Here is a 72089-nt window from a genome sequence, read left to right on the forward strand (position 1 = left end):
GGTGAAATATTGATTTTCTCTCTAGTTTCTGCTCAGACTTTAGTTGGATGTCTGTAAGGATTCCACTCTGAGAAGATCAGTACTTGACTCTGCATTTTGTCCTTTAGTGAAGCAACATATTGTATCTTTATACTTTAACCTCAGGTAGTTAATGTCTTGTTCTTGACACTTGGGTTGTAGGATATTCAAAGGAGGACCACTGTGTTATTCTGAAACAGCTAATGACAAATATCCAAGGTGTGCACAGGTTTTCTAAGGCAAACAGATATTAACAAGGCAGTAACTCTATTTATTTGTTTATTTGTAAGCAAATTGTCATAAATTAAACCATGTTACAATTTTGTTATATTTTATCTGCATATAAATATAATGAGTAATTTATTATCTCTCTGAAAGTAAGATTTATCTACTCATTTTTTGATTCATACATAGAATTTTTAGTATGTATATATATGATATTTAGTATATAAAAGGTATGTCATGGAAGAGAAAAAGATCTAATAGTAAATACAAGCATGCATATGTGAGAATTTAATATAAAATTTGCTTATTTATTCATTTATTTTTTCAACAAATATTTAATTATATATACAATTATTAATTAATTGTTAATTTTTTAAATTGTATAGTAGAATATTATACGATAAACTCAAGGCTTTCAAACAATGAAAAGACATAATTAATAGATAAATAATATTGGTAAATTTGGATAAGACAAACCCAGTGCCACTGAGACCAAGATGCATATATTTTCTGTAGGAGGTACTAAAAGTTGTTAAGATATTGGCTGACACAATGTTAAAGGGTAAAATAGGTTCCTAAATGATTAAAGCTTTGAAAGTTTTTACAGCATAATTATGTTCTAAGAAATTTGACTACACATCAGATTATATAAAGTAAATCCTTGTTTTGTTTGGAAACTTTCCAAGATAACATGCAAACATTTTTCAGTAACACAGTGGTAAAAGTATTAGTTTTATGGCCTGAAGAGGATTACACCATAACCATATGATACCTGTTTGAGTCAGTGTTCCACTGGCATTTTTCTTTGTTTTCATTGAATTTTTAGCCCCTTGTTGTTATATCTTAGCAATCAATAAGCATAAAAATTAAGAGATTCATCTCATTTCTTTTTTCTGCTAGTGACACATGGAAGATTCTTTTTAGTCAAAAATGCATTTCTGAGACCTGAATATTGCTTGATTCCACATATATAATTGTAAAATTTCCATAATGTCTTCTTTGATCTGAAATTTTATGATGTATGTTAGAGATGAATTGAACTTTATTTGCTATGCATTAGTTGATTACTATGTCTTATGAGGATTTAGAAAATAATTAAGAAAACTTGATATAAAAATAGATATTATATTCTTAAAGTTTATTTAAAATGAAGTTTGAGTTCATGTGACAACAGCAAATTCTTTTTCCATAAATTATTAAATTTGAAATTATATTGATTTATTTTCTTTAATATATTTTCAATTTTTATTATTTTATTGAGTCTACATATTATATTTCAGTAAAACTCAAAACACCTAAAGGATTATAAATTAGTAGTTTCTAAAGACTTTGTAATACACATTACAATGATGAATAATTTTTTTAATAGTGGAAGTATGTTTAACTTAAGTGAACTTTCAAAGAAATAGAAATATTTGAAAATAATTGAAGTTGAATATAAGATGCAAAAAAGAGGAAATATGGGATGTTCAATTTTTAATCACTAAATGAGAAATGTGGAAAAATAGCACATTATTTGAAGAGTAAAATTATTTGAAGAGTTATTTGAAATGTTGAAACTTCATTTTCTAAAATAAATATCTTAATGGTTTTTGAACTTCTATACAAGTTTGTTGAAAATGGACTATTATGAAAATATCTTTAAAAAATATAGTGATATACAATGTTATTCATGTTTTCTTTCATGAAAAATAATTATCCTGCTCTATTTGTGAATACTTTATACATTTCAATATAAATTATTTAGCAAAATAGCTAAGCTTAAATGTTCTACTGAACATCTTTATCATAATATCTTTTAAAAGTTATGGATTTTAAATAATCCATAAATTGCAATGACTGTTATGGCTATAAAAACTGTTTTTATTTTTTTGAGGGGTAGAATTAGAAGTTTCATTATATTACTATCCTGTGAAATAGAACAAAACAAAACATTTTGACGAGTCAATTTTAAATTTTATCAAATAATTTTTTCCTGAGTGTATTGTAATGGTGTTATTATTTTTCCTGAGTAACATAGTTAATGACATTGATTGTCATATATTAAATCAAATTGTTTCTAAAATAAACTCTACTGGGTCTTACAGCCTCAAAACTTTCTATTCTGATAGATTCAGTTTTATATAATGGTGGATAGAATTTTTGCTTCTATAATCATGGAAATGCTTGGCATGTAATTTTTCTTTCTTCCTTTCTTTCTTTTTCTTTTCCTTTTTTTTAAATTAACTGATTTCAGTAAGATAGGAAGGGAGATAGAGAGAGCTGTTCCTGTATGTGCCCTGACCAGGGATCAAACCAGCAACCTCAATGTTTTGAAATGATGTACTAACCAACTGAGTTAACCAGTCAGGGCTAATTTTTCTTTCTTATTAAAGCCATACCATCTTTTGTTCTTAGGGTTGGATTGATTTTATAAAATATTTGATTCTTCTTTGAGAAAAAAAAATTCATGGGAAGACTTTTATTTATAAATACATTTAAAATATATTAGCTAGTTCAATTTTATGTTTATTCTTGTGTCAATTTTTAAATTTAAATTTGTTTTAAAGAAATTTGTATATTTTAAAAATTTATTAGCAAGAATTTGTTTATAATGTACTTTCATTGCCTTTTTAATGTCTTTAAAATCTGTAATGTATCCTTTTCATTTCTGTTGTTAATGATGCTTACTCTTTTTCTTAATTCATATTGGTAGAAGTTTATCAACTGTATTAGTCATTTAAAAAAAACAACTTTAGCCTCTTAAATTTCTCTATTATATGTCTCTTTTCAATTCCATTGATATTTGCTATTATTTCCTTCTCTTTTATTCTCTTATTTTAATTTAATATTTTTTCTAGCTTTTTGAAATACTTATATCATTGATTTCCAGTTAGAATATTGTTATAAATTTTGTTCTAAAGACTACTTTATCTGTATTCCAAATGTTTTAATGAGTTATATTTTCATTATTACTAAAGTTCAAACTTTTAATTTCCATTTTGGTTACTGAGAAGTGTATTATTCAATTTTCAAATATTTTTAAAAATTTAAATTATTTTATTATTGATTTCTAATTGTACTGTTCAAGTTCATATCCTTCTGGATATATATATATATATATATATATATATATTTTTGTTATATCAGCTTAAGACATGTATGTCAAAATTTCTAAATAAGTATGTCGATGTATATATTTATAATCTTTCTGTTCATTCTTTCCTTTATTTATTTTTAGCTTGTGTGGGAATATTTATATCAATTCATAAGAATTTAAATGATAATTAATGTTTATTCAATCTTAAAAATACTTTAGGTGTTTGCCAAATGTTTAATTTTCACAAGCAATTTGAAATATTAATACAATTTTGTATATTACATTTGGAAAATACTGTGTTTGTATAATAATATTAGGAATTTCTGTAATTTTTAGTGTATTATATATAGTAAAGTCTTGTAAAACATGTGAACTCTTTTTCCAAAAATCAGTAATGTAGTGTCTTGTGGCTGGTACTTGCTCAGACTTACATGTAGGTAAAATTCTATGACATTTTTTTTGTATAGGTAATATTTTAATGAGAAACTGTACATCAAGTGACCTTTTTATATGAAGGAAACTAAAAATTTTTGATTTCTAATGCTAATGGAGGAAAATTTGAACTAATCGTGTTGAACATTTAGCCTTGACAGCTGGAAAAGATAAATGAAATCCAATTTTGCTGCTTGAGTCATTATTTAAGTTCCTATTTGGGGTTAAGGTAGATCTTGAAGGCATCACTTCCATAGATCACCAGCATTGCTACTAGATGCTTCCATATATACTGGAAAAATAGGTTCAGCATAGTTGATTTGTAGAGAATGATATTTCTTGTATATGGTGTACATGTCACTAAATTATATCAGGAAATTTAAAATGCAATAAATTTAGAAGAAAATTAATTATATAAATAATTTTAGAAATTCTAAAAGTTAGTAAGTAGTTCAGTTTCATTGGGAATGTTAAAAATTGAAAGCTCTAAATATAATTTCTTAAGCAATTACTCAGAAATCTTACTAAGAAATTAAAAAAAAATGTTGAAGAGCAGAGACCTGGAGTAGGAATCATATGATAATGCAGACGCCAAAAGAATAGGAAAGTTATGCAATTTTCCCCCTCTAGATGGTGTATCATAGAGGTTAGAGTCTTGTTTTCCTATGCATATGTATACAACTCATTTTTTTTTTTTGCATTTTTCTGAAGTTGGAAACGGGAAGGCAGTCAGACAGACTCCCGCATGCGCCCGACCGGGATCCACCTGGCATGCCAACCAGGGGGCGATGCTCTGCCCATCTGGGGCATCGCTCTGTTGCAGAGACATTGTAGCGCCTGAAGCTGAGGCCATACAGCTGTCCTCAGCAACCGGACCAACTTTGCTCCAGTGGAGCCTTGGCTGAGGGAGGGGAAGGAGAGAGACAGAGAGTAAGGAGAGGGGGAGGGGTGGAGAAGCAGATGGGTGCTTCTCCTGTGTGCCCTGGCCAAGAATCGAACCCAGGACTCCTGCATGCCAGGCCGATGATCTACCACTGAGCCAACCGGCCAGGACCACAACTCATTTTTTTAATGCCTAAATTCTACATGAAGGACTCAACTTATGTTTTACCATTTAATTAAATAGGATAATTGATAGATTATTTTCTTTCAATTTACTAATAATAATCTAAGTTAATTGAACATATACTTTACTATGTACAAGGCATTGAGAAAAATAAACAGACTAGGAATGTACAGGTTCTGCTTTTAAAGAATGTTGCTGTAGTAAAAGGCAGAAAACAAATCCTGGCTGGTGTAGAGCACTTGGCCAGTTGTCTCAGTGATAGAGAGTCACGGGTTTGATTTCCAGTCAAGGCACACAAGAGAAGTAAGCATCTGCTACTTCACCCCTTCCCCTCCCCCTTCTTTCTCTCTCTCTTTCTGTTTCCTCCCTTACTGCAGCCATGGCTCAAAATGATTTGAGCAAAGTGGCTCTGGGCACTGAGGATGGCTCCATGGTCTCACCTCAGATGCCAAAAGAGCTTGGTTGCTGAGCAATAAAGCAGTGGCCCCAGATGGGCAAAATATTGGGTTTGCCTGGCTTATCCCAGTTGGCATGCATGTGGGAGTCTGTGTTTGCCTCCTCACCTCTCACTTAATAATATTAATAATAAAAAAAAAAAACAGAAGGCAGACACTAATGAAAAGATGAATTGTGATCCAAGTACAGATGGTCATTCTGTTATAATTGTTTGACTTACAATGTTTCAACTTTACAATGATGTGAAAGTGATATGTATTCAGTTGAAACCATATTTCAAATTTTGAATTTTTATATTTTCCCCAACTAGCCACATGAGTACCACATTCTCTCAGTATGCTGGCCAGGAGCAGTGGACCACAGCACCCAGTTAGCCTGGTCATAATGAGGGTAAACAACTAATGCTCCACAGGTACTGTGTTGCCAACATTTTTTTGATATTGTCTTTTGTCTTTTCATTTTCCATCATATCTACAGAATGCCCATCTGTGTCTCCTGCTTCTATTGAGACAGACCATTACTTTTTAGATGAAGTTTAAGATAATTGTCCAACTGTCAGTTAATGTAAGTGTTCTGAGACAGGCTATGCTACGCTATAATGCTCAGTAGGGTAGGTGTATTGAATGTATTTTTTACTTACTATATTTTCTATTTACAATGGGTTTCTTAGTATGTAATCTCTTCTTAAGTTAAATAGCATCTCTAGTAAATTATAGACCTTTATTAAGTAATAAAATCATGCTATGAAACTAAAAAAGAATAGTATTTACACCTCTGTCAGTTAAGGTTTTTTTGTTTTGTTTTTAAATGGAGGTCATGATGGCAATTATATCTATTTGAACTGTCTCTTGAAAAATAAGTAAAATTTGAATAGCTGTAAATTACTGGGAAACTTTCCAACAAAGGTGTATTAGTAAAGATGTAAAAAGAAAAACACAATTCAGTCAATTGGATAAACTACAGATGACAATTCCTGAAGGATATTAGTGAGAAAACTCTTAAAGGAGGTTGGGATCTTGTTTATTATAGGCATTGAAACCTGTGTCAGCAATGTAGATCCAGAGGGAACACTAGTTCTTCATTCTTCTGAACAGAAATTTTAGAAGATGAGAGCAGGAGAACGTTATAACAAATTAATTTCTGTGTCTATTATCTAATCAGAAAGTATATTTTTAAGTATGGAGTACCACTAAACAAAAACAACTGAAAGAAAGAGAAAAGAGAAGAACCAAACAAGACACATAGCTACCAGAAAACAAAACATAAAAAGTCTATAGAAAACCATCAAGTATCAATAATTACCCTAAATGTAAATGGACTGAACTCAACAAAAAGGCACAGAGTAGCAGATTGGGTTAAAAGCAAAACCCAACCATATGCTTCCTTCAAGAGATACATCTAAGCTGCAAGGATAAAAGTTGATTCAAAGTAAAAGGTTGGAAAATGCTTCTCCAAGCAAATAATATCTAAAGAAAAGCAGATGTAGCCATACTCATATCTGACAATGCTGACTTTAATACAACAAAGGTAACCAGAGACAAAGAAGGACATTTCATAATGATAAAAGGGACACTGTATCAAGAAGACATAGTACTTCTTAATATATATGCACCAAACCAGGGAGCACCAAAATATAAAAGACATCTACTAACTGATCTAAAAACAGAAGCAAAAAATAACACAATCATACTTGGAGATTTCAACATATGGGTTTAGATAGATTATCTAAACAGAAAATCAATAAAAAAATACAGGCCTTAAATGACACTCTGGATCAAATGGACATAATAGATGTTCAGGAGACATACCAAAGCATTAGATTATACTTCTTCTCCAGTGTGCATGTAACATTCTCAAGGATAGACCACAAAACTAACATCAACAAATTCAGAAAGATGAAAATCATACCACACATATTTTCTGATCTCAAGCTGTTAAAATTAGAATTCAACTGTAAAGAGGTAGTAAAGAAAACTACAAAAATGTGGAAATTAAACAACATAGTTCTAAAAAATGACTAGGTCAAAGAAGGAATGAAAGCAGAGATCAAAAGATATACACAGACAAATGAGTGATGACATGCCATATCAAAATTTCTGGTATGCAGTGAAAGCAGTAATAAGAGGGATAATTATATCATTACAGGTTTATATCAAGAAATGAGAGAGATCCTAACTAAACAATCCAACATCACACATTAAACAAACAAAAAAAAAAAAAGCAAAGGCAATCCAAAATCAGCAGAAGAAAAGAAATAGTAAAACTTAGAGTAGAATTAAATAAAATAGAGAACAAAAAATATAAAAAAATTAATATAACAAAGAGCTGGTTCTTTGAAAAGAGCAATAAAATTGACAACCACTGGCTAGACTTACTAAGGAAAAAAGAAGAAGGACTCATATAAATAAAATTCAAACTGAAAGAAGAGAAATTACCACAGACATCATAGATATAGACAAGATCATAGTAGAATATTATGAAAGATTATATGCCACCAAATTCAGCAACCTAGAAGAAATGGATGAATTCCTAGAACTATACAATCTTCCTCGACTGAGCCATGAAGAAGTAAAAAACCTAAACAGATCTATTAGCAGGGAGAAAATAGAAACAACTATCAAAAACCTCCATAAAAACAAAAGTCCAAGGCCAGATGGTTACACTAGTGTATTCTACCCAACATTCAAATTTTTGGTAATCTATCCTTCTCAAAGTCTTCCAAAAAATAAAAGAAGTAACATATTTTATGAGGCCAACATAACCCTCATACACAAACCTGGCAAGGACAATACAAAAAAAACAAAACTACAAACCAATATCTCTAATGAATACAGATGCAAAAATTCTAAACAAAATATAAGAAAATTGAATATAACAACACATTAAAAAATAAAATATATCACAATAAAATAAGATTCATTCCAGTAGCACATGGATGGTTTAACATAAGGAAATCTATCAATGTAATATACCACATCAACAAAACAAAGAACAAAAACTGTATGGTTCTATCAATAGATGTAAAAAAGGCATTTGATTGGATACAATTCCTTTATGTTTAAAACACTCAATAAAATTGGAATAGAAAGAAAGTACCTCAACATAATAAAGGCCATATGTGAAAAAATGAAGGCTTTTCCTCTAAAATCAGGAATGAGACAAGGCTCTCCACTCTCTCCACTCTTATTCAACATAGTTCTGCAAGTTTAAGCAAGAGTGATCAAGCAAGAGAAAGAAATAAAAGGAATTTATATTAGAAAAGAAGAAGTAAAGGTATTACTTTTTGCAGATGACATGATCCTGTATATAGAAAACACCAAAGACTCCAACAAAAAACTATTAGAAACAATAAACTAATACAGTAAAGTCATAGGATACAAAATCAATATACAAAATTTTACTGCCTCTCTATATGCCAACAATGATACTTTGGAAAATGAACTCAAAAAAAAAAAAAAAAAAAGAAAAGAAAAGAAGAATAATTCCTTTTAAAATTGCAACAACAAAAAAATAAAGTACTTAGAAATAAATTTAACAAAGATTGTGAAGGCCCTATATACTGAAAACTACAAAGCATTATTGAAAGAAATTGAAAAAAACACAATAAAATGAAAAAATATTCCATGTTAATGAACTGGAAGAATCAACATAGTTAAAAAGGCAATATTACCCAAAGCAATTTACAAATTGAATGTAATTGCCATCAAAATCTCAATGTCATTCTTTAAAGAAATAGAACAAAAAATTACTAGGTTCGTACGGAACCATAAAAAACCTCGAATAGCCAAAGCATTCCTGAGGAAAAAGAATAAAGCTGGAGGTATCACACTATCTGACTTCAAATTATACTATGGAGCATTATAACCAAAACAGTGTGGTGTTGGCAAAAAACAACAACAACAACAAAAAACAAAACAAACAAACAAAAATGACATATAGAACTATGGAACACAATTAAGAGCCCAGAAATAAAGCCACTTATGTATGGACAAATCATCTTTGACAAAGGAGCCAAAAACACACAATAGAAAAAAAAAAAAAAACCTCTTCAATAAATGGTGCTGGGAAAATTAGAAAAGCACATTCAAAAGAATGAAACTTGACTACAGTTTATCCCCCAAACACAAATCAATTCAAAATAGATCATAGACACAAGCATAAGATCTGAAACAATAAATTGCATAGAAGATAACATAGGTACTAAACTCATGAACCTTGGTTATAGAGAACAATTTATGAATTTGATCCCAATGGCAAGGAAAGGAAAGGCAAAAATAAATGAATGGGATTAGGTCAAACTAAAAAGCTCCTGCATGGCAAAAGAAACTGACAACAAAACAAATAAGCAGCCAACTAAATGGGAGATGAAATTTTTAAACAACAGCTCTGATAAGGGGTTAAGATCGCAAAATACAAAATACACACAAAGCTCAGCAACAGACAAGCAAATAATCTAATTAAAAAATGGGGAGAGGACCTGCTGACACTTCTCCCAAAAGGAAATACAAATGGCCAACAGGTATATGAAAAGATGTATATCTACACTAGCCTATCCAGAAATGCAAATCAAAACTGTAATGAGATACCACCTCTCACCTTTTAGATTGGCTATTTTCAACAAGACAGATAACAAGTGTTGGAAAGGTTGTGGAGAAAAAGAAACCGTCATTCACTGCTGGTGAGAATGTAAATTATGGAAGAAAGTATGGTGGTTCCTCAAAAAATTAAGAATAGAATTACCATGTGACTTGGCAAATCCTCTACTGGGTATCTACACCAAAAACTCAAAAACATTAGTATGTAAAGATACATAGACCCCCATGTTCATCACAGCATTATTCACAGTGGCCAAGACATAGAAACAACCAAAGTGTCCCTTGATAGAGGACTGAATAAAGAAAATGTGGTACATATATACAATAGAACACTATTCAGCCAAAAGAAACAACAACGTAGCAACATTTATAACATGGATGGACTTTGAGAACATTATACTGAATGAAATAAGTAAATCAGAGAAAGCTAAGAACTGTATGATTTCACACATAGGTGGGATATAAAACTGAGACTTATGGACGTAGATAAAAGTGAAGTGGTTGCCAGTGGGAAGGGAGCTTGGGGAAGGGGAAAAGGGACTTGAGTGAATGGGGAAGGGGGAGAGGATGGAGGAAAGGATGTCAGGAAGAACAAATATAAGGTGACATAAAATGATTTGACTTTGGTGATTGATATACAACATAATCAACAGTTCAAATGCTATAGAAATGTTCCACTGAAACCTATGTACTTATTGATCAATCTCACCCTGTTAAAGTTAATTTTCTAAATAAAATTTAAAAATTAAAAAAAAAATTCTTCTTTTATAACCTGCATGAGAATTGTATGAGTGAAACAGTGTTCTGATTGTTCTAGAAACATTACAGGGGGGAGCAGTGAAGCAAGGAAGTCATAAAGATGTTGTTAACTGCCTAATCACTACATCTTAAGATAAGGGAAAAGGGGGCAAGGGATTGTTTTTAGATCCATTTGTGTGTGTGTGTGTGTGTGTGTGTATTAAAATTTGGAGAATCATTATTGCTGGCCTTAGCAATTATACAAATAAAAGTATTGACTCTATAAATAAAAATACAGAGGTCTGGAGAGAGAACTGGAAAGGACAATAAAAAATGAAAATTCCCACCATATTGTTTCTTACAGGGAAAAATTGGGGAGCAAAGTCATTCTTGAAGAAATATATTTGTAGTCCTTGGTACAGCTATAAATATCAATGCCAAGGGAGTGGGCACTTTCCTTATTGGGTTCATACAGGGTGAGAAGAGTCATATAGAAAAGGCAAGGAAAAGAGTTTTTAGATAATTAAAAGGACTAAGAGATGAAATATAACTGAATTCAATAACATTTTAGAAAGAAAAGCTGGTAGTTATATGAGGCACAACAGAAGGATGGACAAGAATAAAAACTGGTGGGCAAGCATTCTAATGCATAGTTATGAGTCATTTGGGGATTTTACGAGTGCAGTTTTCAGAAAGTGAAGAATTAGGGAGAATACATGTATAATTCTGGAAAGTTATCAATTTTTATTTTTCTCCATTCAATCATTCACAACATATTTGTGGAGCATTTCCAATGAGTTTTAAGTATTGGGAATATGGCAGTGAACAAGCATTTCTTATCTCATGCTTCTCACATTCTAATGGGAAACTGCAAGGAAACAGATATATTGAATAAGGAATAAAAATAGAAAAAGGGTGGGGATAGTTATGAAATTTATAGTCTCCAACTTAAAAGGAGATACTTTTCTTTACTCATCTATCAGAGTTCCATCATAGACTCAGTCTTAAGCATGACCACAGCCTTATTTAGTCAATTAAAAAATTGCAAAATAGCATTCGAGAATGGAAAGGGTCACTCTCTAGTCTTGCCCTTCCTTAGAATGTATAGGATTCTGTTCATGGAGTTTATACATGAGAAAACTAGTCTTTTTGGTGAAAATTTAACAACTTTGTAGATGTTGTGAGCAGCAAAATAAAACTGATGAACATATTGGCAGTCCTCAAATGTTTTTTTTTCCTAGTGTCTATCTTAAACAGATCTGGAAGTTATTTTATTTAAAAAAATCGGTTGCCTTAAACATGTTAAGGGCCACAACAACACCACATTCACTTGTCTCCTACTGACATGGCTTGAGCATATTTTCAACTAAATTAAAGGAAAGTAGCAAATATGAAACCTTTTATGATAATGCATGGTTTCATGTTGGAAGAGTTATAGCTGTTAGCATGTACAAATAAGAAATACAAGGCCTGTGGGTTGCTCAGTTGATTTGAGTGTTGTCCCCATAGGACAAGGTTGCAGATTCAATCTCCTGTCTGGGCACATACAAGAATCAACAAATAAAAGCATAAATAAGTGGAACAACAAATTGATGTTTCTATGTCTCCCTCTCTTTATCTCTAAAATATCAATTAAAAAAAAAGGAATGCAAAAGACAGGTTTTATTTAATACTCTCACAAAGTCAGGTTGTTCCATAGAGTAAGTAAACCACATTTGAAGCAGGGCAAAAATCAAAGCTGAGCATTGGGGAGAAGGCCTTTTCATTATCTTTATTAAGCTTGCACTATTTTCTTAAAATGAAAATGTCTATAAACACAGAAGGTAGTTAAAATTGCCTTCTATACTGTTTAGTGGAGGATATGTAATGATATTCTCCTTTCATTTAAAGCCACCTTTGTATTAAATGTTGCCCTAACTAAAAAGTAATAGAACAGAATGACTTTTATTGCAGATGGTAATTTATGTAATATGTAGCCAATGGGATTGATGTCAAACTTTTATCCACAAGCTTTCTTTACTTTCCTTTTGATCACTATTTACCAAGGTTTGTTATAGCAGTAGTCACTATCTCAGCTGATATTCCGACTGTTCATGTTTTTTGAAGTGGTTTTGTTTTTCTATTTTCATAGAGCACTAGAGCTAATTACAGCTGTTCACTCTTCTATTTCAACCCTCAATGCTTTCAGTTTCCTCTGGGTTTTGCTTTCACTCACACAGTATTTTTTTTTTCCATTTTGTGTTTGATCCTCTTTCACGTACAGCCAGGAGAGGAACCGCTTATGCCACAGAGAATGAAAAGGCTTTTAGAACTAATTTTCATTTTCTTTGCAATGCTTATGGCATTCTCAAAGTGTGCGATGAGCTATCATCAGGTTTTGATTATGCAATTGAAATGAAAAAGGTTTAAAAGCTCAGCTTTATTGGCCTTATCAACCGTTTGCACTCCTCCAGAAGCTCTCTTAGAACAAGTACATGATCAATTTTGGTACAAAAAATTACCACACATTTTAAGAAAAGGAATCTAATAGATGATGCTTAGGGAGGAATTGATGTTTTAAAATGTTACACTATATTTTATAGCAATTTTATTAAATTTTTCTATTAAAAACTATCTAATTAGAATATAATTAAAATTTGGAAAAGTACCCAAATGTACCTTTTTTCTCAGTTTGCTGGCAAAGACTTGGGAGAATAGATTGTTATAAAAATATCCTATATAGAAGAAAATGTAGTGAAAAACTGGCTGTTCATATTTTTTCACCTCGCAAGTTTTATTCTTTGAGTAAGTCATTCTGTACATGAGTGGACCATGAATAACCAAAGACAAAGCGATCTAGCCGGCCTCAGGAAGAGGTATGTGTGTATATGTGTGTGCCTTGCAAGTCTTATTCTTTGAGTGAGCCCTTCTGAACATGAGTGGACCGCGAATAACCAAAGACAAAGCTGTGTAGCCTGCCTCAGGATTAGGCACGTGTGTATATATATGCATTTGCATGCACTTATGCACATAACTCTAGAATAGTCAAGAAGAGACCTCAATAAGCTTCAACTGGCTTTTACGAATCTTACGGTTTCGTCCTGGAGACAAAGCTAGTACTACAAAATGAGTTATATAGTGGAAAACGTGACGTGCTATATTTTTCTCTCCACTCATTCAGATATTGCTTGGAGTTTGTAGATGCTGATGTCAGGAAAAAGACTGGACTATTAAAAAACAGGGGATAGTTCTATGCACAAAGAAAACTAGATAGAAGGTGACAGAGGACAATCTGACTTTGGGTGATGGGTATGCAACATAAGTGAACGACAAGATAACCTGGATTTGTTATCTTTGAATATATGTATCCTGATTTATTGATTATTGATGTCGCCCCATTAAAAAAATAAAATTATTTAATTTTAAAAAAGAAAGAAATAAAATGGAATTATAAATTAAAAAAAAAGAAATAGGATAGTAAATATTGAATTACAGGATTACTATCTAGCTTATTTTCATATAAGACATCGTGCACATCTTTAGATCTTAGCAGAACCTGTGTCACATTAGTAATGGATAGATTCAGTAAGCACCTTTGAAAATGACAGTGATCACGTTATCCTCCTGTAAAGCATGAATATAAATCTCTGTATTAGATTAGAAATGTTGACCTCACAAAATTACATTCTAATCATGAAAATGAGATCTGTATGTGACAAAGGACTAGCACCAAGGAAACCTGCCAGAGAAAATGAACTGCAGATTCCTTACAGAATCAGAGATCAAAAGATCTGTTCCATTAAACTTTAAACCAGAGAAATTCACCTGTCTGCCCCCGTGCCTGGTGTCAATCAATGACTCTGCTTTGGCTGGATTATGGTTAAGCCTGAATGGTCATGCAAGAGAGAATTTCAGACAACCAGTCTCTGAAGAGATTGCTATTCTAAGACTCAACATAAAAGAGAAATATGCTTAGGTTTTTGCTGCTTAGCAAAGAAATCTTATTTGCCTCTCAAGATATAGCAAAAGAACTCTTTATAATATCTGTCATACTCACATACACATAAAAATAAGATAATCATTAGAATGTGACACAAATGGATACTTTATTTTATTTCTTTTTCTAAGGATTTGAGGCCTTCCCTCACCCTTAATTTGCTTAGTATAATTTAAACCAAGATTCCCCTAAATTATTGATCTAAGTAAACATGATAATCTAATTTATTGTATAGTTATAGGCTTTATAATTATAAACAGTTTATTGAGAAATTTCAACTTATTTAGATAGAAAAGGGAAACTTTTTAAAGTAACCATTTCTAACCTGTGCTTCGTTGAATCTCCCTTTTCCCTTAATTAATACATTTCTTTTGCAATAATTTAGTCAATCTTATAATTTTTAAGTTGTGTCAGTTGTTAGAGATGTCTCATTTTTGTTACTAAAACACAGTTTTATTCATTATAAAGTTTTATATCATATCAGCTTGTGTTATGGTTCACTTTGAAAAATGCAGATTCAGTAAGTCACATTAAGATTCATAAATACAGAGATCATGTGGTACAAGTTTCAAGTACACATAAAATAAAGTCTTGATTAAAAATATTTTTTATTTTAATCTTAAAATGAAACTAATGAAGTAGACTAAGTACACATATTTCTTGTTGGTTTGTTGCAAATTGGTTTTTATTTTTCTATCAGAAGAGAAATTTCATTTAGAGTATACACTGACTCTAAATGAAATGATTCATGAGATGAAAAATGTCAAGATTTGTAAGTCCTATGGCCATAGTTATAGATAAAATCTTCAAAACATAATTAATTTTCTTTTTTTAAGCAGAGTATGAAAAGAGTTATCTTTTGAATTTGTATAATTGATATCTTTTGAATTTATATATAATATATTGGCTACATATATCTAATTTTATAATGAATTAATAAGACTAATGTCAACAATTTAGGTATGCTTCAATTTTATTATGAACACTTAGTGTTTGAGGTATTAAACTATAAATATTAAAAGTCTGGATAACTTTTTTACTTATTTACAAGTAATTTGAAAACAGTAATCATTTTCTAATAGAATGCAGGTCAAAAATTAACATTTTTATACTAGTTGCAGTAACATCCTTGAGATGGAGAGCATGTGGACCTGAGTTCTGGATCATGCATTAGAACAGCAAAATAGATGAAGGATAACTAGAGATCACAGCGAAACTGAAGTACCATCTGTGTATCTCCTCAGCGTCTGTCATTGTGGCACCTGGGCGTGACAAGGAAATATGCCTATGCACATCAGTAGGACAGCATTGAGGCTCAGAGTCATGGTGACCTCAAAGATCTGAGGACTTGGAGTGGTTTTATAGATTTTCCTTTCCTGTCTCTGGCTCAGCTTCTAATATGACTCATTAACAAATAGTAATCAAATAATAGTTTTCACTTGGGTGCTTACAACAAAATGACCTTGTTCACTTTATAGCCTCTACTCAGACAAAAAGTGCTAAATGCCAAAGTAGAAATATAGATCCTATTTATTGACTTTTTGCATATAAGGAATGAAATTGTGACTGATGTTTATAATGAAGCTTTTTTATTAAATAACAGTCTTTCTTTGAGCAGTGAAAAAAATTTGAAAGGGATTTTGTGTTCATTAAAAACATTGCCTCACTTTCTTCCAAACAATCCTGTGTTTTCTTCTAAAGGAAAAGATGTTTCTTGGCAACCCTATCATGTAAGTCAGCATCTTAATTATTTTACTTTAATGAAAGAAACTCTGGTAACAAATTTATAAAAATATGCTTATTAAAACAGCTCATTTATCCGTGCCTGTTTACAATCAGTTCAATTGGATTATGATATGGGTTATAATGCTTACAACACATTAATTTGATTATTAAGTGCAATCATCAGGAATGACTTGTGTTTGTACTTTGACCTTTTTTCTAAAGATTTAATACCACCTTTAAAATAGCACATTAATAAAAGTATAGGTGAAGCTCATTTGAGCACTGTGTAGCAAAGAACAACTTGCAATTGGTCTTAACATTAGGCTAGAATAACATATTACAAATATAACATATAATCATCTGATCATATTTTTGTTTTTGTACAAGAGCTGATTTGAAAAACAGATGCAGCAAATGTTACCCTTTTGATATAAGTGCCAATAAACTTTCTTAAGGATTTATTCTGCATCTATATAAATATAAAAAATAGAAACAAATAAGTTATTGCACATGAGGCAATTCCTTGTTTACTCAGACATAAAATAGATAAAGACTTGGTTAGCAGGACAGCTGATCAGGCCTCACTACTCTAAATTTTTCCAGTGTGCTGTTTTTCTCCTATTATATGCACATCTCTACAAATTACTTTTTTTCAAGTAACTTCTTATGGCTACTTTTTAAATGCCTACAATTTTCCTAGCAGTGGCTTAATTTTAGTAAATTGCTCAAATTAATTGATGCAAATGATTATTATGAGAATTATATAAAAGCATCTACCTGCACAATACCTGGCCCATAACTTGTTTCTTTGTCTTCCTTTTCTAATTTCTACATACTGAAATATGGTGGAACACATTTTGAAATTTTTTATTATTTTAGTAACATATAATTGACATATAACATTGTGTAATTTTAAAGTATACAATGTGTTTGTTTAATACATTTATATTTTTTTTCATAGAATGTTTTAATATTATAAAGATGTTATCTGTTCACAAATTACTGTATAATTCAGAGTAATCCCAGAGTTTTTTATAGAATTGTGTTTTTTTCTCTTTTTTTGTCCCATCCCTTCACCTTACATTTATATATTTTAATATGGTTATCATTATAGCATTAGCTAACACCTCTATCATGTCAACAATTATTTTCTGTGTGATAGCAAGAGTTAAGATATAGTTTCTTGAAGTTTATAATATAGTATTTTTTTTACTATAATCTGTAGATCAAGACTTACTTATCTACTCATTACAAGTCTGTACCTTAAACAATGTCTCCTCAATTTCTCTCAACTCCCAGCCTCTGGAAACTATGACTCTACTCTCTGTTTTCAGGAGTTTGGATTTTTAGATTCCACATATAGATAAAATCATATAGTATTTGTCTTTCACTCCCTGACTTATCTCAGCCTCAAGGTCCATTAATGTTGTTGTAAATGTCAGGATTTCCTTCTTACTTATGATTGAATAAGATTCTATAAATTGAATACATTTAATTGAATGGCTCCTTTGTTAAAGATATTCTGGGAAGTTCTGAAGGGAATACAAAAACCTTACTGAGGAGAAGTATTATGTCTTCTCTGTGTAACCTTAGAAATTAGTGCAAGGCACAATCCATATTTGGTACTAAAATATTATTTTTTGATTCAATGAATTCAATTTGGAAGAAATAAAAAGAAGTAGAATCATAAATATCATACTGTAAAACCTAAGGTAATATATTTTATTTTAAAAACAAAGGTACTGAACAGGTGGCATTTCTCTAGGGTCTTAAAATATTGATAAATTATGATACAGGGCAAAAAGGGCATTTCAGGATAGAAAGAGAGTATTTAAAAATAACACCTATACATATATATGTTAATGTTGGTGTAGTTTTGCACTAAAGATGGTTAGGTTTTATTTCACTAAAGCTGATGTGGGAGGAGAGAATCGGTGGAGTGTCTAGATCAAATGAGTAACTTGAAGACCTCAAACTCCTTTGTATCCCATGTCTATGAATGATGGGCCAGATGCTGATACTCTGAACTTGATTCTTGCTTTCCCTATTAAACTTGAGTAGTTTTTTCTATACATTGTGATGTTTTTGTGGGTTTTTTTTACTTTTATATAAGTAGGGGCCTTGTTTCTAGTCTATATTCAGTGCCTAGAAAAATATTTGGTGCAAAACATGAACTCAATAAGGAAAACATTTTTTTTAATTACTGAATATTTAAATAATTCCACACGATTGTATATAAAATGGTCAGGTATTGAAGATTTGTGAGTACAGAAAAGATATTATCTCACATCTGTTTCATAAAAGCAATCATAAGAATTGGCTTGACCACATCTATCCATGTACTTGCTTTCATCCTAGTAGATCAAGTGGAAGACTTTAGAATCATTCCTGAATTTCTTTCACTCTTTTCATCTAATCCATAAGTGAATAATGTTGGATTTACCTTCATGAATATTTTTTACCTCTTCATTATTTGGTTCAAGTCACCTTCTTCTCAAAAACAGATGATTAAAATAGCTGCATAATTTGTATTTTTTTACTCATCTTTACTTTGACTCGTCAGTCAATTCTAATCCCTGCAACTAAAGTGAACTTTAAAAGTTGAAATCAGTCACATTACTTCTCTGTCAAAATCTTTCAATGGCTTTCCATCTCACTCACAGAAACACCCCAACTCTCTGATCTATCTAGCACCCATCGTTTTTACATTCTTATTTTCACCTACTTACTCTCTTATCCTTTCCAGTTTTCCCACACTCCTAATTCCTAACACATACCAGGCATGCTCTTGCCTTTGGACAAGAGGAGCAGAGAAACAAGAGCCACAGTGCTCTAAGGTCCAGCGCTGGAGCAGCAGTTGAAAAGACACTGGTAATTTATTAGAAGGAGCTGAATTATCTGGCATCAAAGGAAGGCTAAAGGAAGTGCTGGCAGAGGCCATTGTTCATTTTCTAGTCAGTACCATATCTAAACCTCCATCAACCTGGCTAACACTGTTCTCCCTGTGCCGGTGATTTCCTCAGACCCTCCAGCCCCATCCCACCCCATTCACCTTCCAAGTTTATCCAAGCTATTTCCAGTAGCTTTTCCATATACATGGTATGTCTTGGCTCATGCTTCAGACTTTTAAAAAATCTCTCAAGCAAATAGCATCTGGCCTCACTGTGCCCCTTACCTCTTGTTAAATGGTCCCAAGCCAGACATAGTGACAGCCAACCTTGGTTCACAGCTTGACTTTTCCTGGTTACCTCTCAGCCCAACACAGGTAATAGCTATCTGAATATCACTTTGTAGCTCATGCTTGGTGATCCTGGACAGGACACAGGTGGTAGCTTACCTTAGCTGCACTTCTCAGGAGACCCCAGAGCCACTTCCACAAGTGACACACTCAAGGGGTAGACACAATGAGTATCAGAGCCTTCTTGAAGTAAGTCCTACATGATGGGATGAACCCCTGCACAACTGATCCTCCAGAATAGCTGTAGCCAGTCCTTGTGGTAAATCAACCTGGGGGCAAATACCTCTGATTGAGGTGCCAACAGCTGTCAAAACTCAACTACAACAGAAGGGTGTACATGGCTCACAAGGTGGGAAAAGGGGAGGTAAACCTGGAACACTCAGCTTAGGTACTCCAGGTGATTTGGAAGGCTTTTTCACTGGATTCTACAAAACACCTACTATATAAGGCTACTCTACCAAGCCCAGGATACACAGTCACTCTACTTAATACATAGAAATAAACACAAGGAAACTGCCAGATGAGGAGATAAAACCACATATTCCGAGTGAAAAAAGAGGATAAATCTACAGAAAAAGAAATAAAAAAAATAGAGCTAAGCAATCTACTAGATGCAGAGTTCAGACTATCAGTTATAAGGATGCTCTGTAAACTTAGAAAAAGAGTAACAAAGTTAGTGAGAACATCAACAAAGAGATAGGAAAAATTAAAAATGGAACTAGAAAACATAAAAAAATTTCAGAAATGAGGACTACAATTATTGAAATGAAGAATACCTTAGAGAGAATCAACAGTGGGATAGATAAAACTGAGTATCAGATCAGAGATCTGGAAGATATGAAGCAGAAAACACTCACTTGGAATAGCAAAAAGAAGAAATAATTCCCCAAATGAGGGTAATGTAAGGAACTCTAGAATAACTTTAAGGGTACCAACATTCGCATCATGGGGATGCCAGAAGGAAAAGAGAGAAAGAAAAAAAAAATAGAAAACCTATGTGAAAAAATAATGACAGAAAACTTCCCTAATCTGTTGAAGGAAATTGGCATACAAGTCTATTAGGCACAGAGTCCTACATAAGATGAATTCAAAGAGGCCAACACCAAGGCATATCATCATAAAAATGCCAAAGATTAAAGACAAAGAAAGATTCTTAAAGCAGCAAGGGAAAGGCAGTAAGTTATCTCCAAGTGAGCTCCCATAAACTGATTTCTCAACACAAACGTTGCAGGTCAGAAGGGCTTGGCAAGAAATATTTAAAATGATGAAAAGCAACGATTACAATCAAGATTATTCACCCCAGCAAAACTATAATTTAGAATCAAAGACAGATAAAGAACTTCTCAGGCAAGGAAAAGCTAAAGGAGTTTATCACCAAATAAGTATTGCAAAAAATGTTAAAAGGTCTTTTTTAATATGGGAAGAGGGTTGGGGTTTTGGGCAAAAAAGGTAAAGTGATTAAGAAGTACAAATTGTTAGTTGTAGAGTAGTCATGAGGGTGTAGTACAGCATAAGGAATATAGCCAATAACATTGTAATAATTATGTATGATATCAGATGGGTACTAGATATATCAGGATGATATTTAGATAAGTTATATAACTAATCACTGAAACTAATATAATATTGTATGTCAAATTGGAACTAATATAATATTGTATGTCAACTGTAATTGAAAATAATTATTTAAAATAAAAAAACCCAGTCTACTGAAAGCTGATGTTTTTGTTTCTAGGATTAGTTCTGAAGTTGACAGAATACACAGCTGGTAAGGAAAGATGGATGAAAGATGGGAGAGCAACAATAAACTGATCCATATAGATGTCTTTTATTCTTTCCATCATTAGTGAGTAATACAGATGCCTACAAGATGGATGTCGTTGACCACGATGCTGCATTCTCACCTGCTCCAATTGCTGGAGAAGCTGAAAGAGGATACCTGTCAAGAGATAGAAAAGTGTGGGTCTGGGCTGATATATTAATTAGGCCAACCAGCTGATTAGTGACTGTGTCTGTGAGCTCTAATGGCTTTTTTTTTTTTAATAATTTTATTTTTTTAATGGGGTGACATCAATAAATCAGGATACATATATTCAAAGATAACGAGTCCAGGTTATCTTGTCGTTCAATTATGTTGCATACCCATCACCCAAAGTCAGATTGTCCTCTGTCACCTTCTATCTTGTTTTCTTTGTGCCCCTCCCCCTCCCCCTTTCCCTCTCCCATTCCCCCCTCCCTCCCGTAACCACCACACTCTTATCAATGTCTCTTAGTTTCACTTTTATGTCCCACCTACGTATGGAATAATGCAGTTCCTGTTTTTTTCTGATTTACTTATCTAATGGCTTTTAAACTCACACTTACCTTTTCAAGATAAATGGGTGCTGCTGCTCTGCTATCTTTCAGTTCATATGCAAATTCTATCTGTGGTCAATTCTAATGTGGACTCTTCCATATTTGTCTATAAAGAAACATGAAAAATATAGTTCCAGTTTAGCTAACTTAACACAATAGAAAACCACCTTGTTTAATTTAAATTTTGCAGTTTTAATGTAATTATACTTTAAAATGTGGACTTTAGATTAATAATATTTCAGGAAGCTCTGGTCTGTTATCTTATGGTTTTGTATAAATCTTACCACATAACTCAAGTTACTTTATTCTATATGGTAACAATGTATATTGCTTATTTTGTAATTCTGATTAAATTTTCTGTCATTATAAAAACTAAAATTGTAGTGTCCATTAAACTATTATTATTGACTGTTTTCTTTACCAAGTTAGAAGATCTCAGTGATAATTGGAATTATAATTCTGATGTCTGGGATAGAAAGCTCAGTTAAGCAAAACTCATTAAAATAAAAGATGCTTTATGAAGGTTGTGTATTATGTTTTCTTTTAGGTGAAAAGAAAGAGTCAGTTTTGGAATTTCTGAGTTTAAATACTAAATACAATATTAAATATGATAAGCAGGTAAGTTTCAAACACAACCTCTGGGATATAGTAATGACTCTACCAAAGTAAGAGACAACAAAAATGATGGTGATGATGAAGAAGAAGGTGGAGACTGAATTATGACAGTGATGTAGGGCATAAACAATGTATGGCGATAAAGAAAACCCATCAACAACTGTTTCCAGGAAATGAATAATAGATCTCATTGAAAACTGGTTAAATCACCAAAAAATCAGCAATTGTAATGACTCACTCATTTTGTAATAGCCTCAAATTGTGATTTATTCCTTGAGTGTCTCTTGTTATCTCCAATCCATAAGTAACTCCTGTGTCATCTTATCATACCTCTACGTAAACTTACCTATCATGTCACTGACCTCTGTACACTCAAGGGATAATCTGGCTTTCACGGTCACTTGGTCACATGAAATGTTTGTGTAGAAAGAACAAGCAAAGACCTGTGTAAATGTCAGGCTTTGGCATTTTATGGACTATGTAGGATAAACTGGTATCTATCTAGATGAGCTGTATGTTATTCTTAAAATAGTGAAAAAGGCAAGAAATTTGGAGAATATGATAAAAGCTGTTTTTTGAATGTGTGAGACATGAAATACATAATTTATGATGAGTTTGATTTTTAAAATGCAAAACATTACTTTTTCTTCTACTCCTCAGAGTGGTATCCATCTTCATTCCAATTTTTCTCATGGACACATTGTTGAATTGTATTTCATCATTCCCTTTCCCATTACCTCTCACACTTAAATTAGGCATGGACAATGACCTGCCATGACCAATGAAATATGAGCAGAAATGAAGCGTGTCAGTTTTAGGCAGTAGGATTTAATTGTAGGTAATTGGCTTTAAACTTCCTTTTTCCCAGGTGGTGGTTGTAGTAACAAGGGCTGAGATGGAGCCTCTATAAGTCTGAGACTTTGAGTGAAATTAGGTTAAGTGAGATAAAAACATTTGTTGTATTAAGTCACTGACAATAGAGTGGTGTCTATTATTGTAGTCTGGCCTAGCCCATCCTGACTAGAAAAAATGATGAATTACAGTGCTTATATACTAAAAAAAAGAACATCCTAGAAAAAACAACCCAAAGTCACTTGTCATAAAATTCATACAGTGAGGAAGAGACCACAGATCCACAGATGGTGGGCCAAACTCCTTGGTGGTTGGTCTTAAGAGAACAAGTGTTAAGCCCAGGGAGAATGTGTGAGTAGCCATCTGTCCTTGGCTCAAGGGAACATGCTAATGTTCCAGGTCTTTAGGCAAAAGCAGAAAGGAGATGACAGCTTTCAGCTCAACAGATGATTTCAAGATACCAAATTCTTTTTGCTCTACTCCTTATTTTTCCAAGCCAGAAGATCTGTAGTTTTCAATCATCAAAAAATACCTATGTGTAAGCACACATTCATTTATTTTTATTCTATTTCTTATAATAAATGTTTTGGAGCATTTGTTTAACTCAACCATGGACAGGTTTGGTAACATATTTGCTATGTTCAGATATTGACTCAAAACTTTTGGCATATTCAATTCATTTCATGTTGAAAAATACAATATTGTGGGAATTACTCTAAAACCATTTCTTACAAAGATAAACATTAAGCAGATTTTGGATGTGCTTAATTTCTTTATTTTGAACAATAGCATTTAAAATGATTATTAATTTATTAGAAACTGTTAATGTCTAGTGCTTTATGTACTGCTCAGAGAATGGAAATGTTTGTTAATTCCATGATAACATAATCTTTAAGATAATCTAATTTTATTTTTTTCAGACAAAAACTATATTATGTATAATGTAGTATAATATAGTCATTAGTCATAGTCTACAATTACTTTCTTAGCCTACATATTTAAAACTACCTGGTTTTTCAAATTCTCAAAAGATGCTAAAAGATCCCGTATAACTTTTATTCTAATATCTATGTCAAAGTCAATAAAGTTTTATTATGAACACATGTCAAACACTGTGCTAAACACAAAGACACAATGTGAAGAGCACAAACAGGACCTATTTAAATGTACAGAATATAGTACTTTACAGACTATATTCAGATTAATATTAAGAAAATCATTACACAAATAATTTGTTATAATATGATAGGTGTCACATAGAGGGCTATGCAAGCTATTGTAAAAGAAGGTAATAAACATATTTTAATCTGAACCTCAGGAAAGTTTTTCTAAAAGACTAAAATCTAAGCTAATAAAGCAACTTGAAAGATAGGTATAAAGCCAGCAAAGGAGCAAGGAAAGAATCTTTCACATAATGGAATCAGCTTTGCAAAGGCTAGCTAAGAGGAAGTACTATGGTTTACTCTAGGAATAAAATAAGTGTACAAGAAAAGTAGAAAGCAGGGGGAATGCTGTTAGCAGACTGGTTTGGAAATAGACATTTGTGGCTTGCTGATATATATCAATAAACTTTCTTAGAGAGAGCATTTAGGAAGAGAACAAAGAATCTTCCTTAGAACTCAGTCCTAAGAATCCTATATTTAAAATTGGAGGGGAATGACAAAATAATGGGAGAGGAACTGTCAATGATTCAGGAAAGCAAGAACAAAAGTATAGTGTCACACACACACACAAAAGAGTTTTTCAAGAAAATGGAGTGGCAGCTAGCCTTCATCTCAAGCTGAATTTTGTCACAAAGAAATAAAACCCTGTGTGATGAGATCTGAATTTACTTTTTAAAAATCAGAAACCTAGATTATGTGAAATCCCTCAATTTAAAATTTAAGGGTCTTCTTAGCCTGTTGGCTCAGTGGTAGAATGGCGGCTTGACATGTGGATGTCCTGGGTGTGATTCCTTTCAGAGCACACAGGAGAAGTGAACATCTGCTTCTCTACCCTTCTCTTTCCCCCTCTCTCTTCTTTTTCCCTCTCTCTTCCTCTCCCACAGTCATGGCTCAATTGGTTTGAGTGTTTTGCCTCAGGCACTGAGGATGAGTCAGTTGCAAGTATGGCCTCAGATGGGCAGAGCATTGAACCCAGATGTGGGTTGCCTCATGGATCCTGGTTAGGGGGGCATGTGGGAGTCTGTCTCTCTATATCCTCTCCTCTCATTTGGAAAAGAAGAAAAATAAAAACAAAATTTAACTGTTAAAATTATTCAAATTCTGTCAATGAGTTGAAAATGATGTCATTTATGTTGTCTTATACTAAGATTTAAATATAACCAATAGTGATAGATATTTGGGTTAATCAGTTATCTAAACATTAACAAAATGTTTGGCCATAATTCTTAATTTAACAGGCATTGAAATGTTGTACAGTCAGAAAGAGGAATGTACTAAAAAGAGAAAATTTATTGAAATTTTACAAGTAGGAATGTTCAATTCAACTGACTACTCATGGTTGGAGGGCCTCCTCTATATATGAGCACATCAAATGTAGTCATAGTCTTAAAACTAGGGAAATATTTGTACATGTATAGGAATAGCTTTGTTATATGTTATTTTACTGCTTGCTCTACCTAATACAGTGGTTCTCAACCTATGTGTTTTGGTCCTTCGACCTCCGCCGGGGTTGCGACCCACAGGTTGAGAACCGCTGACCTAATGCATATGAAGAAAGCCTCTTTCATCTTTGTTGATTCTAATTTCATCAGACATACCCCTAAGTGCAAGAAAATTTATTGACATCTTTGCTAACATAATTGTTATCTTCTTGACAAAGTGAACAGTATTGTGTACAGCCTTCATCTTTACAACAGTAGAGTCCAGGGAATGCTATATAAATCTATTCTTAGATCTTGGGTTGTAATATGTATAGTGGTTGTTCTGGTTTTGCATTGGCCTCTACCGAGGTAGGATTTTTTTCTCTGGAAGTCCCAAGTTTTTTTCTTTAACTTGACATTTGGACTTGTTGCTGTGCATATACACTGGCTCTTTCCTCTCTGCCAAAATCTGAAATGCACTTAAAAGCAGGAGGGAAGCCTGCCAGTGTGTACTTACATTAGACTTTGGAAGAGGTTGACAAGAGAAGAATTTAAATAAAAAAACTGACTGCTAACTCCGTACACAAGTCAAGTTCAAAATAATCTCTTCTTTTCTATACTTTGAAATGATATTTTTGATGTTTCTAGCAATCACAACTGAACAGTTCATTTATTAGGGTTTGAGAAGTTATAACATTTTTTTTTTGGACTTAAAACTACCTGACATAAATTAGTATCACAGGAGATAGAGATGATAAAAGAACTTGACTGAACATTTGATCCTTTTGCTATATTAGATTTAGCTCATAAATTATAAACTGTAATTTGATAAGCACCTCTTTTTGTTTTTAACTTTTTAATATTTCTTATTTCCCAATCTGCATGGAAATAGTAAGAATTACAGTTACAAGACTCCTCATTTACATGAAATGTAAATGAATTTTCAAATAAGATTTGATATTAAAATAAGATCTCTAGGCCCTGGCCAGTTGGCTCAGTGGTAGAGCGTCGGCCTGGCGTGCAAGGGGTCCCGGGTTCGATTCCCGGCCAGGGCACACAGGAGAAGCGCCCATCTGCTTCTCCACCCCTCCCCCTCTCCTTCCTCTCTGTCTCTCTCTTCCCCTCCCACAGCCGAGGCTCCATTGGAGCAAAGATGGCCCAGGCGCTGGGGATGGCTCCTTGGCCTCTGCCCCAGGCGCTGGAGTGGCTCTGGTCGCAACAGAGCAATGCCCCAGAGGGTGGATCCCGGTCAGGCGCATGCGGGAATCTGTCTGATTTTCTCTCCCTGTTTCCAGTTTCGGAAAAATACAAAAAAAAAAAAAACAGAAAAAGATCTCTAATGTCTGTTTCAATTATTCCTCCATCTATAAAATTTGAAGAAAACATTAAATTGAAAGGTAAATAAACCAATTTAGCTGACAAGTCTAAAATGTAGTAATGTATATAGTGAAGCCAGTGGAGACTAGACTAATTTTCATACATCATGCATAATTAAACAGGTGACATATTATTATGGCATTAAATATAAAATATAACCCTTATTTTTAAAAGATAAAATGTATAAAAACAGTGAGATGTGATTGGAACATCTATGACCCTAGTAATAATAGTCAGTGCTGGTTTGACCCCTTAGATGAGTGTTTTATTTTCCTTCATGTCTCCTTCCTAGTTGCATGTGTTTTTCTTGGTTTGGAGAAATAAAGAAAGCTTTCTTGATATACAGTGATGTTACAAAGTAATGTAAATACATTTTGGTTGAGTAGACATTATCAACCAACCAACAATAAAAACGGCTGTTCTTTTAGACATGAAATCTATACCAGCCAGGAGCCTCACTAGAGAAGTTTGATTCTGAAGGCTCAAATGAAGGTAATACAATGAAGTCAGTATGTGTTTAAAGGAATCATGGGCAGTAATGAAGGGACTAGTTAAAAGAACAAAAGTGGTTTCAACATGTCTTCAAGTGGACCTGGGCTATTCCTGTGGGTTATCACAACTTCCAGTGGAGCCCTGGTGTTTATGTCCTGCCTCTATCGCTAGTTGCTGAGCGAGCTCCTCAGGAGTGGGGAAGAATTCCAGTATTTGCTGCCATAACCTCATCATCCTGTTGACATGGTCATGTAAGAAGCCATGGGGGTGAACACTGGACTTCCACCTGAAGTAAGTCAGGTTTTGTATATAAGAAATTTGCTCTGCAAAATCACAGTTAAAGAAATGTGTATTTGGTAAATATGGATTTATTCATCAAATCAGAGTGGGAAACACACCCGAAAATAAAGGAACAGACTCTGTGGTCTATGAAGATACCTTTGATGCAAACAAGAACAACAACAAAAAGGTGTGTGATTTCATGTCAGGATTTAACATACTATAATGCCAACAGGGCATTTCGGAAGAAGAACACAAGATGAAGGAAGAACAGTTGAAGCTTCTCAAGGAGAAATAAAGCATCAACACAGATCCCCCAAAGTCAATTCTTTGCATTTTTATTGGGAGCTGAAACATATGAATCACCAATAGTACCCTTTTTCAATTTTGAATTCATACCAAATATTGTGATTTCTTATTGCAGATTCAAAATGCCCTGCTTGAAACTACATGTTGAAACAAAATGCCCCTCATGTTAGAATATATTATGTTAGTTAAGTTGGAGCTTCTTTTTGTTTTTTTGGGGGTTTTTTTGTTTTGTTTTGTATTTTTCTGAAGCTGGAAATGGGGAGAGACAGTCAGACAGACTCCTGCATGCGCCCGACCAGGATCCACCCGGCAAGCCCACCAGGGGGCGATGCTCTGCCCACCAGGAGGCGATGCTCTGCCCCTCCGGGGCGTTGCTCTGTCGCGACCAGAGCCACTCCAGCGCCTGGGGCAGAGGCCAAGGAGTCATCCCCAGCGTCCGGGCCATCTTTGCTCCAATGGAGCCTCGGCTGCGGGAGGGGAAGAGAGAGACAGAGAGGAAGGAGGGGGGGGTGGAGAAGCAGATGGGCGCTTCTCCTGTGTGCCCTGGCCGGGAATCGAACCCGGGACCCCTTGCACGCCAGGCCGACGCTCTACCACTGAGCCAACCGGCCAGGGCAAGTTGGAGCTTCTTGTAAAGCAAAAAGGACAAAAATGAATACTAAGTGAGGCAACTGGGATGTAGAAATTATCACCTTCCTCAGTGTTGAAAGGGCAGCAGGGCTGGAGGGGATAGTGTCTCTCCTGGAACAGGAGAAGGAGCAGCTGAAGAGGGACTGCCCAGTGGGAGCTAGAGTTACAGAGTGGGCCCTTGCAGGGAGAACTGGGAGATTAAGTACCCTGTATCTCTCTCCTCCCACTCCCTGCTCAATCCTGTGAGTTGTGAAGTCAACAGAAGTCAACCATCAAGGGGCCCCGGGTGATGCAGTCAGCAGAGCTCTAAGCACCCATTTCAGGAGGGAACTATGGCCAATTTTTATAGATAAAAAACCCTGCAGACAAACACCACTGATTTTTGAGAGCTTAAAAGCTGATAAGTGAAGAAACTGGTCTTCAGGCTGAATTATCTTGAGCTTGGATCTTCCCTTTACTTCGTGCTTGTCTTTGACATTTCAAAGTGTTTGTTTGACTCAAAACTAAAATAGGCAGCAAAACCCCTTCATCTTCTTTCCTGGGTGTCACCGTGACCACTTCTATCAGCAGGATCATCACGGGGGTGTTTTACTTCAGCCCTTCTAACTCTGTTGCTTTTCCGGATCTGGCTTCAATCCATGCTTAGTCTCACTTTTACTTTTCTACCATCTGGTCCACTTCCTTCCTATTTTATTCTGACCCTAGTTCTTAGAGTCTAGTCAACTACTTCTGACCAAAACAACAACAACAACAACAACAACAAAAACCAAATGGGTTTGGAATAAATATGGAATCAAAATAAAAGAGAGTGAAGAAGAAATTGGAAATAAGTAAAAGAAAAGTGTGAGAAACAGGAAGAGTTGCCAGTTGTTCTGAAGTGGGTGAGTGAAGCCCACGCTGCCCAGGAGACTGGGCTGGCTGCTTCTCCGAAGCTTCGGGCACTCAGTGAGCCCTGCAGAGAGCACATGTCTGTTCTAGTTTCTTCTTCTGAGTTTAAGCCTCAAAAGAACTAGAAGAATGCAGAGCAGGAAGAGTGAACTGAAGTGCAACCGCAACCGAGAAGAGTTATAGTTCTGCGACCATCGACCATCTCTTTTGTGTACTAGTGTAGCCATTTGCTTCTCAGCTGGATATTTTTCTGAGGAAATGGGAAAGATCTAGCAGGACTTTACTTGCTAAAGAAGTAAAAGTTGCATAAAAGTTGCTTTTTTAATTCAGGATGCTATTAAAAGATGGAAACTCTGTTACCTTGTTTTATAATTAAGTCTATTAAATTTATACCTTTGCCCTTTATGAAATCAACACCTGGTCTTTTTTTCTGCTGGGGTAAAAGATTTTCTTGAAGTTAATGAAGATGAAGTAAAAGGGCTCCTTCCAAGACCTTATGTTTTCTTTTGTATTGTAATTTGTATTCTTTTCCTTGAAAAGAGCCTCTCAATGGTTATAAGCTTCAGGCTCCACAAAACCTGGGTGCTGTGCGTGGGGTGGGGTTTGGAGTTGAGCCTTAGGAAAGAGCCTGCTGTGGCAGAAATTACAAATCCTTTTAGCACCAGTTGGCAGATTCTGCACTCTTAAGGTAGAAATATTGTCATTTTCGACTTTACATTTTTGCTCGAAGATGTATCTAAAAAAGAGTTAATCAGTGACAGATTCTTATGTGATAAATTGTTTTCAAGACCTTTTTCTCAACACTCAGGCCAAGTAAATTTGAGAGGTTTAGTGCACGCATGAATTAAGTGCCACAAGCCTTCAAAGAAGCTTTCAAACCAATGAACTCTAAATTGCATGGAAAGGAAATGCAGAATGAGTAATTGTACCGGAATACATTCGGTATACAGGCTCTTTAAAATATTACTCATCAGCATCTTTGGAATATTGCTTTCTTCACTTCATTTTTCTTATGGATCCACTTCATATTTAAGCCACATCTACAGCACCAGCATGCATTAAGAAGGAAGCATGGACTCTCTAACTTTTTCTGTGATGGGACAGATAGATAATACTTTCAGCTTTGCCGACCAAATAGTCTCTATGATAGCTATTCATCTCTGATGCTGTCGTATGAACATGATCAAAGACAACAGTTAAATAGATGGATATGGTGATGCTCCAATAAAACTTTATTATGGGCACTGAAATTTAAATTTTATATAATTTGTATGTGTCAGGAAAGAGTCTTCTTTTGTATTTAAAAAATAATTTAAAAGTATAAAACAATTTTTAGCTCACTGGCTCTACAAAAACAGAAAAGAGGCTAGATTTGGCTTATGAGTCATTGATTGCAAACCCCTGATGTACAGTAATACTGGAAATCAGACCCAATTTTCAATTTTGACTCTTTCACTATTAAATAAATGAACTTGTACATCTTACCAACTCTCCAGAGCATTGGCATTTTCCTCTATAAAACAGGATTGCAATATTTATCTCAGAGGGCTATTGGTAAAATTACATGAAGCGCAGTATATCAATATACCTATAAGTCTATGAGGAGCAATAGTTAAAATCAATATATTTGAATCCTTTTCTGTTTTATTTTCTTTACCCTTTTAAAATTATTTCAGGTGTACAACATAATGATTTGATATTTGTACACATTGTGAAATGATCACCACAATAAGTCTAGTTAGCATTAGTCGCATTACATTGTTATGAATTTCTTCACGGTTCAGACTTGTGAGGCAAAAGACACACTAGATTATATATACAACGTGCAGAGGACTGAAACTCTTAGGTGGATTCAGCCCCGAGAAACAGCACCTCTGCATATTTATTGAGTTCTAAAAGTCATAGCTCAGCAGTTAAAACTAGAAAGTTACACAAGGCGTTTTCCCATTTGTTTCATCCTCAACCCGGCACATCTACTGTTTCTTTTCATGAACAAGGACACAAGAGGAGTCAGAGTCTCAGAGCTTATCAGTCACAAAGTACATTTGGTTTTTTCAGGCATTCCTCCAAGAATCCTGTGCACATGCACTTGAATAACCCAGGCCAGTGTCTCTCCATGGCCCACACACTCCAAGATCTCCTGTCTCCAATTAACCCTTGCTCTGCAGTTAACTGCCATTTATATTGGTGCAGAATCATCTCCTACATTACATAAATACAGAAAACTTTTTTTTCCTGTGATCAACTTTTAAAATATGCTCTCTTAGAAACTTTTAAGTATGCAATACAGCATTATTAATTATCATCACCAGCCTGACATTACATTCCTGTTTCCTTACTTATTTGACTGACTTGACTAGTATAAGTGTCTTGAATGTATTTTTTACAGCCATAAAAAAATGAATAAATATCTTTTGAAACTAAACACCAAAGCAGTTAAGTTTTCAGATACATAAGTTACTTGTATTCAAAATTGAATTTATATTGCCATTATTTTAATGTTGCTCTTTGGAGTCATACAGTTTTCCTGGCATTATTAAAATTTTCATTTTTAAATGAAAAAACATATTTTTGAATTAGATATAATTAGTGTTATGGTAACTTGGTGCTTCTCCTGTGAAGTCTTATTATCTCTGCTCCCATGGCCTTACCCTATAAAACTTCTAGCCAAGACAACATTGACAGCAGTCCATTGACTAACGTAGGATTATATATCAATGTGTGTATCAGCGATATAATTTTATAGCATGTACTGAAATACACACTGTTGACCAAGGTTACAAAGATCCTTGGGAAAAATAGATTACTTGTAACAAATCTGCATTCAATTCTTAATATGACTTTTTTGGTTAAGTCAAAATTCTAAGACAGCACTATACAGAGGGAAGAAGTGTAAACTTTAGCATCATCCAGAGAATTTTTTCAAAATAGTCATATCCTGAGTTTTAACCAGATGCCTTACCCATCCTCTCAACATATAGATGACTCTGGGGTGGAGAGTGCAGTTTGATTATTTGTATTTCGAAAAAGAAAAGCCCCTCCGGTGATTCTGGCACCGCTGAAAACAAAAAAAAAATAACACTTTAGAAGGTCAATGGCAGTACTTTTCTATCTGTTTGAATTACTCTTTTTTTTATTTATATAAATAAATTTTTATTTTAATGGGGTGACATCAATAAATCAGGGTACATACATTCAAAGAAAACATTTCCAGGTTATCTTGTCATTTAGTTCTGTTGCATACCCATCACCCGAAGAGAGATCGTCTTCCGCCATCCTCCATCCAGTTTTCTCTGTATCCCTCCCCCTCCCCCTCTCCCTCCTTCCCACTCCCCACCCCCCCGTAACCACCACACTCCTGTCCATGCCTCTTAGTCTCACTTTTATGTCCCACCAATGTATGGAATCCTGCAGTTCCTGTTTTTTTCTGATTCGCTTATTTCACCCCACACAATGCTACCAAGACTCCACCATTCCGCTGTAAGTGATCTGATGTCATCATTTCTCCTAGCTGAATAGTATACCATGGTGTATATGTGCCCCATCTTCTTCATCCAGTCCTCTATTTTTTTTACAGTGATTAAAAGCCTTTAAGCAAACTCTTGGCCAATACAGCAAGAAACCATAAAAGAGTAGTGTCCTTAACATGTTCACCAATTCCAAGTTGGCCCCATCACCATGCCAAATCCCTGAAAAATGCAACCCAACCACAGTTCAGTCTGTTAGGAGCTGTCACAGGGAGCAGGAGTCCAGGAAAGTTCCCCAAGGAAAAGTCCGCATAGCACTGGAATTGTTGTCACCATTCTATACTTTGCAGCTCATGTCCAAGTCCCAATGACCGCTGCTTCTAGCTGGTAATGATTCAGGTAGACTGGAAAAAGCCATTTGCAGCATGCGTGGAGATGGAGCTTCTGTTCTCCTCTGCCTGGAGAGTTGAGACCAGGTTGCTTTTCCCTGGAGCTCTGTGACTGTGGCCTGGTAAAGAGAACCTTGAAATACACTAAGCTGGGTGGCAAAGGTAAATTCATAATACAAGTTGGCAAAAGGAGGAAAGAGAGCTCTAAATTAGGAGTAGGTCCCAGCCTGAAATATGAGTGGGGCATTGAGGTAGGAGAGATAAAGGAAACACTATATATTAAGCAAAGCAGCAGAAAATAGGACTATCAACACCCACAACAGAGATCTTTGAGGAAAGAATAAAAAACCTGACTATTCAGGCAAAACATAGTTAAGTGGCCCTTGTGCAAATGAGATCAGTTTACCTGCTTCTTGGAAAAAATACCCTAGGCTCGTCCACAGTGTCGTAGATGGGGCCAATGGCCCTGGGCACCTTCAGCCTTCAGTGGCAAAGCCCAGCTTTCTGGGCAAGGTTAGGTCATAGGTGGCTGGAGCAGGGCTGGAAGAGACTGAACCCTCCCTTAGAGGAGCGAGGGGGAAGCCCACCTTCCAGTAGCAATCTTGAAAAGGAAGAAAAAAGCGGGAGGTATCACACTTCCAGATATCAAGTTATATTATAAGGCCATTGTACTCAAAACAGCATGGTACTGGCATAAGAACAGGCACATAGATCAATGGAACAGAACAGAGAACTCAGAAATAAACCCACAGCTCTATGGACAAGTGATATTTGACAAAGGAGGTAAGACAATACAATGGAGTAAAGACAGCCTCTTCAAAAAATGGTGTTGGGAAAACTGGACAGCTACCTGCAAAAAAATGAAACTAGACCACCAACTTACACCACTCACAAAAATAAACTCAAAATGGATAAAAGACTTGAATGTAAGCTATGAAACCATAAGCATCTTAGAAGAAAACATAAGCAGTAAGCTCTTTGACATCTCTCGCAGCAATATATTTGCTGATTTGTCTCCACAGGCAAGTGAAATAAAAGACAGGATAAACAAATGGGACTTTATCAAACTAAAAAGCTTCTGCACAGCTAAAGACAATAAGAACAGAATAAAAAGACAAACTACACAATGGGAGAAAATATTTGACATAGCGTCTGATAAGGGGTTAATAACCAAAATTTATAAAGAACTTGTGAAACTTAATACCAGAAGACAAACAATCCAATCCAAAAATGGGCAAAAGAAATGAATAGATACTTCTCCCAAGAGGACACACAGATGGCCAACAGGCATATAAAAAATGTTCAACATCACTGATGATTAGAGAAATGCAAATTCAAACCACAATGAGATACCACCTCACACCAGTCAGAATGGCGCTCATCAATAAAACAACACAGAATAAGTGCTGGCGAGGATGTGGAGAAAAGGGAACTCTCCTGCACTGCTGGTGGGAATGCAGACTGGTGCAGCCACTGTGGAAAACAGTATGGAGATTCCTCAAGAAATTAAAAATCGAACTGCCTTTTGACCCAGCTATACCACTGTTAGGAATATACCCCAAGAACACCATAGCACTGTTTGAAAAGAAGAAATGCACCCCCATGTTTATGGCAGCATTGTTCACAATAGCAAAGATTTGGAAACAGCCCAAGTGTCCATCAGAGGACGAGTGGATTAAAAAGCTTTGGTATATATATACTATGGAATACTACTCAGCCATAAGAAATGATGACATAGGATCTTCTACAACAACATGGATGGGCCTTGATAACATTATACTGAGTGAAAGAAGTAAATCAGAAAAAACTAAGAACTATATGATTCCATACATAGGTGGGACATAAAGATGAGACTCAGAGACATGAACAACAGTGTGGGGGTTACAGAGTGGGGGGAGGAGAGGGAGGGGGTTGGGGGAGGGGAGGGGCACAAAGATCATGGCTTTTCAGCATTTGCCATATTCCCCCCTTAATCTATAGACAGACAGCAAATATTTACGTATGGTGTTCCCATTATAAAGACTGCTGTCTTAGGGACAAATGCTGATAAACTATTTCAGCAGTTCCTCCTTCTTCAAAGACTTATATGTCAACATAGAGCTTCATGTTTCATAGGACATACTCAAGCTTACTCCATGCCCCCTGGAGCTTTAGCACAAGGGAATGCCCCCCCCTTTTTTTTTGTTTGTTTGTTTTTTCTTTTTTGTAGTATTTTTATTTATTTATTTATTTATTGTATTTTTCTGAGGATGGAGATGGGAGGCAGTCAGACAGACTCCTGCATGCGCCTGACTGGGATCCACCTGGCATGCCTACCAGGGGGGAATGCTCTGCCCATCTGGGGTGTTGCTCTGTTACAACCGGAGCCATTCTAGCAACTGGGGCGGAGACCATGGGGCCATCCTTAGTGCCCAGGGTGGCTTTGCTCTGGTGGAGCCTTGGCTGTGGGCGGGAGGAGAGAGACGATGAGGAAGGAGAGGGGGAGGGGTGGAGAGGTAGATGGGTGCTTCTCCTGTATGCTCTGGCCAGGAATCGAACCCGGGAATCCTGCACACCAGGCCAATGACTCCGACGGGTCTACCATATCATGCTTTTTACTTAAAAAAAAAATTTACATTTCTTTTGAATACTGATGAACAGGAGACACCAAATCTTTATCGCCTGCAAACTACTACCTTCTTTATTAGATCTAGCTAATAACACTGTTTTATCTTTTTCCAAATAGCTCCAGATATATGGAAAAGATTTATATAGGTGGATGGGGATCCTCAAACCCCTCAGCGACATCTTCTGAGAATGGCTTTTAAGATACCTAGAGTCAGAAAAAGCCCAATAGAGATCAGGGGAACTACCAGCTTTTAGGATATACCCTTAAAGGCTCCAACGCCCCAAAGGGGTCTCATAGGATGCCATCTGGGTCCTGCTTCAATAGTGGAAAGGAAGGTCATTGAGCTAAAGCCTGTCAGGCTTACATGCCTCTGCTGTTTGGATTACTCTTATTCAAGAAGCTATTTTGCTTCAAAACCTATTCTGGACATGGAGGATTATTACCAGGGAGTTACATTCAGTTTTTTCTAGGGTAGCAGTCTGCATTTTGATCTTCTTTTTTTCTTTAGTCTTTGTTACTAGAAATAGTTACTGAGCATTGACTGCAGGCAAGACTCTGAAACACGCTGTAAGATTTAAAAAAGATGAGTGTTACTTCTCATTTAAGGAGGTGCAATATACTAGAGCAGATATGACAGGTACACACCTAGGTACAACATCAAGTGGAAGTATATCAATACAATGTCTTGTTGGAAATTAGAATATCATGAGATCATTTATAATATCAAGGACCAAGAAGGAATTTTTATTTCCTTTGGGCCTTTTTTTATACAATAAATCAGGGGGAAGACAGATGTAAGCTGTTTTGAAAGAATTTACATTGGCCACAGATAAAGGGGGCAGGAGAAGGTGAAGTGGGACAGTTCTGTGATAGGTATAGCATCTGTACGGAAGAAGTATTTGCTACTTTTTAATTTTTTTATTAATTTTAATGGGGTGACATTAATCAATCAGGGTACATAGGTTCAGAGAAAACATCTCCAGGTTATTTTGACATTTGATTATGTTGCATACCCCTCAAGGACCAAGAAGGAATTAATAATTGGAAACATAATTTTTAAATGTTGCCAATTTCCTAGAAAATAAATTAATAGCATTTCTTTATACTGCAACATTGTTCAAAAATTTAAGATTTAAATCATGTTATTGAGTGTTGTTAGGTACTTCTTGATTAAAATATACTTGAGTCATTCTCTTATGAGTAACATCCATAGATTAATATGTTTGAAGATGAAGTCTTTCTAAAATAGTTTCTTTCATTAAGAGCGTATAGCTATAAAATCCAAATTTTCTTTAATTCCAATAAAAATTCCTTAAAGGAATCAAATTATATTTGTTATATTTAGCTCCCATCACCACCACCACCACCAATAAATGTCATGCATTATAGCTTTTCTGATTCTTTCATTAAACAGATTTTTTTAATAAAATCCACCTATATCAGACTGAAATGTATTAAATATATATATTTTCAGAAATACATATATATATTCAGAATGCTTACCAGCACACATATGTAAATGGATTGTTTGCAACAGTTCTTGTTAAACTCTATACCTCTTAGGCAAGAATCACCTTCTTAGTTGGAAAATTTTAACAACACTATTTATATTTAGAAAATTGGCCTGACTGGTGCTGGTGCAGTGGACAAAGTGTCAACCTGGAATGCTGAGGTCACTCACTGGTTGGAAACCCTGGATTTGCCTGGTCAAGGCACATATGGGAGTTGATGCTTCCTGCTCCTCCCCCCCCCTCTCTACTTTTGTGTCTCTCTTTCTCTCTTCTCTCAAAAATAAATAATTTAAATCTTAAAAAGAAAAAAAGAAAATGGGACATCAAAAGTGGATTTTCAAATTGATGCTAAATGCTAAATGTATTTATTAGTTTATTACTTTCAGGTTCAGATTTTTATTCCTTAAAATCCTTTAGCAAGAAATTTTAGTCATTTGTTAACATCCAATTGGTTTGATTACAAGTGAAAATTCAATAAAAATCAGTTCAATTTAGCCATGAGCAGCTTATGAAATATTTAAGTCATAAGAAAAATGATTGGCCTCTCTCCAGATCTTCATTGCCAATTTTGCTGGAACAAGTTTAGTCATAGAGATACAATGAGTAGAAATCCAAATTACCATTAGGAAATGCTTCAGTAAAGCCAGGGTTTTTTTTTTTGTATTTTTTTTTTCTGAAGCTGGAAACAGGGAGAGACAATCAGACAGACTCCCGCATGTGCCCGACCAGGATCCACCCGGCACGCCCACCAGGGGCGACGCTCTGCCCACCAGGAGGCGATGCCACGACCAGAGCCACTCTAGCGCCTGAGGCAGAGGCCAAGGAGCCATCCCCAGCGCCAGGGCCATCTTTGCTCCAATGGAGCCTTGGCTGCGGGAGGGGAAGAGAGAGACAGAGAGGAAGGAGGGGGGGGTTGGAGAAGCAAATGGGCGCTTCTCCTATGTGCCCTGGCCGGGAATCGAACCCGGGTCCCCCGCACGCCAGGCCGACGCTCTACCGCTGAACCAACCGGCCAGGGCAAGCCAGGATTTTTAAAAAGTAAATATGTGAGCAATATATGTTGAATTTGATTTCAACAGCTACTTAAATTTTAGAGATATTCAAATGAAAAGACAAATTGCAAGGTTTTTTTTTCCTGCTTCTGTGACCTTAAAATTTTATCTATAATTATAATAATTTTTTATTTAATTAAGAAGAACAAAATTTTTGGTGATATTTTGGGACAGTTCTCAAAAATACATTCTTTTTCTTTTTAAAAAATTATTTATTGATTTCAGGGAGAGAAGTTGGGGGAGAGGGAGAGAGAGAGGGAGAGAGAGAGAAAGAGAGAGAGAGAGAGAGAAAGAGACAGGAAAGTGGAACTGTTCTTGTATGTCCCTTGATCCGAGATCAAGCCATCAACCTCTGCTTTGGGACTGTGCTCCAACCAACTGAGCATCTGGCCAGGGCATCAAAAATACATTTTTAAACTGAAAAAAAAATTGGTAAATCAAGTTAACAAACTTTTAAATCTTAATTTATCACGTTCTTTGGTGAATAAGGGAATTTGTTATATCTGGACATTTTTTTTTCATAGTTTAGAAAGGCACATGCATAAACTATTATCTAGAACATTCCAGTGATTTCAGAACACCCAGAACCATCACCACACTGGACAAGAGTGAGACAATAACATGGCAATATTATGAGGGTTATACCTTTAAGCTTTAATATTAATATTATTATTACATGGCTATTAGTATATAATTTGAAGAAATATGTATTTCATATATGTTTATTTTCTTAAAGGGATGGGGTTATTTTATTACTTTAATAACTGGGTCTTGAATAATAAAAGAAATAATGTACTATTATGTAGAAAATGGTCGTGTCCATGATACTCACGGTTGTTATCCTAGTATTGAACATTATGTCAAGATTTTTATTTTAAATTTTTCCTAATTTCAGATTACTAGAATGTGTAATATTTAAATGATGGTTACTTTAGGCCATCTTAGATGGTTACTAAATGTATTGTGGTGATTACTTTATAAGGTATATAAATATTGAATTGCTATGTTGTACACCTGAAATTAATATATTGCTGTATATCAATTATTATAAAAATTAATTTAAGATATTTAAAGTGAATTAAATATTATTCCTAAGTTGTTTTAATAATTTGTTTATCTACCCAGTCACTTATTTATTTCAATAAATCTTTACTCATTTTGTGCAATATTATGATAGTGCCAAAGGAAGTTCCAGCTTTTCTAAATTAGGTGTTTGGAGCATAAAGTTTGGTCCCTATTAGTAAACCAAAATTGTACAGCTTAGTCAGTTAAAATAGGTAACTCTGATTCTCCTAGTTTAAAACCTACCTTTAATGATATGAGAAAGGGTTCTGTACTGCAAGATTTAAAAAAAACTTATTAAATGGAAACTCATCACCATCTATGAAATACCCTACATGCAGTTTGGCAATGGCTACTCTAAGTCCTCGTATTCACATTTTTTAAGCTCTGGCTAACACATTAATAGAGTGTGATTATAGTATTAAACATCAAGGTCATCATGCCTATAGACCAAGAAAATATTAGCTAGAAATATGAGTGACACGTTTGTCTTTATCCTATTTGCTTCTTCTCTAATTTTTGAACCTTTCCTTTGTTTTTGTAATCCTCCAGTGATTTTTGGTCAGAATTTTAAAATTTATTTTATTTAATGAGAGGAGGGGAGACAGAGACAGACTCCCACATGTGCCTGACTGGGATCCATCAGCAAGTCCCCTAGGGAGCGATACTGTGCCCATCTGGGGTGTTGCTCCTTTCTGAGCTCTTCTTAGTGTCTGAGGTGGAGGCCATGGAGGCCGTGGAGCCATCCTCGTGGCCCGGGTACACCTTTGCTCCAAGTGAGCCATGGTTGCAGGATGGGAAGAGAGAGAGAGAGAGAGAGAAGTCAGAGGGGGAGAGGTGGAGAAACAGATGGGCACTTCTCCTGTGTGCCCTGATCGGAATTGAACCTGGGACAGCCACATGCTGGGCCAATGCTCTACCACTGAGCCAAATATTCAGGGCCAAAAGATTTTTTTTTAATCTAATATTTGGTCCTTATAGAACAAAATTTCTGCCATATGTTTATGTATGGAATATATATATATGTTTTATCTTTATATCTTCTATAAGAGCAAATATATATATATACTTTTTATTTTTATTTCTGTTTTTAATTGCTATTCAACCCACATAATGCAGAAACTACAGGCAGTAAACATTCAAGAGTGGCTTTCTTCAAGTGTCCTAGAATGCCAAAAAATATCTATGAAAGCTTACACAGTTCCCTTGAAGGTTTTTTTTTTTTAATTCATTTTTAGAGAGGAGAGGGAGAGACAGAGGGACAGAAAGAGAGAGGAGAGACAGAGAGAAAGAAGGTGGGGAGGAGCTGGAAGCATCAACTCCCATATGTGCCTTGACCAGGCAAGCCCAGGTTTTCGAACTGGTGACCTCAGCATTTCCAGGTCGACACTTTATCCACTGCGCCACCACAGGTCAGGCAGGTTTTTTTTTTTTTTTAAATACCTGAATATTAGACAGAAAACAGAGTTATTTTCCAGGCTAAGTAACTCTCTTCCGTTACTCAAGCACTTTTTCTTTCTTTTATGGCGTTCCTTACCTGTCTGCATTTGTAATGGATGGAAAAAAATATTCTAAGTTTATAACCTTATGGCTTAAGGGCTGTTTAACTTTTTTATACCCATTAGTATTACTATAAGAGGAAGTTATTCCACATGGACAGATAGGAAATCAGGATAAAATGACCTGATTGATTCAACCTGTGACCCAAGATATATTTTTTGGTATAGATTGGTCATGTAATATATACATATACAGTTTCTTCTGAATGCATAGATTGGGTTATATAATTATTAATCCAGTTTTTTTGTAACTTTGACTTGTTACCTTTTGGAATAGGTCTTATCTACCGAAGTAAACTTATTACAACTTCAAAGGATTGGCGTGAAGTACTACAGATTCCCTGTACTAGTAGCACTGCTACAACAATTATTACCACTGCCACTTTTTAATTTTAATAATTACATCCTTAAAGCCTTTACATATGTTTGTATGTAATCCTCACAATAACCTTGGTGGAACAATAGAGCGATGATATTATTACCTTGATTTTACAGATGAAAAAACTGAAACACAGTAAAGTATTTTGGACAATGTCAGAAAATGGTAATGATGGAGGAATATTTCCAGTGGAGACAGTCTGGCTTCCAGAGTCCATGCCTCCCTCTTCACTACTCAACACTCACTCAACACTCAATAACAGTATGTGTATTAACCATCAACCCAGACACACACTTAATTATAATAACGAGTAAGGGATATCTCCAAGACACCTTGCTTATAAACTGATAGGTACTAAAGACAGTAAATGCAACCAAATTAGTTTAATAGGAGTATACACAAGGCACAGTGTAATGTTAAAAAACAGATGGTTTAGTCAACTTTTGTGTTAGAGTAAAAATCAGAAAAACCTTCCTAGAGAGCATGAATTTGTAAACTATGCCTTAAAAGTAGATTAATGTTTGTCAGGAGGACAGGAGAGATGAGTGATCCCAAATAGAGTTGCCATATGAATAAAGATAATAAAAAAAAGAAGACAAAAATTATGTTTCTTAACAGCTATATAGGGATGAAAAAGCAATTCTTAGAAGACTATGCATAATATATTGAAATGTTTGAATATTTTCTTGTGGAAATGACTTACTAAAGGTCTAAGCCAAAACAATCTGGGTTTGAATGTCACACCCTACAACGTGTAATTATATACAAGTTCCTGGATCTCTATAAGCCTTAGATCTCTTATTTGAGAAGTATGGGTGATTAGCACTTACCTCATTGTCTCTTGTAATCAGTGATACAAACATGAACTTTCATTTGATTCCTTCTAATTGAGACAGAAAGAAAGGAGAAGCAGAAAGAGGGTGTGTGTGTGTCTGTATGAAGGTGTGGAATCCTGGTGGTTTTAGTCATTGTGGAAGTAGGGCTGTGCCCAATATTTTTTTTTTCTGCTCCTTATGAGTGATGGCAGGATTACAATTCCTCAGTCTCTTAGAACTAGGATGTGACCATTGACAGGCTTGCCAATTGAAATATTTACATAAGCAAAGAATGTAGTTTTAATTGAGTGCATTTAATTACCAGGATAACACTTTGGATAGCTTTCTTCTCTGCTGTGGTATTTATAGAGGCTTCTATAAAAGTAGAACTTTGGTATCCTGCTGAGACCTGAGTGATTTCCAGCCCAATTACCAACTTCTGATGAGCCTGCATTATGCAAGAGAAAAGAATATTTGTTGTGATAAGCCACTAAGAATTTGAAAGTAGTTATCAAAGCATAGCTTTTCCATTCTTACTGACATGTGAGTCAAACAGAATGCAAGCTGCTGATGGGGTTTTATAGAATTGGAGTTGGAATAGAGAGTCTGTCTTATAGGGCTATGGGTAAAGTGGGAACTTGAGATTCAATAATTCCCAAACTCAATGGCCTAATTCAAACCCAAGAGACATTGTTCCAAAAGAAAATCATTACAATTGTAAGCTGGGAGAAAACTTTACCAATCACTAGCAGTCTGTGTGCTCCTCCTAGTATGACTGATACATGTCTCTGAGGGACATTAGTTAATCTCATTTTAAGATTCAGACGTGGAACTTGCATGATGTCTGGCATATAATTTAAGTTTAACAAATGTTGTCTGCCTTGTGCATCTTCTATTTCTTTTTTCTTTTTCAAGATTCTATACTGGCTACATGTTTGCCAAATGGCTGCATAGCCCTAAAAATGCTAGAATGATTTACTTCTGCATTTCAGTGTTCCTATAATTACTTCATATGCAGTCACAAATGTGCCCAGAATTATCTTGCCTCCATTCATTATTAAGTAGTGAATAAGGCATGACCTCATAATTTTTAGACTAGAAGAGTAACTGCACCAAACATTCTCTTTATCCCATAAAATTTTATTTCTTTGCTATTGCATTCATATGGATATCTACAGAATGTTTTTAATTAAAGTATTTTACTTGGTGGCCACATGGGGAAGCGTACTTTGTTAAGTTAAGGATAAAGTTAAGATATCTTAACAACTGTATCTAATGACTATACAGTCAGTGAAGACCTGAACAATGAAAAGGCTGTGCAGTTTTGTATAATCTATAATGTAATGTTAGAAAACATCTAGGAATCAAAGATTGTGGAATAACACTGAGTACATGGGGATGGACAACCATAAAGGAATCACAAGACATTACAGGTACAGAAGCATATGTAAGCTTGCAGTAGAAAGGGCTGGAACTTAAAATTTTATCAGTGTCAAGTATCCAGTGATGGAGATAAAACACAATTCACTAGTACTTGACATCAGAGTCTCATCATTTCTCTGCCTTTTTTTTTTTTTTTGGTGGAAAGGGACTGACAAGACCAACATTTCTAAGTGTCTGTCTACTGAATGCTCAACTAGAGCTCAAAAGATAAATTAAACATAATCCAAGAGTTCATAAGGTTTAAGTATGACAGTTGAATTAATGTATAAGAATACCTTAGCATGAGGTTTTAGAAAGAGAGCAAAAATTGCTTACGTTTAACAGCTTCAGTTTAAATTATGTGAGGGTTAACCATAATATCATAGCATTAGTAGGAATCCTAGCATTTACCTAGTCTAATATTTTAGTCAATCAAGAATATTTTGTATGAGTTTGAACATCCTTCCTTTTAATATTTTCAAATGTTGACAAGAATAAATCATATACAAACTTTGGGGTATGCTCATCAGACAGTTTATTAACTTTAAATTGTCTACTTAGCAATCCTTTTTCTGATCAGGAGAAGGTTCTAGATTATTAATTTTATTATTTGAAATCACACTGAAGGCCCTGGGTAGTTTCCTCAGTTGAGAGAGCGTTGGCCTGGTGTGTGGAAGTCCCAGGTTCTACCTTCCGTTAGGACACACATGAGAAATGACAATCTGCTTCTTTCCCCCTCTCATTCCCCCTTCTCTCCTCTCCTGTAGTCAGTGGCTTGATTGGTTTGAGCATCAGCCCTGGACACTGAGGAATAGTTTGGCTGGTCTGAGCATCAGGATAACTTGGTTGATTCAAGCATCAGCCTCAGATAGGGGTAACCTGGTATATCCCATTAGGGGTACATGTGGAAGTCTGTCTTATCTTCCCTCTTCTCATTTAAAAAATAAAAATAGAAATAGAAAAATGAAATCATACTAAAAAGAAATGCTTGTTAATGTTGCATAAGCCAAATTCAATATTTACATTAAAAAATACCAATAAGGGATAAAATAAAAATTGGAATATTATTTCCTGGAAATTAATATTCAGAAATAAAAGGCCAATATTGAGTGTAATGGCTTTTCATGATAGTGATAGTCTATATGCTACGGGTATAAAGTTAGACATTAGTATGGTAAGCCTGTTCTAAACTTGTACTTTGAAGTCTAGGAATCCTAGATATCAACTATAAAGCTTTTTAACATGATGAAATTGTAAAATGAAATCTTGGCTGGCTAACTATTTGCATGTTTAAATGCTGTTCAATGCTGTTCAATGCTGCCTCTAACATATTATGTCTTATGAGCCAGTCAATGATAGAAACCATAACTCACTCTATTTTACATTCACAATACGTTGGCCCCTTGGTACATCATAGGTGATCTTTGAAATTTAGTGTTTCTAAAATAAAATTAATGATTTATATTGAGCATTATTTACACTGGAAATGCCTTTAAGTTACAGCAGTGGATGTAATTTTAGAGAGGAATTAGAAAAAGATTGCCAAGAGCTGTTAACTATTAAAGTAGGTGACTTATTCACTCAATGTTTTTATAATAAGATCGACAACTCATGCAAATTAAGATTAGCCAGTAGTGCAAAAGCAATAAAGTAATGTCTAAAAATGTAAGGGCATGTAAGAATTTTAATGAAACTTTAAAATGGGGTCTGAATTTACATTGAGCCATTAATCTCAATAAGACATTTGACAGGTTTGTATAAAAGACAGAAGCCATTACATTGTGTAGATTCAGTAATATTACTTAGAGATCAGATTATTTAATATAGTAATGGATAAGATTTTACTGTAATCTTATAAATAATATAACAAACTTATGTATTAAAGTGTCTTTCAAATAAGTCTCTTTGAGAGAGCATAAATTATTTTGAAGATGATTAAAATGCAGCTTTTAATTTTGAACTCCTCATATTGAAATTGTCTTTACAGTCAGTTTATAATGTATTTGAAGAAAAATAAGGATCATTACTAGGTAGTTACATCTTGTTGATGTCTGAGCTCTTTTTAAAGAAATGCATTTATTATCAAAGAATATTACTTTATCACCATAGATACTATTGAAAATAAAATGCTGCTGCTCCAGTGATAAAATGGAAGACAACCCAATAAAGTGCTTTGAACAATGACAGCATCACTGAAATACATGGATGTCTTTCCAAGTAAATTCTGTATAGCTGACAATATTCATTTGTTCAGGGAAGCAATGTCTGATGGGTGCAAAAATGAGCTTCTATATATTTCATTTTCTTTCCTCACCAGGTTCTTAAATATGGGTCGTCTGAGGTTCTGCCATTTGTTCTCTTTTTTCTCTCATTTGATGTTTTTTATCATTTAAGCTGCATCACTGCCTACAATTATCACTGTTATAACTACTAACTGTGTACTATCAAGCCACATTTTTCTTTTCAGTTGGACACTATATCCAGCCTCTTGTTGGACTTCTCCACTTGAGTATTTCACAAATATTTCCAGTGCAACATGACAAAATAAATTCATCATTTACCTTCTTATAAGACCCTCAATCTGCTCAGTGAAGAGGACCACTATCTCGCCAGTCATCCCTGCTAAATCTATAAGCTTATTTTAGACTCTCCCTTTTTTCCCATCCCTGTATCAATGGACTATTAAATCATCTTGTAGAATATCTTCTCATCATACTCCCTCTGCATTCCCACTATCACTTTATTCATATCCTTCTAATTTCTGTTTGGAATGTAACAAGCCTTTGAATAGGCCTCCTTGGCTCCTGCTTCTTTCTCTTCTTTTTCTTTCTTTCTTTCTTTCTTTCTTTCTTTCTTTCTTTCTTTCTTTCTTTCTTTCTTTCTTTCTTTCTTTCTTTCTTTCTTTCTTTCCTTTTTCTTTCTTTCTTTCTTTCTTTCTCTCTTTCTTTCTCTCTTTCTTTCTTTCTTTCTTTCTTTCTTTTTTTCTTTCTCTCTTTCTTTCTCTTTCTTTCTTTCCTTTCTTTCCTTTCTTTCCTTCTTCCCTCCCTCCCTTCCTCCCTCTCTTCTTCCCTCTCCTCCTCCTCCTCCTTTTCCTCCTCTTCCTCCTTCTTCTTCTTCTTCTTCTTCTCCTTCCTCCCTCCCTCCCTCCCTCCTTCCCTCCCTTCCTTCCTTCCTTCCTTCCTTCCTTCCTTCCTTCCTTCCTTCCTTCCTTCCTTCCTTCCTTCCTTCCTTCCTTCCTTCCTTCTTTTCCTTCTTTCTTTCTCTCTCTTTCTCTTTTTTCTTTCTTTTTCTTTCTTTTTTCATTTTTAAATTAAAATTTTAAATTTATTGTGTTAACAAAGATTCAAGTGTCCCACTCAGTATGAAAATTTAAGCCCTCACAACGTGCCCTCTTATATCCCCTTTGTTCCCTGTCCTTTTACCACCTTCTCCCCCTTCCCTCTGGGACTTGTTGTCCTGTTATCTGTATCTATGTGTTACGTATATATAATTTGGCTAATCCTTTCACCATCTCTGATCCCTTCCCCTTATTGTCCTTCCCTCTTTCCCTCTGACAGTTTTCCCTCTGTTCCTGATAACCCCACCTCTGCTTGTACTCTGTTCTTTAGTTCACCATGTTCATTAGATTGATTCCACTCATAAGTGAGATCATGACATCTGCCTTCCTCTACCTGGCATATTTCATTTAGCATAATAATCTCCAGTTTCATCTATGCCATCACAAAAGGTAAGATTTCCTTCTTTTCCATGGCTGTGTAGTATTCCATTTTATATATGTACCACAGCATTTTTATCTACTCATCCAATGTCGGACACTTGGGCTGTTTCCAGATCTTGGCTATTTTAAACAATGCTGCAATAAACATATGGGGTATCTGAATCAGTATTTTGGAATTCTTAGGATATATTCCTAAAAGTGGTATAGCTGGGTCAGTTTACCATTTTTAATTAAATAGGCAGTTCCATTTTTAATTATTTTGAAGAAACATCATACTGTTTTACACAGTGGCTTAATAGGTCTGCATTCCCAAGAGTGGTATAGAAAGGTTTCCTTCTCTCTCTACACCCTCACCAGAACTTGTTGTTTATTGATTTAGTGAAAGCCATTCTGACAGGTCTAAAGTGGTATCTCATGGTGGTTTTAATTTGTATTTTCTGCTTATTAGTGATGTTGAAAATCTTTTATAAACCTATTGGCCATCGCTATGTCCTCTTTGGAGAAGTATCTATTCAGTTCATTCTTCATTTTTAATTGAGTTTTTTATCTTCCTGCTATTGAGTTTTAGGAATTCTTTATAAATGTTAGTTATTAACCCATTATCAGATATATCAGTGAATATGTTCTCCCATTGAGAGGGTTGTCTTTTTATTTTGTTAATGGTGTTTTTTACTGTGTGAAAGCTTTATAGTTTAATATAATCCCATTTGTTTATTTTACTTGCCCATGGAGATATATTGGCAAAAATATTGCTATGAGAGATATCAAAAAGTTTACTGCCTACATTTTCTTCCAAGATTTTTATGGTTTCATGACTTACATTTACCTTTTTTATCCATTTTGAGTTTGTTTTTGTGAATGATGTAAGTTGGTAACCTAGATTCACTTTTATTGCATGTACCTGTCCAATTTTTCCAATATCATTTATTACTCCATTGTATATTCTTGCCTCCTTTGTCAAATATTAACTGATCATGATGGCATGGGTTTATTTCTGAGTTCTCTGTTCTGTTTTCTTGATCTCTACACTTGTTCTCATGCCAGTGCCAAGCTATTTTGATTACAATTGCCTTGTAGTATAACTTGATATTAGAAAGTGTGTGATACCTCCCACTTTGTTCTTTATTTTTAAGATTGCTGAGGCTATCTAGGTTCTTTTTCGGTTCCATATAAACTTTTGGAATATTTACTCTATATCTGTGAAGTATGCCATTAGTATTTCAATAGAAATTGCACTGAATCTATAGATTTCTTTGGATAGTATGAACACTTAAATGATGTTAATTCTTCCTATCCATGAACATGGTATATGTTTCTTTTTGTTTGTAACTTCTTTGATTTCTTTTTGAATGTCTTATAAATTTCTGAGTACAAGTTTTATACCTTCTTGGTTAAATTGATTCCTAGATACTTTATTTATTTTTTTTTTGTTGCAATAATGAAAGGGATTGTTTCCTTGATTTCTCTTTCTGATAATTTATTGGTTAAATTTATTCCTGGGTACTTTATTTTTTTTTTTTTGTTGCAATAATGAAAGGGATTGTTTCCTTGATTTCTCTTTATGATAGTTTATTGTTGGTGTATAAATATGCCACTCATTTCTGAATATTAATTTTATATGCTGCCACCTTGCCAAATTCATTAATCAGTTCTAGTAGTTTTTTGACTGAGACTTTAGGGTTTTCTATGTATAGTAACATGTCCTCTGTAGATAATAACAATTTTACTTCTTCTTATCCAATTTGAATGCCATTTATTTCTTCTTCTTGTCTGATTGTTGTGGCTAGGACTTCCAGAAGTACATTGAATAAGAGTGGTGAAAGGGGACAGTCCTGTCTTGTTCCTGATCTTAAGGGGATTGCTTTTTATTTTTGCCCATTAAATATGATGTTGGCTGGCAATTTGTCATAGGTGGCCTTTATTATGTTGAGGTATTCAATATGTTCCCTGCATTCTCACTTTGCTCTGAGTTTTAATCATAAATGAGTGCTGGATCTTATCAAATGCTTTTTATGCATTTATTGATATTATCATGAAATTTTTATCCTTTATTTTGTTTATGTGATTAATTACATTTTATTTATTTATTTATTTATTTATTTATTTATTTTCATTTTTCCAAAGCTGGAAATGGGGAGGCAGTCAGACAGACTCCCGCATGCGCCTGATCGGGATCCACCTGGCATGCCCACCAGGGGGCGATGCTCTGCCCCTCTGGGGCATCGCTCTGTTGCATCCAGAGCCATTCTAGCATCTGAGGCAGAGGCCACAGAGCCATCCTCAGCGCCCGGGCCATCTTTGCTCCAATGGAGCCTCAGCTGCGGGAGGAGAAGAGGGAGACAGAGAGGAAGGAGAGGGGGAGGGGTGGAGAAGCAGATGGGAGCCTCTCCTGTGTGCCCTGGCCGGGAATCGAACCCAGAACTCCTGCATGCCAGGCTGATGCTCTACCGCTGAGCCAACCGGCCAGGGCTAATTACATTTATTGATTTTCTGAATATTTACCAGCCTTGACTCCCCGGAATAAATCCCACTTGGTCATGATGTATGATTTTTTAATATATTACTTGATCCAGTTTGCTAATATTTTGTTGAGAATTTTAGCATCTATGTTCATCAGGGATATTGGCCTATAGTTTTCTTTCTTTGCAGTGTCTTTACCTAGTTTTGGAATAAGGATTATGCTTGGCTCATAAAAGGAGATTGGAAATCTTCCTTTCTCTTGAATTTTCTGAAATAGCTTGAGAAGGATAGGTGTTAGTTCTTCTTTGAATGTTGGTAAAATTTGCCTGTGAAGCCACCCGTTCCAGGACTTTTGTTTGCTGGAAGTTTTTTGATAACTGTTTCAATTTCATTTGTTGTAATTGGTCTGCTTAGGGTTTCTGATTTTTCCAGATTCAATTTTGAAAGATTACATGTTTCTAAGAATTTATTTGTTTCTTCTCAGTTGTCTAATATTTTGGCATATAAATCTTCATAGTATTTTCTTACTATCTTTTGTATTTCTGTGGTGTCAGTTGTTACTTCTCCATTTTCATTTCTAGTTTTATTTATTTAAGTCTTCTTTCCTTTTTTTTATGAATCTGGATAAAAAAAAGTTTGTCAATTTTAATTATCTTTTCAAAGAACCAGCTCTTGGTTTCATTGATTGTTTGTATTGCTTCTTTAGCCTCCATATCATTTATTTCCACACAGATCTTATTATTTTCTTTCTTCTACTTCTTCTGGGATTTATTTGTGGTTATTTTTCTAGTTCTTTTAGGTGTAAGGTTAAGTTGTTTATTTGAGCTTTTTCTTTTTGTTTCTTCAGGTATGCCTGTAAATGCTATGAATTTCCCTCTCAGAACTGCTTTTACTGTGTCTGATAGGTTTTGAGTCGTTGTATGTTCATTTTTATTTGTTTCAAGAAAATTTTCAATATTTTTTCAGGATTTTATTGTTAACCCATTCATTATTTAATAACATGCTCTATAGTGTCCCAGTATTGAAATGTTTTTTAGTTTTTCTATTGTAGTTGATTTTTAGTTTCATGTCATTGTATCAGAGAAGATGCATGATATCATTTCAATATTCTTAAATTTATTGAGACTTGTTTGTTTCCTAACATGTGGTCTATCCTAGAAAATATACCATGAGTACTTAAAAAGAATGTATATCCTTCTGTCCTGGGGTAAAATGTTCTGAAGATATCAGTTAAATCCAGTTGATCCAATACGTCATTTAAAGCCCATGTTTCTTTGTTAATTTTCTGTCTAGAGTCCCTATCCATTGATGTTAGCGGGATATTGAAATCCCCTACTATTATAGTATTGCTGTTGATCTTGTCCTTTATATCCATCAATATCAGCTTTATATATATTTAGTTGCTCTTATATGGGTGAATAAATATTTACAATGGTTACATCTTCTTGTGGAATTGTTCCCTTAATCCTTATGTAGTGACCTACTTTATCCCTTACTATCATCCTTTTTTTAAAGACTATTTTGTCAGATATAAGACTTGCTACCCCAGTTATTTTCTTATTCTCATTTGTGTAAAATATATTTATCAATCCCTCCACTTTTAGTCTATGTTTTGAAGTGGGTCTCTTGTAGACAGCATATATATGCATCTTGTTTTCTTATCCATGCAGCTACTCTATGTCCTTTTTTTTTCTTAGTGAGAGAGAGAGAGAGAGAGAGAGAGAGAGAGATACAGAAGGACAGATAAGCACCAACAGTTGGGAAGGGAGAGAGCTGAGAAGCATCAGTTCTTTGTTGTGGTTCCTTAGTTGTTCATTGATTGCTTTCTCATATGTGCCTTGATTGAGGGACTACAGCAGAGTGAGTGACCTCTTGCTCAAGCCAGCAACCTTGGGCTCAAGCCAGTGACATTTGGGCTCAATTTGTCCACCATGGGGTCATGTCTACAATCCCATGTTTAAGCCAGTGATGTCGTACTCAAGCTGGTGACCTTGCTCTCAATCCGGATATGCCCACGCTCAAGCCAGTGATATTAGGGTTTTGAACCTGGTCTCTTCTGCATCCCAGTTTGATGTTCTATCTACTGTGCCACAGCCTGGTCAGGCTACCTTATGTCCTTTGATTGGAAAATTTAATCTTTTTACATTTAAGGTTATTATTGATATGTACGTATTTATTGACATTTTATTTTTTAAACTTACAATCCACTTTCTTTTGATTTCTTTTTTTAAATTCTTTTTATAGCAGGCCCTTTAACATTTCTTGAAGTACTGATTTGGTTGTAATCAACTCCTTGAACCTTTTTTTTTTCTCTGGAAAGCTCTTCATTTCTCCTTTAATTTTTAATGATAGCCTTGCTGGATAAAGTAGTCTTGGTTGTGGCTTTTTTTGGCATAAGTTTGAATATTTTTGCCAATCTCTTCTGGCTTCAAGTGTTTCTGTTGAGAAGTCAGATATCATCCTTCTGGGGGCTCGTCTGTTGGTTATTTACTGCTTTTCTCTTGCAGCTCTTAGTATTCTTTCTTTGTCTCTTAACTTGGGCATTTTAATTATGATGTCTTGGTGTAGTCCTCCCTGGGGACATCTTTAATAGAACTCGCTGTGCTTCTTGAACTGTGTGACTTTTTCCTTCATCAATTTAGAAAAATTTTCAGCTATTATTTTTTCAAACAAGTTCCCTATACTTTGTTTGTTCTCTTCTCCTTCAGCATCTGCTTTGATGCAGCTGTTTGTCTTCATGTTGTTGCAGAGGTTTCTTAAAGTTTCTTCAGTCTTTTTGAGCCTCTTTTCTTTTTGCTGCTCTGTTTGTGTGCTTACATTTATTTTGTCCTCTAAATCGCTAATTCAGTCCTCCACTTCATCCATCCTGCTGTTGATTCCTTCTAGTGCAGTCTTCATTTCTGATATTGTATTTGTCATTTATGACTCGTGCTTTTTATGATTTCAATGTCCTTTTTGATGCTTGCAATATCTTTAAGTTCTTGTTGTGATTATCCATTGTTTTTCTAATATGCATCCATTGTTGAGCATCTTAAAAACCATTTTTTTAAACTCTGTGTCTAGTAATAGCTTGGTAACTTTCATTTCATTTAGTCTTTTTTTCTTGGAATTTCACTTGTTGATGCATTTGGGTTATATTTCTATGTCTTCCAATTTTGTCTGTGTTTTAGTAGCTCTGTTCTGACTTTGAAATTTGTTGTGACATCTTTTTTTTTTTTTATTAAATTTAATGCAGTGACATTGATAAATCAGGGTACATATGTTGAGAGAAAATATCTCTAGATTATTTTGACATTTGATTGTGCTGTATACCCCTCCCGCAAAGTTAAATTGTCTTCTGTCAACTTCTATCTGGTTTTCTTTGTGCCCCTCTCCTCCCCTAACCCCTCTCTCCTTCTTCACCCCATCCCCCCTCCCCCAACCCCCTGCCCCTGTTGCCATCACATTCTTGTTCATGTCTCTGAGTCTCATTTTTATGTCCCTTCTATGTATGGATTCATCTCAGTTTTTTTTCTGATTTACTTATTTCACTCCGTATAATGTTATCAAGGTCCATCCATGTTATTGTAAATGATCCGATGTCATCATTTCTTATGGCTGAGTAGTATTCCATAGTATATATGTACCAAAGTTTTTTAATCCACTCGTCCTCTGACGGACACTTGGGCTGTTTCCAGATCTTCGCTATTGTGAACAATGCTGCCACAAACATATGGGTGCATTTCTCCTTTTCGAGCCGTTCTATGGTGTCCTTGGGGTATATTCCTAAAAGTGGGATAGCTGGGTCAAAAGGCAGTTCAATTTTCAGTTTTTTGAGGAATCTCCATACTGTTTTCCACAGTGGCTGCACCAGTCTGCATTCCCACCAGCAGTGCAGGAGGGTTCCCTTTTCTCCACATCCTCGCCAGCACTTATTCTGTGTTGTTTTGTTGATGAGCGCCATTCTGACTGGTGTGAGGTGATATCTCATTGTGGTTTTAATTTGCATTTCTCTAATGATTAGTGATGTTGAGCATTTTTTCATATGCCTATTGGCCATCTGTATGTCCTCTTTGGAGAAGTGTCTATTCATCTCTTTTGCCCATTTTTGGATTGGGTTGTTTGTCTTCCTGGTGTTGAGTTTTACAAGTTCTTTATAAATTCTGGTTATTAACCCCTTATCAGACGTATTGTCAAATATGTTCTCCCATTGTGTAGTTTGTCTTTTTATTCTGTTCTTGTTGTCTTTAGCTGTGCAAAAGCTTTTTAGTTTGATATAGTCCCATTTGTTTATCCTGTCTTTTATTTCACTTCCCCGTGGAGATAAATCAGCAAATATATTGCTCCGAGAGATGTCGGAGAGCTTACTGCCTATGTTTTCTTCTAAGATGCTTATGGTTTCATAGCTTACATTCAAGTCTTTTATCCATTTTGAGTTTATTTTTGTGAGTGGTGTAAGCTGGTGATCTAGTTTCATTTTTTTGCAGGTAGCTGTCCAATTTTCCCAACACCATTTGTTAAAGAGGCTGTCTTTACTCCATTGTATTGTCTTACCTCCTTTGTCAAATATCAGTTGTCCATAGAACTGTGGGTTTATTTCTGGGTTCTCTGTTCTGTTCCATTGATCTATATGCCTGTTCTTATGCCAGTACCAGGCTGTTTTGAGTACAATGGCCTTGTAGTATAACTTGATATCATGAAGTGTGATACTTCCCACTTTATTCTTCTTTTTTAAGATTGCTGAGGCTATTCGTGTCCTTTTTTGGTTCCATATAAATTTTTGGAATATGTGTTCTATATCTTTGAAGTATGTCATTGGTATTTTAGTTGGTATTGCATTGAATTTATAAATTACTTTGGGTAATATAGACATTTTAATGATGTTTATTCTTCCTAACCATGAGCACGGTATATGCTTCCACTTGTTTGTATCTTCCTTGATTTCTTTTATCAATGTTTTGTAATTTTCCGAGTACAAGTCTTTAGTCTCCTTGGATAAGTTTACTCCTAGGTACTTTATTTTTTTGGTTGTAATTGTGAAGGGGATTGTTTCCTTAATTTCTCTTTCTAACTGTTCATTGTTGGTGTATAAAAATGCTTCTGATTTCTGAGTATTGATTTTATATCCTGCCACTTTGCTGAATTTATTTATCAGGTCCAGTAGTTTTTTGACTGAGACTTTAGGGTTTTCTATATACAATATCATATCATCTGCAAATAATGATAGTTTTACTTCTTCTTTTCCAACTTGAATGCCTTTTATTTCTTCTTCTTGTCTGATTGCTGTGGCTAGGACTTCCAGGACTATGTTAAATAAGAGTGGTGAAAGGGGGCACCCCTGCCTTGTTCCTGATCTTAAGGGTATTGCTTTTAATTTTTTCCCATTGAATATGATGTTGGCTGTGGGTTTCTCATAGATGGCTTTTATCATGTTGAGGTATGTTCCCTGTATTCCCACTTTGCTGAGAGTTTTGATCATGAATGGGTGCTGGATTTTATCAAATGCTTTTTCTGCATCTATTGAAATTATCATATGGTTTTTCTCCTTCTTTTTGTTTATGTGATGAATCACATTGATTGATTTACGAATATTGTACCAGCCTTGCCTCCCCAGAATTAACCCCACTTGATCATGGTGTATGATTTTTTCCATATATTGTTGGATCCGGTTTGCTAATATTTTGTTGAGGATTTTAGCATCTATATTCATCATAGATATTGGCCTATAATTTTCTTTCTTTGTGTTGTCTTTGCCTGGTTTTGGAATCAGAATTATACTCATCTCATAAAAGGAGTTTGGAAGTCTTCCTTCCTCTTGAATTTTTTGAAATAGTTTGAGAAGGATAGGAGTTAGTTCTTCTTTGAATATTTGGTAGAATTCTGTTGTGAAGCCATCGGGCCCCAGACTTTTCTTTGTTGGGAGTTTTTTGATAACTGTTTCTATCTCCTTTGGTGTAATCGGTCTGTTTAAGTTTTCTGATTCTTCTAGATTGATTTTTGGAAGATTGTATGTTTCAAGGAATTTGTCCATTTCATCTAGGTTGTCTAGTTTTTTGGCATACAGTTCTTCATAGTATTTTCTTACAATATTTTGTATTTCTGTTGTGTCAGTTGTTATTTCTCCTCTCTCATTTCTAATTTTATTTATTTGAGTCCTCTCTCTTTTTCTTGGTGAGTCTACTTAAAGGTTCATCAATCTTTTTTACCTTTTCAAAGAACCAGCTCCTAGTTTCATTGATCCTCTGTATTGTTTCTTTAGCCTCTATGTCATTTATTTCTGCTCTGATCTTTATTATTTCCTTCCTTCTACTACATTTGGGCTTTACTTGCTGTTCTTTTTCTAATTCTTTTAGATGCAGGGTTGTTTATTTGAGCTTTTTCTAGCTTCTGAAAGTGTGCCTGTAGTGCTATGAACTTCCCTCTCAGCACTGCTTTCGCTGTGTCCCATAAATTTTGAGTTGTTGTATGCTCATTGTCATTCGTTTCTAGGAATTTCTTTATTTCTTCTTTGATCTCATTCTTAATCCATTCATTATTTAACACGCTGCTATTTAGTTTCCATGTGTTTGAGAATTTTTAAGCTTTTCTGCTGTGATTCATTTCTAGTTTTATGCCATTGTGATCGGAGAAAGTGCTTGATATGATTTCAGTCTTCTTAAATTTGTTGAGAGCCCTTTTGTGCCCTAACATGTGGTCTATCCTAGAGAATGTACCATGAGCACTTGAAAAGAATGTATATTCTGCTGCTTTAGGGTGAAAGGTTCTGAAGATATCTATTAAATCGAGTTGATCTAGTGTTTCCAATAAGTCTGCTGTTTCTTTGTTAATTTTCTTTCTTGAGGATCTATCTAGTGATGTTAGTGGGGTATTGAAATCCCCTACTATTATAGTATTGCTGTTGATCTCGCCCTTTAAATCCATCAAAGTCTGTTTTATATATTTGGGTGCTCCTATATTAGGTGCATAGATATTTATAATAGTTATATCTTCCTGTTGGATTACTCCCTTTATCATTATGTAGTGGCCTTCTTTATCTCTTACTATATCCTTTGTTTTAAAGTCCAATTTGTCTGATATAAGTATTGCTACCCCAGCTTTTTTTTCATTTCCGTTTGCATGAAACGTTTTTTTCCATCCTTTTACCTTCAATCTGTGTGTGTCTTTTGTTCTAAGGTGTGTCTCTTGTAGACAACATATGTATGGGTCCTGTTTTCTTATCCATGCAGCTACCCTATGTCTTTTGATTGGATCATTTAATCCATTTACATTTAAGGTTATTATTGATATGTAGTTGTTTATTGCCATTTTCTTCTTTAAAGGTGTATTCCTTTTCTTTTTTTTTTTTCTGTATTCTTTTCCCACTTTGATCTGTTTACACCAGGCCCCTTAATATTTCCTGCAGCATTGGTTTGGTTGTAATGAATTCCTTGAGTTGTTTTTTGTCTGGGAAGCTTTTTATTTCTCCTTCAATTTTAAACGATAGCCTTGCTGGATAAAGTAGTCTTGGTTGTAGGTTCTTGTTCTGCATTACTTTGAATATTTCTTGCCATTCCCTTCTGGCCTCAAGTGTTTCTGTTGAGAAGTCAGATGTCAACCTTATGGGGGCTCCTTTGTAGGTGATAACTTTTTTTTCTCTTGCAGCTTTTAATATTTTCTCTTTATCGCTTAGCTTTGGTATTTTAATTATGATGTGTCTTGGTGTAGGTTTCTTTGGGTTTCTCTTTAATGGAGTCCTCTGTGCTTCTTGGATTTGTGAGAGTTTCTCTTGCATTAATTTAGGGAAGTTTTCCGCTATGATATGATTGAACAAAGTCTCTATCCCTTGTTCTTTTTCTTCTTCTTCAGGAACCCCTATGATGCGGATGTTATTTCTCTTCATGTTGTCACAGAGCTCTCTAAGAGTTTCCTCTGACTTTTTGAGTCTTTTTTCTCTTTTCTTCTCTGCTTTCATGCCTTCATTCCAGTTGTCTTCTAACTCGCTGATTCGATCCTCTGCTCTATCTATCCTGTTTTTAATTCCTTCCATTGTGGTCTTTATTTCTGATATTGTATTTGTCGTCTCCAACTGATTCTTTTTTATACTTGCTATTTCTTTATTTAGGTTTTCAAACTGTCCCTCCATTGTTGTTCTAAGATCCCTAAGCATCCTTACAATCATTATTTTGAACTCCGCATCTGGAAGTTTGATTATTTCCATATCACTCAGTTCATCTCTCGAAGGTGTCTCTTGTGGTTTCATTTGGATTGCACTCCTTTGTCTTCTCATCTTTTTTTTTTTTTTTTTTTGTAGAGTTGGTTGAGGCTAGGCTTGGTGTTGTCTGCCTCCAGTTTTCAGTTGTGTTATTTTTAGGTCTTCGTGGGTTGGTATCAGCTATTATTTGTAATCCACTTTCAGATTTGGGCAGCTTTGAAGTCTTGATTTGTTTGTTTTCTTAACAGGTGATAGTCTTGTTAACTGATCTCAGCAGGGGGCTTCCTTGAAACTGTATCCAGGAATGCTGTGGGTGTAACCTGAGACGCTGAAGGTCTCTTCCACCAACTAATCTCACTGGGGGCAGGGTTTTTTCTCAGCTTCAGTAGGGGGAGGTGTATCTCAGATCTCCATGGAGACCTGAGTTACTGCCCCTCCTCCCCACTTCTTGTTTTCAGCTGTGTCTTGTTGTGCTGATTGGAGCTGGATAGATGTCTGGAGATCTCTGATCCGGAAGCACTTCAGCTCTGTTTTGTGAAAGGTTCAGTCCCTCCCCCAGCTATGGCCGCCTCCAGCACGAATGAGTCAGCTTTTTTATTTCGTTTCTTGCATACCTTAGCCCCTCACAGTCTGTCCCTCTCCCTGTCTTTTCCACTTGGGAGATAAGCTGGTCTTTTCAACCCACCTTGCTCCCTGGTCGCCAGGTAAGTGGCTGTGAGCAGTAGTTTCTGCTCTTTTTCCTCTGTGAAATCCTCTCTGGGCTCTCAGCCTCACCCCCCTCCTTCCGTTCCTGTAAGCAGAGGAGATTCAGGCACTCCTTACCAGGACTATTGTGGCTTCCTCTTTGCTCCTTGGTTTTTGAGAGCTGTTCTTGCAGTTCAGTGTTGGTTTTTCATGCTGATTTTTTCTAAATTGATTTGTATTCCAGTTTGGTGATGAGAACTGGGCGTCTGTGCATCCGCCTACTCCGCTGCCATCTTCTCTCTCTTGTTGTGACATCTTCATGAGAAAGATTAGTTCAGGGGTACTGACCTTCGAGCCATCTGAGTTTCTTGTTCTAGGAATGCATCTTTTTTAGTATGTGTATGATAGAGACAAAGAGAGGGACAGATAGGGACAGACAGAGAGGAAGAAAAGTGATGAGAAGCATCAATTCTTTGTGGTGTCACCTTAGTTGTTCATTGATTGCTTTCTCAGATGTGCTTTGACTGGGGGCTACAACAGACTGAGTGACCCCTTGCTCAAGCCAGTGACTTTGGGCTCAAGCTAGTTAGCCTTGCTCAAACCAGATGAGCCCATGTTCAAGCCAGCTACCTCAGGGCTTCAAACCTGGGTCCACCGCATCCCAGTCTGGCACTCTATCCTCTAATCTACTGCCTGGTCAGGCTAGAAATGCTTTCCTAAGGGTGGTATTTACCCTCCTGCCATATGTGAATATTGAGTGCACTTGGCCCTTTCATAGCTGCAGTTATCCCTTCAGGCTGGCTGACTCTAAGGTTCAACTTTGATCACGTGTATTAGATGTTGTGTAGTGTCTATCCTGTTGGTTTTATTTATTCTCTGCAGTGTCTGATGCCTGCTGGACTCCTCTTTTGGGTGTGTTGCTTGTGTAGATAGCTTAGTGTAAGGCTGTTGCAGTCTGCTATCCACTACTGGTTGTGTTGATTCTAGGTCCTCTTGGGTTGGTGCAACAGTTGTTTATAATCTGCTGAGAGTTACCTATCTAAAGCTACTTCTCTGTTTGTATCTGCATTTTCTGTGCCTGTGTAGTGTGTATAATAATCAGCTTCCTCCTGCTGAGAGATGACAACAGCTCCTTAAAAGCCCCAAATCCTGTAAGATTTGCCTCCACTTTTCAGCTGCTCCACCTCCTCTTGAAGCTGCCTGGTCTTCCCACAGAGTCTTTTATAGAAAGACTGTAGTGTGCACTCAGGCTGGTCTTACCCCAGCAACCTCTCTGCAAGTTGCAAATTTGGTGGGTTAGGGCAGCAGAGGTTGGGAATACTGTTAGTGAGATCTTCTATTTCAAGGGGTCCTTTGGTCGGGAGTTCAGTACAGGGAAATTGGTCCCTCCTGCAGAGCCTAATCCCTCAGACAGTGCTGAATACATATTAAGCATAATACAATACATCTAAATTAAACTTAATTGTTGTATATGTTTTCTAGTGCCTGAACATTAAAAAGTGATTATATCAGAGATGATAATATTCTCTCAAATTTTGTTTCTATATAAAGATAAAAGTTACTTTTATAAAAGAAATGGCAAATCCTCTGTGATGTGGTTCTTCCAAATTAGTCAGCTATAGACATTATACTATCCATTTGAGTACATACTGCCATGTATATTTGTAGAAAAATTACCCACACCTACACATTTAAGAGACATTATAAAAAAAGTTGGATTTGGATACAGATAAGTCTGCATTCTAATTTTACCCTGTGTCACTTATTTTATCAAGGTAAAAGGAAGTAATTACTGACCAGCAGGCTTTAATAATATTAGAAGGAGGAGAAAATAAAAAATACAAAAAGCTAAGTACATCGTGGAATTGCGTTCAGGAGAAAAACAAGTAGAAAATGTGTTTTGCATTACTGATGGTATGGGTGTGTGTTTTTACATGCTTTTGTTTTAAATTGTTCTTGTGAAAATTGATGATGCTAGCTTCAGATATAAAAGCTGGTAGAAAAGAGTACACTTTAAATTTTACTCGCTGATGTTATAAGTTATTGGATGCTATTAGGAGCTCTTTTTGAAAGATTTATGATAATAAGTATTCATCACAAAGCACATCAGTCCCAAGAACAAAAAGTGATGGTGTATTCATTTTGTATGATTAATGATTCACATGTAATGAGGGAAAAATGCTCAAGAGTAATCTACAATTGTAAATGGAAAGAAACTTTATGAGGAGATTTTTCTTGTTAATGTCAACAAAAGAAAGAAATCCTGCACATCCACAGTTTTTGCAAGTATTTACAACAGCTAACAATAAACATTGTATCAAGTTATAAGACAATCTGTTAATTTGTATCAATTAAAAATTTGCATTCTCTAATATCACTAAACTCTAAACATGATAAATAAAATTTAGGTGGTGTGTTTATTCTGCTACCACAGATATCATATTAATGAATTGGCTGATACAAGTCTAATTTGCGTACTAAGTGAATATAATTAAAATCATTCTTTCAATAAAAGCCTACAAGAAATATTTAATCTGTAATATAGTTGTTGGAAGGCAAGCAGCAGAATTTTTTTTTTGTTCTAGAACATTCTCCAAGATTAGTTGTACAAGGAAGCAAATTAGGCATATTGTTTATTTCCTTGCCACTTGTCTGGCAGAATGATCATGTATTTCAAGGGAATGTGATCCAAACTTCACTGGTATTAAACTCTGTATAGATAAAATGAGAGATGTTTGCTTTTTTTGCTGGTATAGGTATTTCTTTTCCTTTTAAACCTGAGTGAATAAATTTTCTAGTTTGAATTGCACCCCCCCCACTCCATGGTAGAGAAGTATAGTTTACAATAAAATACATATTACTAAAATTTTATGATCTCATAAGGAAAATCAACCTATCAACTTAATTCACTCTTCAAAGTTATTTTTCAACCTTGCAAATATTATGGAAAAAATACATAAAAATAGTTTTAAAATCTCATTTGAAATATTGATGGGATAAATTCAATAGAATAAACAAAAATCTTAAACTTTCCACTAATAAAATAATCTTATTTTTCTAACTTCTTTTTGATCAGCTCTGTTTCCTTTTCCCTTCTCTGAATCTAGCTGAATCACTTTCATGATGCCTTTTAACCGTGATAGGTTAAAACAGGGTCATTGATTGTCTGTTCTCTGATTAATCTTAAAAGCTGTCTTTCTTTGGTTTTCACAATAAAATCTGTAGCCCTCAGTTTTTCAATGTCTCATTCTGAATACAAGCTTTTCCTTTCTTCCTCTTTTTCTTACCTTCTGTGGCTCTATTCCCAAATGATTTGCCTCTTTTCCCTTGAAGTCCTTTTTTTCTTCTTGTTTCATATCAATTTCTAGTATATATATATGACTGTGTATACATTAAATACCTTGGAGTAAAGTTTCATTGATTGTCTGACTCAAAATTTTTTCCTGTTGTATTCTGACCCTTGATCTCTCTATTTCCCCACAATTGAAGTGTCAAGTTTATTGAAACTGGTGTGGTAAGAAGTGTTGATCCAAATTAAAATAAAAATAAAAATAAGCACAACTGATTATACCCCATTTAAATAATAGTCTCCTTATATTGTCAAAAAGGCAGTGAGGTTTCTTTCTCATTTACTTTATCATGTAGAGTATTTATTCTAATTTTCTGACATAACCTCATAAATGTGTGCAGAAGCCCTGAATAGGAACATAGAACAGGGACAGAGTTCAGTACCCTGAGGCAAAAGCCACAGTGGTGTCACTGATGGAAAGTACTTAATGCAGTGCCATGCTGCACACAGCACAATAAAGATAGAATTTACAATTTTTTTTTAATCAATAGATTTGGTAGATATCTCAAAAGTGAGCTGCTTCCCTTACCTTTTTGTCTGTTCTAAAGAAGTTCCCCTTTCTGACTTCCTCATTCTCATCCCTGCTTCTATTTGTGTGTATCAATAAATGCCCATAAGGACTGGGGGTCAGGGTTGTCTCATGAAACCTGTGTAGGGGATTGTGAGGCCATCTCCGCTAAGTCTCTCCGAGTAGTCATAATCTCTGTGACAGATGTGGAAGAGTCTAATCCTTGAGGTGGCAAGATATAAAGTTACACTGCCAGGTTAAATGTCCAGTTTTTCTATGTATGAGTGTGTGAAATCCAGAAATGGAGACAACCAAAATATTTCAGTCTTCTTACTCTGCAAGGATGTACTCTATAAAATTATGGCGTGGAGAGAGAGTGTTTGCTGCCTAGCGTTTGTAGGTTCCCCTAGAGAAGAAAGTGGAGGGAAGGGTCCAAGAGGCCTCCAGCGTTATTTTAGAAGTCCTTGGACAGGGAAACGTGGAACCAGCTGAGATGCAGTTTTTGCGCAGATTAAACATTAAAAATTACATGAACTATTTTTTCTTCAATTCACCCTTACAACCTACCAAACTACTAATGATATTTCGTTTAGGCTCTAGAACATTTGATCTGTCTTCTCAGCCTCTTAAATATTTTTATTGGTGAGGTCTTATTATGATAAAACCTATCTATCCAAGCCCAAAGTGTAGAAATTGTCATAGACTCTAAAATGATAAATTAATAATACTTTTACAGCTTTTTACATTTGGAAGCCACTTGCATATCAGAAAGAAATGAAGACACATTTGAGGAAATGTTACTCAAATTGAATTTCAGTGATTGCTGGGCTTAGTGGTGTATGTCCTTTTTCACTTTACTGTTCCGCTTCACCATCCTTACATTTCTTCAGTTTCCTTCCTCTTCCTCTCTCTTTTCTACTTCTTCTCACTTAATCTCTCTTAATAATACCTTATTGAGGTATTATTCATTTGGCATATAATTAATCAATTAAAGTATAAAATTTAATGCTTTTACATGTATTCACAGAGTGTCCTCACATCCTTTCCCTACCAGTTTCATTCCGTGGTAAATAACAATGACCATTTCTTGCATACACCACAATTCCCTTATCTCTTATTGTTATATTCCTTTGGCTGAATCACAACCTAAGTTAAATGTCTATTCCTGTGTGACTGAATGTGGCTATAGGGAAACCCACAAACAATTTGTTGGTTTTAATTTAAATTCATAATTGCTAACCTTTAATGGGTTCTTAACTCTGACTAGCTAAGATAATTTATACTTTCTAGAATACTCTTATAAACACCAAGGTAATTATTTTATATTTCTTTCTTTCTCCTAAAGTCTCCAATATGTCTTTCCATCTTTTTTTTTTAATTTTTATTTTATTTATTCATTTTAGAGAGGAGAGAGAGAGAGGCAGACAGAGAAAGAGAGAGAGAGAGAGACAGGAGAGAGAGGGGGGAGGAACTGGAAGCATCAACTCCCATATGTGCCTTGACCAGGCAAGCCCAGGGTTTCAAACCAGCGACCTCAGCATTTACAGGTCGACGCTTTATCCACTGCGCCACCACAGGTCTGGCTGTCTTTCCATCTTCACCCTCAGTTTATAACTTTTCTATTTTATGGAACAAATGAAGCAATCAGAGAATTTCTGTGTATTCCCATTACAGTGTATCCAACCATCCCCATTTGTGACAATGTACCCTCCCTTCTCTCCTATTCCCCTGATTGAACTTTGTTTTAACAACAGCTCATGCATACCCACGCCTTTCCTGTTTCACTTAAAATCATTGCTCTAGTAGTTCTCTTCTCTGCCTTACATATTGTCAAATTCCTCTCCTCTACATTATTACCATACATACAAAACAAGCTATTTTTCCCAATTATTTAAAAAAGCAAAAGCAGAAATGATTTTTGAAATTATACAAGTACTGTCTGGATGAATTCTTTTCTCAAAATATTGGAACAAAATAAAAGATATTGCATATATTTACCTCGACCCTATTATTGTTTTCTGTCCCCCCACCTCCACAGTGGTCCCTTAACGCCAATTTTCCTTTGGATATTACCCTTTTATTTTGCTTCCATTTACAAAACTCCTTGAAAAATTTTCTGTACTAGTAGTCTTCAATCCTGTTTTCATTTTTCTCTTGAGCTCAATCTGATTAGGCTTTTATCTTCATTCTTCCTCAAAATAGCTCTTGTCAGGGATACTAATGACCTTCATGCTGCTAACACCTATAGCGAATTCCCAGCTCTCACTTTACTATAACTATTAGTAGCATTTGATATAGTTGATCATTACATCTTAACAGATTCTTTCCCATGGCTACCAGAATATCACACTCACTGCCTACTATGGTTGTGGATTTTCCAAGTCTTTCTTAAATTTTTATAAGTTTTTGTTTCATGTATTTTGAAGTTTTGTTTGTGTAATTCAAGTATTATTTGTATACTGATAGTTAAGAGCTAGATATGGACCAATGAATTATTTTTATATTAGTTACATGATGTTTTAAAATGGTTGTACTGCCCACAATTCTCACTCATTTATATCCTTTCTGTATCATTTATATTATTATTTACTTAGTTGGAAAAAAACAACCACATCAGGCTGTGTGTTTGAATTGGTAAATCTTGACATACCATTTATAAATCTGTTATTCAGTGGAACATTTCTGACTTTAAAAATAACTTCAATTATTTCTGCTTTATTATTTTTATATTGCGTTTTATTTAGGTTCTTTTTAATATTTTAATACCTGATTGATTTTGCTAGGATTTGCTAGCTACTTTTATTTTTTCCCTTCCTTTCTCTTTTTTCTAATTTAAGGTATATTTTTGTTTGAGTCAGAATTCTTTTTTTTGACAAGATATTTACTACCTTAAAGGGTGGAGGTTTACGTCTTTTAAATTTATTGTAATCACTGTTATGTTTGAATAAAGCCTTTCTGATTTATTTTTATATGAATTTTTTTTCAATTGATTTTTTCTTTTCTGATTTTTTGCTGTGTTTTAGACTTTTATCATTCTATTTCTTTTAGTATACTGAGATAAAATACATATCACATTTTACATTCATTTTATGTCTATTTTATAAGTTAACATATTTATTTTTCTATCAATATGTGGTTAAAATATTTCCAATGAACAAAATCAGTCAGCATGTTTCCATTTCTCCTCCTTATCTCTGCCCATCCCTTTTAAGTTGTGCTTATTTTGAATATCAATTATGTTATTTTTATTTCATTTAATACTTATTTAGCTAGTATGCATTTTAATGATTTGTTAGTGCATTGATTTTCTTTTAAATGAGATGAGAAGAGATGCTAATTTTCTCAGCTTCCCTAAAGGCATTTCTCAATTAATTTTCCTAGGGCTCTGAAGGACTCCTCTGATTTTGATGCTGGAGCAGCCTTTCAAATACTCCTGCCTCCATTGTAATACTCCCTTGCCCTATGTCTGGAGGATTTCTCCTAGTACTGCACATTTGTCAAGCAAGTTCTATCTGGTTTTCTCTTTAATTTTTGTTCAATATTTTCTTATGCTTTTGGCACTGTTTCTTGCTGTCCAGCATTATTATGAGTTTATACATTTAAAATATATTTTTCTGTCATTTTAAATGAATTTACACAGCACATGAAAAAAGGATGTATGTATTCAGGTTGCAGTCAGGATCTAATCCTTTCCTCCACTGGCCATTTATTTTAAACATGCTTCAATTTTAATAGTTTTTGTTTCTTTTTGAAACTTACCATTATTTTATTAGATTTAGGTTGTTCTAGTTTTTGTGGCATAATGTTGCTTTTTTGCTAATAGTTTCCTGGTTTTCTTGGATCCTATTGCACACTAAATTCAGATTTTAGTTTTGTACATCTTTTAATAACAACTATATCAATAGTTTTCATTGTTTTATCATTCTTTCTCTTTCAATTTTATTATGTTAATTCATATCTCCTGCCAATAGATCGTCAGTTAGCAGATTATCTTCAAAGTGTTAAATGACTGCTTTAATTTTATGTTTATGGCATTAGTGATTTAATATAAATAAGTGGATCAACTTTCTTTAAAATTTTTGATATAGAAATATTTTTATTCTTGATTTTATTTTTATTTAGTATTCACAGTTTATACATTTTAAGTGGAGAAATGAGTCAGTTGTTTCACCTGTTGAAATCCTCCCTGCACCACGCTGCTTTGTCAGAGATAACAGATAGTTTGGTGGTTTTTTTCTTTTCTTTTCCTTTCTTTTTTTTCTTTTTTCTTTTAGTGAGAGATATAAAAAGAGAGGGTGGACAGACAGGATCAGACAGACAGGAAGGGAAAGAGATGAGAAGCATCAATTCTTCATTGAGATACCCTAGTTGTTCATCTACTGCTCTCTCATATATTCTTTGATTGAATGGGGGTTCCACCTGAGTCAGTGACTTCTTGCTCAAGCTAGTAACCTTTGGTCTCAGGCCAACAACCTTAGTGTGCTATGATCCCATGCTCAATCCAGTGACCCTATACTCAAGCTGGTGAACCCATGCTTAAGCTGGGTGCTCAGGTCAGTGACCTTAGGGTTTTGAATCTGGTCTTCTGTGTCCCAGGCTGATGCTCTAACCACTGAGCAACTGCCTAGTCAGGCAGTCTAGTGTTTATTTTGATGATTTTATAACATATATTATAATGTTCCACTCTTGTTTGCAGCATATTTGAAATAAACTTTGATGCATAATTCAGAACAAGACTACCTTGTTACAAATGCAATTAATATACTTTTGGATCTATTCCTGTCCCCATATCTGTTTACGGAGATATGTTGTAATCTGTGATTTCCATTCCAAATTAACTGCACTGGAAATAACTACATAAAGCAATAAAGTTTTCCCTCAAACTTCTCGATTTGAGATCAGAGAAGGAAACAAAAATGATAGAATCTTGCAAATAAAGATGAAAGCAAAAGTATTACTATATTTCAGGAAAAATGCGTCTTTAGAGTTCTAATCTTACTGATATAAAACTAGTCTTAAAAAAGAACAGTTTTGAGTGCCTACTGTGTACCATACTTTAAACATACTCTAACACATTCCAAATTTAACATTTAGCAATGATTCCTTTATTTTAACACATAGCTGTATACTTGGAGAATGGGAAATATTATACAATGAAATAAGTTAATTTAATTTTCTTTTTTTTCCCAAGTGAGAAGATGGGAGATAGACAGACTTACACATAAGCCCCAACCAGGATCCACCTGGCAACCACCATTTGGGACCAATGCTATGCTCATCTGGGGACCAGATTTGCAACTGAGCTATTTTTAGTTCCTGAGATGGAGTTTTCACAGAGCCATCATTAGCATCCAGGGCATCATTGTTCTTGAACCAATTGATTGAGCCATGGCTACAAGAAGAGAAGAAAGAGAGAGAGAGAGAGAGAGAGAGAGGAAATAGGAAAGAGTAAGGTGGAGAAGCAAATGGTCATTTCTCCTGTGTGTCCTGACAGGGAATTGAACCTGGGACATCCATAAACCTGGCCAAAGCTCTACCCCTGAGCCTACTGGCAAAGGCCAAATTTAAATTTCTAAGGAGAAATTAGATATTTAATGGAAAGCAAGAAAAAGGACTTTTTAAAGTTGTATGAGAAGAATCGAATATCTGACAGAAATATGTTTCTTTAAATTTCTGTTAGTTATAATTTAGAAGAAGGGCAAAGGAAGGTCAAATTCATACATAAGAAGTAGGAATTTCACAAGAGCTCGTTCACCTGCTTTCTTATGTAGATGAAATAGTATATTAAGAAAAAATCTGTAGATAACGGCATTTAAGCCTGCTTATTATTACACTTCATGTTTCCTAATGCATACACAATGCTCCTTTGAAAACCAGGAACACTCTACCAATGTTAATTGAAATCATTTAGGACAGTGGGCCACTCTCTGTTCCTTAATCTTGTATTAAAATTTCTAAAATATGCACTTTTGTTTGTGCCATTACCTTATCCAAAATTTTGATTACTTCATTGCATGTTTTATGTGTAAAATAAATGTTAAAACCTCTCTCAAGTGCTTTATCTTTCTTGCAATCATCTTTGAATCCCTGGATGTAAGTCAGAGAGAGAGACTGAGAGAATAACTCAGCATCGCAAATGTAGACCAGCAGAAGTTGCACTACAAAATATAGCTTTGTTTAAGTGTCTTTAAAACCAAAATCAGCCTGACCAGGTGGTGGCACAGTAGATAGAGCGTCAGACTGGGATGTGGAGGACCCAGGTTTGAGACCCTGAGGTTGCCAGCTTGAGTGCAGGCTCATCTGGTTTGAGTAAGGCTCACCAGCTTGAGCCCAAGGTTGCTAGCTTGAGCAAGGGGTTACTCGGTCTGCTGTACCCCCCGTTAAGGCACATATGAGAAATCAATCAGTGAACAACTAAGGAGCCACAATGAAGAATTGATGTTTCTCATCTCTCTCCCTTCCTATCTGTCTGTCCCTATCTGTCCCTCTTTCTGACTCTCTGTTTCTGCCACACACACAAAAAAACTATACTTACATAGATTATTGTCTATATTAAATTAAACTTAATAGTCTGACTTCATTTTACTGACTTCATCAACATGATTTTATTATTCTAGGGAGATAAATGTTGCAAGTAAACTTGTTATGATGAAAACCCTTTTGATGAAGATCAATCTATTCAGCTCCCTGGTGGGCAGAGCGATGCCCCTGATGGGCGTGTCGGGTGGATGCCGGTTGGGCGCATGCGGGAGTCTGTCTGACTGTCTCTCCCTGTTTCTAGCTTCAGAAAAATACAAAAAAAAAAAAAAAAAGATTGGCCCTGGCCGGTTAACTCAATGGTAGAGTGTTGGCCTGGCATGTGGATGTCCCAGGTTTGATTCTAGGTCAAGGCACACAGGAGAGGCAACAATCTGCTTCTTCACCCTTCTCCCTTCTCTCTCTCTTTCTATCTTTTATCTCCCCCTCCTGCAGCCATGGCTTGATTGCTTTGAGTGAGTTGGTCTCAGTCACTGAGGATGGCTCCATGGCTTTGCCTCAGGAGCTAAAAAGTGGCTATGGTTGCAACGTAGCAGCGACCCCAGATGGGCAGGTCATCACCACCTAGTGGGCTTGCCCAGTAGATCCCGGTCGAGGTGCAGGTGGGAGTCTGTCTCTCTGTCTCCCCTCCTCTCACTAAAGTAAATAAATAAAAAGATAACATCAACAACTTACTTCTCAAACTCTTGGTAGCCTCTTTATCTCAAAACCCATTCCTTACTTTCTCTTACCTAACCCCCTGCTTACCACAAATACTAAAAGACCCGTTTTAACCCAGATTTCAAAACTTTATGAATATATGTGGTATATTAGCAGGGGAAAATTTATTTTTAAAAAGCTAATTTCTTTTGGGGAAGATAAGACAACTTTTGGATGAAATCTATCCTTAAAATATAATATCTTTTTGGGAAAAATAGTCTTATTAAGGCACCAGTGTATAATATCTTTGAACATTCTTCTTGAGTGAGAAAACTAAGTGCTATAGGCTTTATCGGTAAAGTTTTTTTTTTTTTTTTTTTTTTTTTTTTGTATTTTTCTGAAGCTGGAAATGGGGAGAGACAGTCAGACTCCCACATGCGCCCGACCGGGATCCACCCGACTCGCCCACCAGGGAACTACGCTCTGTCCACCAGGGGCTGATGCTCTGCCCCTCCGGGGCGTCGCTCTGTTGCAACCAGAGCCACTCTAGCGCCTGGGCCAGAGGTCAAGGAGCCATCCCCAGTGCCCGGGCCATCTTTGCTCCAATGGAGCCTCGCTGCGGGAGGGGAAGAGAGAGACAGAGAGGAAGGAGAGGGGGAGGGGTGGAGAAGCAGATGGGCGCTTTTCCTGTGTGCCCTGGCCAGGAATTGAACCTGGGACTTCTGCATGCCAGGCGGACGCTCTACCACTGAGCCAACCGGCCAGGGCCATCGGTAAAGTTTTATTCTGTAGTCTTTCTGTAGCAGCAAATCCAGGATAAGAAAAGAGGAGGTTCTTTTTACCTTCATAACTCAAACTAACCGTTGACTATTGTTTTGCCCAGTGGAGAATACTAAATTGTCTAAGTAATTATATTAGCAGTTAATCATTACAGAGAATCAGATACTAAAGATAATATATTAACTCCACATTCTAGACATACATTTTGTATAGTTTCCCATATGGTATTATTAGAAGTGAAACAAAATTAGCACCGGAAATTAGTTAAATAAAGGTGAAAAATTACATGGCAAGATGCAAAATTGACAAAGCACCTAAACTCCATTAGGCACATGCTGATGAATTAACTAGTCTCAAATAGACCATTTAATATGTAATTGCTTCTTTAGCAAAGATCTTTAAATGCAGGCTGCATTGAAAATAAAAAGTATTAATGACAATACAAGTAAAAGTGTTATTCTTTACAGAAAAATAGTTAATAATGTCTAAAATATATTTGTATGTTTGGTACATTTTTAGAAAAAAATCAGTAAATATTTGGATTAAAAGAAGTAAACAAAATAATAAACCATATATATATATATATAAACATTTTATAACTCATTTAGTTCTATGGTAATTACCATAAAGTCAGAAAATGAAATTAAGTGAGCAGTGACATCAATCTGATTATCCACACATTGTTCTTACCACGTTTTGTGAAGGACAATTCTGTTTCCATCTCATAGTTTGGGGGAGTCTGAAGAACAGCTGCTGGGTTGGGAGGTTGGTGGATATGTAAATCACTGACTGGTAAGGAACATAAAGAACAGAATCGAAGAATAAAATAGTAAATTTAGTTCTGGACTATAAAGTGACTGTGATTTCTAGATCAAGATTGGACATTAGTATAAATAAAAGCCCAGACTTTAAGAGTAAATTTGGGCTGAAGATATTTTGTGGAAAGCATGATCAGCCTGCGGCTTACGGAGAAATTTGGAGTGATTGTGGCCCTCTTGTTATAGTGGATAGAATAAGAATGAACAGAACAAAGGAATAAGGGCATAATTGA

This window comes from Saccopteryx leptura, chromosome 4, assembly GCF_036850995.1.
Source record: "Saccopteryx leptura isolate mSacLep1 chromosome 4, mSacLep1_pri_phased_curated, whole genome shotgun sequence".
NCBI lineage: Eukaryota > Metazoa > Chordata > Mammalia > Chiroptera > Emballonuridae > Saccopteryx > Saccopteryx leptura.